Below are 72,089 nucleotides of genomic sequence, written 5' to 3'. Positions count from 1 at the left end.
CAACAGACCTTTGCCGTTATCCTCTATTCCTAAGGTTCTAGCTGATAACCAAACAGAATCTGAATCTCTAAGAATTTTTCTACGGGAAAATGCTTAATTTTTAATTTTTTTCATATTTTTAAAAATAGATTTTAAACACGTTAGATTTTTCCCTTGAGCACTTTAGCTTTATTTCAGATGATTTGACTACATGGTGCATAATCATTATTTTCTAAATATTCTGAAATTTATATTTGCATTTCCTTTTTGACACAAGGGTGTGTTGGGAAAAACTCTTTCAAACTGTGTTTTTCCTTTACTGTCATACCACCATGACGATCAACACAGAAGACTTCTGTGACTAAATGTGTGTGGGTTTTTCCCCACCACCAAGTAGTGAACACCAGCTGGATGTCCTGTAATTCAATTTCAACAGTCTCTACTTGGAGACAGTGTCAGATCCCACAGGTGCAGGGCTCAGTCCCCAAGATTGCTCCCTCTTTCCCTTCAGGCACAAGTCCAGGCCTCTGCAACTTCTGACTGACTAGCTTTAAGTTGGAGTTCCCATGACCCCCTCTTTTTGGTTCAATTGATTTGTTGAAGTGGCTCACAGAACCCAGAGAAACACTTACATTTACTGGTTTATTAAGGACATTGCAAAGGATACAGATGAAGTGATGCATATGGTGAGGTATAGGGGAAGCTTCCATTTCCTCCCTGGGCACACCACCCTCCAGGAATCTCCACGTGTTCAGCTATCTGGAAGCTTCTGGAACACAGTCCCCTTGAGTTTTTATGGAAGCTTCAAGATTCCATCATTTCTTCCTTTAGTGTATAGGGTGGGACCTTCTCTGGAAAGGATCCCAAGACCCACAGTCAGAAAGGCGAGGAAAGATTAGAGTCCTGCCTTGGGGCAGGTGAAAGGAAGGCAGGAGATTCTGTTTCCTGAGGCCTAACACATTCAACATTATAATAAAAGATTGCAACTAGGACTATGGGAGTTATGAGCCAGGAACTGTGGATGAAAAGCAATCTATCTATATATCATAATACCACAAAGAGTAACTAAAGAGAAAGTTTAAAAAATTCTACATGGATGGGTTTTGGAGTTTTTATGTTTTATTTTATTTTTAGTTTCATTTTCTTATGGTTGGCTTCTACTAGGTTTCTACTGTGTCCACCTATTAAACTCAAACTTTAATGTGTATCTGAGTTACCCAGATATCTTGTAAAAATGTAGGCCACACTTAAAGGGACGAAGTCCCATTTCATTATTTCAGTAGTTTTTGGAGTAAATACTGACTTCGTCTTTACCTGCTTCTTGCTAAGTAGTCCCACCTTACATTCAATATAACAATGTTGAACCGTTTGGTGTTTTAAAACGCACTATATCTCATTTAGTCCTCCCAGCATCATCCTTAGTAGATTTAGAAAGTTGTTTTCCTTGCTGAGAAAAGTGAGCCCCAGGGCACACCCCAGATATTTCTCCATCTTGGTTTCTCTGTCACCCATCTTGGTATCAGCTGTTTCCTAAAGGGGCTGGGGAGTGTGCAGGGCTAGGTAACAGCTTCCATTTAGGTAATTTGCCCTAGAATACTTTTTTTCTGAGTCTACTCTCCTTCCTCAGGGACCTACTTTGCTTGCCTTTGGTGTTTTTTCTTTCAGATCGATGTGAAATTTTGCTTGGCCTCCCTTGAATTCCACTATGTGACAGTTTTTCTTGACATTTGGGTGTCTCTCTTCAGCTGGCTGATTGTCATCGGTGAAGCTCAATTTTTTTTTTTTTTGTTACAGCTCCTTCCAGCAGGTTCCTAATGTATATTAACATAATAAAAGCTTTAGGACATCTTTAGTAACAAAATCTGTTTTGCTGTGTTTAACAAACTTACCAAGTCGTAAAATCCTTAGTTTTGGCAAAACCATTCTTTTTCACTTTGCCAATGATTTTGAATTTTAAATACAGATACAAACATACATTTATTTAAATTTGTGCTAAACACCAAGCATTATGCTAAATACTTTAAAGCAAGGGTGTGCAATCTTTTGAATTCCCTGGGGCACACTGGAAGAAGAATTGTCTTGGGCCACACATAAAATACACTAACACTAATGATAGCTAATGAGCTAAAAAAATTGCAAAAATATCTCATGTTTTAAGAAAATTTAGCAGTTTGTACTGGGCCACATTTAAAGCTGTTCTAGGCCTCATGTGGACAAGTTTGCTTTAAAGACATTTTCTCATTTTATACTCACAAGCACCCTATGAATTCCATTTGATAGGTAGAAATTGAATGGAGGCTTAGTAGTTTCCCTAACAACATTTAGTGAATTTAAGACAGAGCTCAAATTCAAATTAGGGTGCCTGGCTCAAAAGCAGGTTATGTATCTTTTAGGGATGCCTTATTGCTTTTCAGGTATTCAACACTGCTTCTTTCCTTAGAACAGGACTATTCAGCTAATTCTAACTTTGCCTGCTTTAAATAAAAGGACATGTGTAGGATTGCAGTTGGTGAGGGTTATAGGGAGACTGCCGAACAATTGAGCAAACTTTACCAATAAATTGAATGACCAGAAGGGTGTGTTTGTCACCTAGTAAATGTGGCTCAGTCCCAGAGAAACATCATTCTCAGAAGAGATTTTAATTAATTTTACAGGTGTTTCTCTGCTTGCTGTGGCTCTTCCTCCAGGGCAGCTTTGCAAAGCTGATGAATAAGAGGTGACACGCCAGGGGATTTCTGACTGGCACACAGTATGTGAAAATATGGAGAAGAGCTCTGCTCTTAGCCGGTAAAGTCAAATCTAATTTCCAAAACTAAATGAGAATTATAATGACAATAAAAGACCCAGAATACCACTTTATAATATATCTCATTGTATTTATAATTCTTGGCAACAAGACGAAAAATCCTGAAATCAAATTAGGGCAATCTGCATGACAAAATATTAACAAGAGACCGTGGAGGCAGGAAATTGTTGATGATTTTCATTATCTGTAATGATGCTGTGAACTTTATTTGTCTTCACCTTGAAGCTTTGGAGAAAATCTGACTCTGCTTGGCAGCTTTAGCTTCTTTTACTGAAGCATCCTGCTATTTAAATAAGCATGAAGCCCTTGAAGTTATTTTGGAATGATTTCCTTTCACAGATGCTTGGGGTTTTCCGTTCTGAAAACACACTCATTTAGAAAACCTAGAGGCTCTAGGTGTTATTACTTTGCCGCATTTAAGATTACAAGTTTCCAAGGAACTTTGATATGCTTTCGCTCTGTGTCCCCACCCAAATTTCATCTCGAAGTGTAATCCCAACATGTCAAGGGAGGGACCTATGATCCCCATGTATTGAGGGAGGGAGGTGATTAAATAATGGGGGCAGTTTTCCCCATGCTGTTCTCATGATAGTGAGTTCTGACAAGATCTCATGATTTTGAAGCAGTTTCATTGTCTGGGGTGACACCAGAGGTTCTTGGTCTCATGGCCACAGAGATCAAGGACGTGGACACACACAAATGGTGAGGTTTACAGTAGAATTTTAATAGGCGAAAGAAAGAGAGTAACTCTCTGCTACAGAGAGGGGTCCTGGAAAAATGAGTTGCCAATGCACAGTGAAACACAAGAGTTTTTATAGATGAGCTAGTGGGGAAGCAGTATCTGATCTACATAGGGTGTAAAAAACTGGTTAGGATCAGGCGTACCATCTGCATAGGGTGTGAATCTTTCTGGCAGCCCCCACCCCAATCTTTTATTATCCTCTGACTGAGCTATTCCATATTGCCTATTTCTTTCTTACTGTGCATGTGTTAACAAAAAAAGGGAAGGTGGAGCCCCCATCATGGACACGCCTGGCCCCAGGTAGCCCTTTTTATTGGTGTAGCTGCTGGCATCCCCCCATCCAAGCTTCCAGCTTCTTCAACTATGTTTGCAGCTTGATCTTTCAGGCTTCTCTTTGTTTGAAAAGAAGTAATTTCTTGGACTGCTTTTTTGCTAGAAAGGAAGTTCTGCCAAGGACTCTTTTGCCCTCACTATCTGCCTAAATAATTTCTTTCTCTCTCCTGTATCAGTTTTATAAGCCTCTGGCATTTCCCCTGCTTGCACTTTTCTCTCTCCTGCCATCTTGTGAAGAAGGTGCCTACTTCCCCTTCTGCCATGGTTTTAAGTTTCCTGAGGCCTCCTCAGCCATGTGGAACTGTGAGTCAATTACAACTCTTTCCTTTATGAATAAACCAGTTTCAGGTATTTCTTTTCTTTTCTTTTTTTTTTTTTTTTGAGACAGAGTCTTGCTCTCTGGCCCAGGCTGGAGTGCAGTGGCCGGATCTCAGCTCACTGCAAGCTCCGCCTCCCGGGTGTACGCCATTCTCCTGCCTCAGTCTCCCGAGTAGCTTGGACCACAGGCGCCTGCCACCTCACCCGGCTATTTTTTTGTGTATTTTAGTAGAGACGGGCTTTCACTGTGTTAGCCAGGATGGTCTCGATCTCCTGACCTCGTGATCCGCCCGTCTCGGCCTCCCAAAGTGCTGGGATTACAGGCTTGAGCCACCGCGCCCGGCCCGGTATTTCTTTATAGCAGTGTGAGAATGGACTAACAGGCTTGAATGAAATAAGGAGCATTTGGTTTCAAATATCAGTTCTTCCATTCTAATGTAACCTTGGACAGTTAACTTTGTTCCGGTTTCCTCACCGTGATAATGAATCATAGCATCTATCTTATCAGGTTGTGACAAGATTTGAAGGAAACTACATTAACTCTCCAGCCACAATAGGCATTTCATGATTTGTAGCTAGCCTCTTATAACAATTCTTATGAAAATCTGCTGAAGGGAAGAACTTACTTTGCTCTCCTGGAATTTTAGTTATAGGACCAAGCTAATAGGTCAGATATTAGGTGTGCATTGGAGTTAAACATGAATGGTTCTCTCCAGTTGGTATTTATGTTTTTCCAGAGGTCAGAGATATTATATGAGACAGTGCAGAGAAAAGTTGAGTGAAATACAAATAAGCAGTTGTCAAGATTGGTCAGAGAACTGGATTTTCCAAATTGAACTAGAATTGGGAAATAATCAGTTCTTGGACTCATACCTTCCCCCATTTACTGGTAAGAAGATTCTGTTCACAAATGCATTTTTATATACATAAGGCAGGTGATCAGATTGCTTTTTATATTATGTGTTGGATTATAAGTCTTTACTACTTGCACTAACAAATTAGTGCCAAAAGAGCTTTTTCTTAGCATTTCACTAACTTAGAAGTCTTTATCCTCAAAGCATCAGTTTAGATGTGTCTCTAATGAAAAGGTCCTTAGCTCCTGTGGGGTTTGGAGAACAATACCCCAAAGTGTAGTGATTTGGCATGCTGGCTTCTTTCGAATTAAGGGAAATTGGAAGACCTCAGAAGCTTCCTCAGCACTAAGGTCTTTCTAATGTTCTCTTATTTCTCCTCCTCAAGCACAGGGATGTCTCTCTGGAATTTCTTTATCTGACTGGGGAAACTTCTTGCTTAAAAAAAAAAATACAATTGTCTTAAGCTCCCTCCCTAGGAATCTCATTAAATAACCCAGAAAGTTTAACCATGGAGAAAAGACTAAAAGTTGTTACCACACCCAGTCTGGCTTTTCTTCAACTATTCTTCTGATGGCAGCCTCAAGAGATTACCTGGGAGACTTTATCTGCCTAATTAAGACCACTTCTGTTCACAGTGAATTACCTGTTCCTTATCTTCCTGTAACCTACACACAAACTGTAGTTTGTCCTTGGTCTCATTTAGTATTCAGAGAAAATAATTTACAAACCATTGTCTGGTTTTCAGGCTCATTCATTCCCTCTAAAACAATTTACTACCCCTCTAAAATTTTCTACAGCCCCACCATCCCAGTTTCCCTCTCCCCTACATAGAGGACATTTAAGCCTCAACCATCTGGCTCTTCTGTGAGTCTCATATTTTATATGGTTCCATTTATGTCTTTTCTCCTGGTAATCTGTCTATTATCAGTTCATTCTAGTGAAACTTCAGAGAGGAATGAAGGGATGCTTTCCTACAATCCCTACACTCCTTTCTGACTATTTCTCTGCTGTCTTTGAGCATACTGTAATTAAAGTGGGATTTGATAAGTGTGATTCTCGGTAAGATACTGAGGTAGGTTAATTTATCTTCTAGTTTCTTTCAACACCTTGCTTTTTCTTCAATTCTCCTATCTTTTAGCCTTTACATAAACTCCTTTCTTTAAACATAATCCTTGATTTATTCTCATTTATCTGTAATTTGGAAAATTGTTTGATCAGTCATTTTGACTCACAATGATTTTATCTGGAGAGGAATTAATTTCTATCCTGCTCCCATCTACCGCTGCAGGCTGGTCCCACATCTAGCCAAGAAAGGCAGAAGCGCTCACACACTTCACTATTTGAAAGCATCAGATGAGCTGGACCAACACTTTAAATAAGATGTTTCCCCTTAGCAACTAAAATTATTCATATAGATGAAAAATACCAGGGTGGGGGCAGGCATTCCTAGACAGATGCATAGAACCATAAAGGGAGAGAAAAAAAAAACTGAAGTAGATTCTGAGATATGCTAACTCTGCTTCTGTTTATGAGCATGAAAAGTCTTTTTCCTTGGAGAACTGAATGTGAAAAACATGTGTGTGTGTGTGTACCTCTGTGTAAAAGCATGTGAAGATGTATGTTTATGTGTGTGTCTGAGCACATGCATGTACTCATGTAATTAACTCATCTGGATAATTTACTTTATATTAGAAATATTGTAAGAAATTCCTCTGTGACTGTGTGTGATTCCTTTTCCTTTCTGATAATTTACAGTAATTACAAGTCTTTCTATGGCTGTTTAGTTTCAAAGATGATATTTGGGTAATGCTAGAAGTCAAAGTCGTATGCCTACAATAGCACACTCTAGCAGCCTCTTTTGTCCCAAGACTACCTAAATTTCTACCTGGATTATCCCCTAGAGGGAGCGAGAGGAAAAGAGTGCATAGTGATTATGTGTATGGTCTGAGCCTCAGAGAGGTCTGTATTAAGGTCTCTACTATTTAATGTCTGTATAAATTGGACAGATTATTTGGCCTCATTAAAACTCATTTTTTTCATTTGTAAATAGAGGAAATGTAACTGAGAAGCTTGTGAGTATGAAATAAAATAAAATGTAAACTAGCATAGTGTCTGGCATTTATTAGGTACTTGCTGAATGTTAATTATTATTGTTATTGCCATAATGATTATTACTAGTACTTGATTATTACTACTACCAACACTACTAGTATAACAATCAGTACATGTAGTCTTTAATGTTTCTATTGTCCCTTGGAGCTTCTGTAGTTAATAATTGCCAACTGCATTACAAATTTGGATATCAGAAAGGGGATATTTTATGTTGGCTATTTTAAGTAAAATATGAAATTTTATTAACTTTAAAGAGCGCCGTCCTTTACTCATGTCAACTTTCTATTAGGAAATGAAAAGTCGGTTTGTAATATTAACAATTGTTCCTGATTTATCTGTTTCAGATATGTCTATGTGACTGTCAGATTTTATTAATGTGAGACTCACCTTTAAATGTAATAATGAAATATTGACTAGGAAAGAACACTAAGTACGCATTTCAAGATGAGTTTCTATGATTGAAATTTCGTTTAAAAAATCAACTTGAAGAAAACTACCATTTATTAAGTATCTATAAATGTCAGGTATTCTTCTAGATAAGTGATATTTTATAACATTTAAAAAATATTTATATTTACTGATATTATCCTGAGTGCACACATGAAGTTTCTGAAGCAGAACATATTATTATTTATTTTATTTTTATAGATTTAGGGGGTACGAGTGCACTTTTGTTGCACAGACATATTGCATAGGGGTGGAGTCTTGGCTTTTAGTGTAAACATCATCTGAATAGTTTAAACTGTACCCAAAAAGTAATTTCTCATCCCTCTCCCCCTCACATCCTCCCATTTTTGGGGTCTCCTGTGTCTGTTGTTCCACTCTGTATGTTCATGTGTCTCACTTATAAGTGAGAACCTTCAGTGTTTGACTTTCTATTTCTAAGTTGTTTCACTTAAGATAATGGCCTCCAATTCTATCCATGTTGCTGCAGAAGACATGATTTCATTATTTTCCATGGCTGAGTAGTATTCTATGGTGTGTATTGATCATGTTTTCTTTATCCAGTTGTCTGATGATATGGACACTTAGGTTGATTCCATGATTTTGCTATTGTCAATAGTGCTGTGATAAACATGAATGCAGGTGACTTTTTTATATAATGATTTCTTTTCCTTGGGGTAGGTACCTAGTATTGGTATTGCTGGGTTGAATGGGCAGTTCTACTTTTAGTTATTTGAGAAATCTCCATACTGTTTCCATAAAGGATGTACTAATTTATGTTCCTCCTAACAGCATTTAAGTGTTCCTTTTCTCCACATCCTCACCAATATCTTTTGTTTGTCTTTTTAATAATAATCATTCTGACTAGTATAAGATGGTATTTCATCATGGTTTTGATTTGCATTTCTCTGATACTAGTGATGTTGAGCATTTTTCATATGTTTGTTGGCCGCTTCTTTGTCTTCTTTTGAAAAATGTCTGTTTATGTTCTTTGTACACTTTGTAAATGGAATTATTTGTTTTTTTATTGACATTGATTTTTTTTTCCTATTGACAGTTTTGTAAATGACATTGGTTTTGTAATAGGAATTGTGTTGAATCTATAGATTGTTTTGGGCAATATGGTCATTTTCATGATATTGATTCTTCCAATCCATGAGCATGGGATGTTTTTCCATTTGTTTGTGTCATTTGTGATTTCTTTCATTAGTGTTTTGTACTTCACTTTGTGGGCACTGAGATGGAGCAGAGACCCCTCTTAGGGGCATGCAGCCCCACCAAGCATGGAAAGAAAGGAAAATCTTGTTTCTTTGAGTGAAGTTCAAGAAAGTTAGCTAGCCCTGAGATGTAAATGAGCAACTTAATAGGCAAGAAAGTAACAGTGGATTAAAACAATAGCCAAAAAATTAGAGTCATGGGATGTTTGGTCTCCTATGGAAACTAAAAGTAACTTCTTAATGTATGTTCCTAAGGTGTTTTTTTTTTTTTTTTTTTTCCCCAGAAATCCAGAGCCCCACTAAACAAATTTTCTGGCACATAGACCTCAGATAAGGGGGAACTGAGGACTGAACTCTGACTGTTGTACTTTGTTCCACAGTTCTTCCTGAGGGCCTGAAGGAAGTCATTCTCACAAGCTAGAGCTAACATTATTTTCTATTGACCCCAAATTTTTAAACAAAGTTTCTTTTCTATAGCCAATTGCAAATTAGAACATCTTTAAATCTACCTATGAATGACCTGTGAGCCCCTGCTTCAAGATATCCCTCCTTTGTAGGCCAAAGCGATGTATAACCTCCATGTATTCCCTGTATTAATTTCTAATTTTGCCTGTAACTTCGGCTTTCCTGAAATTTCCCCCTGCCTTTAAAAACCCTTGCTCACAAGCTGTTGAGGAGTTCAGGTTTTAAGTGAGCTGCCTGATTCTCCTTGCTTGGCACTTTGCAAATAAACACCCTCCTTTCTTGTGCTGCAAATCTTAGTGTGGATGTTTGGCCTTACCGTACCAGGCGAGTGGACCCCACTGTGGTTCATTAACAAGATCTTTCACCTTCTGGTTTAAAATACCTTCTAGGTATTCTTTTTTGGTAGTTATTGTACATGGGATTGAGTTCTCAAGCGTGATCATTATTGGTGTATAAAAATACTACTGATTTTTGTATGCTGATTTTATATCCTGAAACTGTACTGAAATCATTTACCAAATCTAGGAGTCTTTTGGAGGAGTCCTTAGGGTTTTATAGGTATGAGGTCATATTATTAGTGAACAGAGATAATTCGACTTCTTCTTTTTCAGTTTGGATGCCTTTTATTTCTCTCTCTTGCCTGATTACTCTAGCTTGGACTTCCAGCACTGTATTGAATAGGAGTGGTGACAGTGGACATCCTTGTCTTATTCCAGTTCTTAGGGTGAATGCTATTATTATTTATTCACAGCAAGCAATGATAGCCAGATAGATTAAAACCCTACACCTAGGAGTCTATATTTTAGGTGAGGAATCCTAAAAAAAGGAATGTGGGTTATCTATGCCATCCGCCTCCCCTCCTGAGAGGATCTCCTTGGCAACATAATGGGAAGGATCCTGAATTCTCACCTAGTCCCTTGGAATATAAATAAATCTCTCCAGGGGAAAGAGATAACATGAGGGTCTCCAGCTTTACAATGCAGATTGTCCCTGTGTCTCTTTCTCTCTCTAGGTATGTAAATTAGTCATAAGTTAACCTCCAGCAGTTGTTTTAATTTGCTCAGAAAGCTCTAACTTTGTAGAAACATAAAATATTATCACTATAGCCTCAGATATATATGATTACATTTAAACCCACACACAACTATTTTTTCCCCATATCTTTTTTATAGAAGGAGAATCAAGGGTCAGAAAGTTTAAGTAAATTTTCCAAGGCCACACAGCTAGTAAGAGAAAGATTTCTGATTAGGATGGAAGCCTGTCTGATGTGAAAGCTCTTTGGTGGCTACAATGCTGGCCTGAAAGACAAGCTTAAGGAGTACATATTTTACATCTCCCTTTTCAGTAAGCCTGAAAAGGGAGGATATGAGCATCTCACCTCCTATATAAAGGCTTTTCTGCAGTCATTTGGCACAGTGAACCACTTATAGGCATCATGGAAGAAGAGAACTGTTGTGACAAAATGAGGAAAGTAGGATTAGAATTTAAGAAGGTACATTTTCCTCCCTTTCTACAATCTCATGCTATTTTTTTTTTTTTTTTTTTGGTCAGGGGACAGAGGCTCACTCTGTCACCCAGGAGTGCAGTGGTACAAACTTGGCTCACTGCAGTGTCTGCCTCCTGGGTTCAAGTGATTCTCCTGCTTCAGCCTCCCAAGTATCTGGGACTACAGGCACGTGCCACCCCACCCAGTTGTATTTTTTTAGTAGAGACAGGGTTTCACCATGTTGGCCAGGCTGGTCTTGAGCTCCTGACCTCAAGTGATCTGCCATCTTCGGCCTCCCAAAGTGCTGGGATTACAGGCATAAACCACAACTCCTAGCCCAGTCTTGTGCTTTTAATTCATTGCTGAAGAGTTGCCTCAAAGATTGGGAGGGCTATTTTTCTCTCCATAGGCTTTGCTCTCTTCCTATTCCAGTAAAGAAGTATTTTTCTTCTATTTGTATTATTTTGCTGTATGCTTGTAGCCAATATGATAGCATATGCTGCTCATAGGTGTTACAAAGACATGAAGAAGCTTTAGTGCTGATTTTCTTTTTGAGTTCTAACTTCATAGGTAGTAAATTTAATAAGGGCAAAGAAGACAAATAATGTCTTTTGTCAATTTTTGCTTTGTATTGTTGTTAGGTGACAATATCTTTCATAAAGGCATTATGGTTCTGATGACCTAAATTTATCCCTCCTGTTGTGAAGAACATGAGTTACCAATGCATTAAAATAGTCTTTATTCCTGGTTTACTTAATTTTTCTGCAGTAAAAAGGACAAAGCTGGTGATAATGCAAAAATACTCCAATACACAATGATGCATTTCAAAGCAGGGTTTTCAGGACCTCAGCAAGTCCAATATATATCAGGGCTGAGCCTCGGGGATCATGCCAGGGTGCAGCTATGCTTTCCCAGCTGACTCTGTCTGCCTCAATGTCACATGAGGCCAGGAATATTCCTGTGATTTTAAGTGTCATGGTGAGGCATGAGTCATCTGTGAATGCACTTTTTAGGGTCTGAAGGTCCTATGCGGTAGAGGGTAACTTGAGAAAGATTGGAGAAAGGCTAGGGCTAGGAGTTGACCACTGTCACCCATGTCCAGGCCCTACCAGCAAAGTCATAGGCTCAGCACAAGTCACTGCACATGCCTGCCTGTGCCTTCGTATGGCTAGAGTCTGGATTCAAACCTCTAGTCAATATTGGGCAAAAGAGATCTCCAGAGATTGGGCAGGCTATGCTCTGAGGAGACTTCTGATGACAGCTCTGTCTGTGGCTATACTAGCTCACTTTTTTTTCTAGATAGGATCTTGCTTTGTCACTGAGGCTAGAGTGCAGTAGTGTGATCCTAGCTCACTGCGGCCTCAGACTCCTGCCTCAGCTTCCCCAGTAGCTAGGACTAAACTGGTATGCACCACTGCACCTAGCTAATTTAATATTTTTGTAGAGATGGGATCTTTCTATGTTGCCCAGGCTAGTCTTGAACTCCTGGCCTCAAGTGACCGTCCCTGTTCAGCATCGCAAAGTGCTGAGATTATAGACATGAGCCACTATGCCTCACTTTTACTGGAAGATACTTAGGGAGGAAAAGGAAGGAACCTCTTAATTTCCTATTGCTGTCTCTTCTCTTATCTCCCCCATTTGCTGCTTCTCTAGGATTTAGAAAAGAACCAAGTAGAGATTTGCCTTAAACAATTGGCTTGTTTTTCTTTCATTTATTAAGGAATAGGAGGGAGGTTGTGATGATGGTGGGAGGAGTGAAATGCGAAGAAAATTAACCTTTGTTGCATCCCTACTGGATGTCAGACCTTTTGCATATACTCTGTTATTTTGGTCTTATATCACCTATGCAAAGTAAGCATTCATTCCATCATCCATTGATTCACTGAGTGCTTATTATGTTCCAGGCAGCATTCTAGGGACTGATCATTAATATCTGCAATTGAAGATGAAGAAAAATATCTGAGAGAGACTAAAACACTTGCTCCAAGTCGTGCAGTTATTAAGTGGAGAAACAGAATTCAAGTCCAGGACAGGTCCATTGGCCCTGATGATTTGTTCTCTGCAGGTGGGAGGCAGTTATTTTTAAGGGGTTTAATAAGGAGTTTAATAAAGTTAACTAGAACAGTTTCTCCTGAATGATTAATGCTGAAAATATATCTCCACATAATTTGTGTGGAACCAAAATGGGAGTGTGTGGAGACTGTTATTGCTCCCTTTCCTGCTTTGTTTTCAGTTTCCTTCTGTATCACCTCTATTCTCCTGACGCCTCTCCCCTCCATCATTCATTCCCTCCACTTTGATGTGGACAAGTCATGAACTCTTGATCTTATGTAGAGTACTTTGCAAGCTCAGCTTCAAAGACCTCTTCCAACCACATATTGACCACTAAACCCTTCTCAGGTAGAAATTTGGAGCTTCTATGGTCAGTTCCTCTGGCAGCTTCCTTAGGATTCAATGTAAATAAAGCTCCATATCTAAGATTCCATTTAGAAGAAAGTAAAAATAATTTTCAATTTGTTGGATGTTTGAAGGGTCCTTCTATTGCCATTTTTTATCTGTAATAATGCTATGGTTTGTGACATGATGTATGGAGACTTTAGAGATGACTTTTCAGCTTATTTTGTAGAAGAAAGTATAAAATGTTTTGTTCAGTGTTCTTAAATTTTTAAATTTAAACCCTTCATGCATTCAATTGGTTTTGGTTATTACTTAGTGGCTACTCCTGGTTGAAACCCATTTTGTCACAATTTTATAATGGGTTATTTATTCAGGATTTAGAAGAATAGACCTATTGCTTAGGCATATTGATTGACATAGTAATAAAGTCAGTCCTTCAGATTGGTAACTTTAAAAAATTTCTTTTATGATTTAATGGGAGTTTCTCCACTATTCTGTTTTATTTTAATGGACAGTCATATCAAGAACAGCTCTGGTAATGTAATTCACAACTAGTTCTTCCATTATGAATTGAAGGAAATTTTTATGGCTTTCAGAAACGAATCTCCACCCATGAGACACTTATAATGGTAAAAGAATGAATGAAAATTCAGTCTTTTCAAAGTAATGAAGTAATGCAGGAGTAGAACAAAACAATATTATAATAAAGTCAAGAAGCTTCCTTAACTTTTGCTTAATAAAGGTTTAAGTTGTTTAGCTGTTACATATGAGAAAAGGATTATGAAAAAAACTCACTGATTCCTAATGCAGTAAAAGGCAGGTAAGACCATCTACCTCAGCTGGAAACTTGCTGCAAGTGACACTTTAGGTTTTTAAATAATCTTTCAGAAAAGAATACATTTTGTCACTACTTTTCACACAGAAAGAAACAGACAGGTAGTGAGGCATCTCCTGCCTGTTTTCCTTGATTTTGCAAACTGAGTGAATTTTTCTGTCATGCTTTTGTCTCCATATCCTATAAGCAATGCTTGTATTATTGCTAATTATTTTCTTCTCCAGACCTCCTTTACTTCTGTAAGAAATATAGACCTCCCACTTAACTATTCCCAAATACCCCATAAGGGCTTCTAAAATATTAGCATTGAGGTTGCATAGCATTGTTTTCTGTTATGTTAGTCTAAGAATGCTAAACCCTGTTTGAATACTATGATATAAATTGTTTAAAGATAAAAGTAAGACATTGGAAGATTTTGAAATGAACACCTTTCTATAACCAAGAGGAAAATATTTAAGCGATTGTTCCATATCTATTGCAGTATCAGAGAATTTAGATTCAAATCATTTTTCTCTTGACATGGAAGAATTTTACCTTTCATTCACAAAATAGGGTAAATGGCATCTTAAAAAAGGAATAAAAAGTTTTGCTTCCTAGAAGAGTTAAACTAATCTTTCTTACCTAAATTTTCCCTATTTGCAGTATTCTCTATGGGGTTTGACTTTAATCAGTAGAAGTTCTAAGTTTACAACAAGGTAGTTTTGGGGATGTCATCAGGTGACCTATAGGAAGAAGACTACAGCTGCATTTACATTTCGGGTTGCCCATTTTTCAGGATAACTGAGGAGAGTTTGGGATGGGGAGTAGAGACAACAGTGAGTCCTTCAACCAACATCTCACCGCCTATTACTGTGACCTTTGGCTGCAGCTGAATTGTTTTTTTAAGTTCCTACAGTAAACAGAATTAATATTTAAGCTGCTTGCTGAATGAAGTAATAAAATACATCCTTGATATGTTGTTTTATGGCATGGGCCACTAAGATGTTTATACAATGCCAAATGACTTACAAAGGGATTTTTCAAGGTGAACATCCCTTTAGGCAAGATAAATCACTAAGCTAAAACAAACAAATAAAGGTTTACTACAGACCATTTCTAAACTCCTTTCCTATATCCCACTCCTTACTGCCTACAAAGAATCCTGTAGAAGAGGATATTGGTATGGTTGTGTAAAATCAATAATAATTAGTCCTGGATACAATACACTGGAAAAGACATACAAGTGAACATGTATGTTTATACATCTACACAGGTATGTATGACATATGTGTTCTCTTCATCTATATAAAATATTACATATTAAAGATATGCATATCTGTATGCATATATGGGTACATATCTATAATATTTTATAAATATAAACATTACTTTGTACCAACATGAGCTATGTTTAGTTGTTTCACTGACTTAGATGACCAGTCTCTCAGAAGTGAGGATTCACTTCTTTAATTTCTACAGTTGCTAAGATAATACCACACACAAACATTTACTGCATAGTTGATGGCAGCTACCCTAAGAAGTAGGGTTTTATCTGTGTCTCTGTGAATGCTATTCTTCCTTGAGTGGTTTTTCTCCCTTTTACCTCTACCTTCTTGTGCTGTCTTCCTGGGTCACAAAACAACATTGAAGTTCCCTTATGAATTTCAAAACCACTTGTAATTTAGACCAGTGCTGCTCAAAATGTTCTGGAGCTGGTCTGCAAACTGATACCTGCCCACCACAATGAGGGAGGTACAGGAATTGAGGGTAAACAATTAGGAACTTTTGGAGCAATTTGACTTTACTGAGATATCCAAGCAGAATCTCATTTTTCTCATAACTTCTTATTTTATTTTATACTATATTGGTCTACTATAGATTAGAAATTAAAAAAAGACAGTCATGAGAAAAAAACCTTGGACTTTCACCACAGATGGTTTGAGAAGCAATGATCTATGTGACTGTTTCTTGAGCCTGACTACATATCAAAATTCCCCAGAGAAACTTCTTAAAAAGCACAAGATGGATAGTGACTGGAGCTAGGCTCTGTTAGAAAAAACCCTCCAGGTTATCTTGATGCACATCATGTTTGCAATGTCATTTGAACCATATCTGTTTAATTGCTACAGCTAATTACAAGACTCATCAATTTTTGATGATTCTAGTAGAATTTGATGCCATGTGAGTATCGATCTTGTCCTCACTGCTATGCTTTCAGCACTGGACTTATAATTGATACACAGTAAGTGATAAAAATTCTGGTTGAATGAGTGAATGCATCATGTCTGTATTTTGTGGCCTCTAAAAATTCTTGGGATGCAAAAGAACTCATTTTATATACATATGAAAATAAAAACCTTCTATAATAAGAATGACATCACCTGTGTCCTCTCTATCTGTGTCTGTGTTATCAGCAAGTGAATTTCTCAGTACCCCTACATTACAAATCCCAATTACCAATCCATATGTTTCCCAAATTAGTAGCTAATAGAGTTTTCCCAGGCAAATGTACCTAGAAATCCCCAGGGATTCACTGCTATCCCTGAATCAGCAGTGGTTCATCTCTCTCCTTGCCGTGGAGGAGAACTTGACCTGAGGAGTCCACTTCCCCTGGCCCAGCTGCTTCTTGCATGGGAAACTAGCTGCTCTTGCTGCTACTAGGCTGATGATTTACCCTATAGCACATTTTGTCTTTACATAAACACACAAAGTCCTTTCATGTCTTTGTTCCTGTTCCCATGCCATGACTCCTTCCTGGAATACCATTCTCTTATTCTTACTCATCAAATAAGCTCTTCTACTTCTTTTCTTAGGCCTCCTTCCTTGACTCAGCTGAGAAAAAACTACTGGCTCTCTCCATCGAAGCTAATTCTCTGCCTCCTGTTTTCCCACTATACTTTGCCATTCTAGACATCCGTTGCATATCCTTTTTTTCTGTAATGTACTAATGCATCAGTCTTCATTCTTTCTTCTCCCAAACTATACTCCTCCTGGGTTCAGAGCACATCTCATTCATTTCTGTGTTGCCTTTGCTTATCTCAGTGCTGGCTTCAGAGCAGATACTTCAGAGAAACTCTTTAAATCAGTTAGGGAAGTTAGAATAGGAGAGAATGAGGACTCTATGGCGCTCAGGCGCCATGCATCCTGCAAAGAGAACAAGAAAGGACATTTTTTTTTTCCTCCGAGAATGACATGGACTCCTTCAGTGATCCCTGTGTCTGCTGGGCCTTGAGTAATTACCTGCAATGTCTGTCTTTGTGAGGCTATTAAATTCCTTTTGGTGCCCTGAAAGTGGACATTTCCTGTCTGTATCCTTTTGTCCCATCCACACAGGAATATAGGCAATCACTACCCTGCTGCTGAATTCAGTCTCTTCCAAGTTCAATAAAAGAAATACATTTTCTTTCAATATTCCTCTCTTTGCTACAATCTGGACATAGGTTCCTTTATTTTGTCAAGATAATGGATATTAAAAAATAACAGCTAATATATTATTTTGTTACTAATAGTCTCTTTAGCACTTGAGTTATAAACGTTTCGGAGGCTCAGTGATTCTGTTCTCATTATCAAGGGGGATTTCTTTTTGTTCCTTCTGTCCATCGAGACAGGCAGATTTCCTCTGTGATGTGCTTTTATATCCAGTTCACCCTTGCACTGGAGATATAGCCTTCTGGAGTACCAACTGCATATGGAGTTTCCTGTTCAATTCTGCATCTTGTCGGAGATAGGATTAATCTTTGGCTCACTGTTTCTGTCATAACATCAGAACGGATGGTCAGGGACACTAAGCTCAGCAGATGCCTCCAGGTGAAAGTCAGGTGTGTTGGTGAACACTTACCTATTCTTATGCAATGTTCTTTGACTTTACTTTTTGGCTTCTGATTATTGATTCGTTTCTTGCCAGCTGAGGGAAGAACTGATATGCATTAATATTTGTTTTCTAGAATTTTAATTATTTTCAGTGAGCATAACATCTGGGGGATCTAGGATATCACATACATAGACCCAGAAGCCTAAGCATATTTTCTTAGTGTAGTACTTAGATAATTTTTATAGATAATTTGAATGGCAGTCTGACTACCTTCTTGGGATGGAAGAGGGAAACATACATAAGAACAGAACATAAATTTGTATGTCAAAACTTATTTGGCCTTGAGAACAATTGTAAAATGAATGAGAAAATGGTACAAGAGAGCAATATAAGGCTTAGAAATTTGAGAGTAAGTGTACTTTATCCAAAAACATAAATAAAATAAAGGCTAGGGAAAAGAATGTTTATTTTTTGTGGGTGATGAGAACCTTTCATTAACTCCTTCTTTTGTGTTTTTGAAATATCTGTATTTCTGTTTAAATGTGGGTTGAATTTGTCATATACATGAATTGCTACAAGTTTTTCTTATCGCTCCTCTTTTCACCAGACTTTCTCTTCTTGATGCTGCTGTCTTATTTTTTCAAATCTTCAACTTCCTTTTAGTTGATTCTGCTTTAAATTAGTCTCCCAATCTGTTTCCTTCTCTCTCCCCATAGATTTTTTTTCCCAGTTTTCTTCCTCTGACTCACAAACATACGAGACAGACATCTTGCTCACAGACTTTTCATTCTTCCCCTCCCCTTATCTCTGACATTTTTCTTCTACTCTTTTTACGTGAAAGAAGTATTTTTTACAGAAACGATTCTTCTCTTTCTCAAATTTTTGAAAAACCAGGCAGCATATGAAGAATCTTGGAAACCTGAAAACAAGTGATTAAAAGCTTGCTGAATAATAGTTATTTTTAAAATGGAGAATGCCTGAAAAAGCAAAGATCTCTCTAGTTTCACCAAAATGGGCAGAGTCAATAGGATTCTCCATGTTTATTTAAATGTAAACGTGAAGGTGATGGAAATGAAGATCTAAAGCAATGGTAGGAGCAAAAGGTTATGGGACACAATTGGTAAATTATAACTAACAATCACATAAACTGAAATGGATAATTTTACAGGCTTCTGAAAAGATTTAAAAGGATGGACTGATGTGTAAGTCGAAGGTAAAAATGACTGGGCTAATGTCTTTAGTCCCCTGTAAGAGTAAAAGCATTCCTAAGAGCAAAATGTAGTGATAAAAAACAATGATTTTGTGGAATGTTCTGTATAAATATCCACATGTTCATGGTACTTCGCAGGTCATCACATGATTAACATATTTAATCTTCACAAGAATGCCAGTTATTGTCCTCTATTTTTAAGGTGGGGAAACTGAAGCTTAGACCTTTTAGACAACTTTCCTTGGATCACGCAGCTGATAGGTGGAAGTACCAGTATTCAAACACAGGTGTGCCACATTCTGAGGTCTGATTTCTTAAAGGAAAATGTTGCCTCAACTGTGTAACCTAAAACCAAGGTAGGAAAGAAAATGGCAACCTCTGTGATTGCAGTGATCTTTTGTTGTGTTTTTAAAAGGAAGATTCCTTACATACCATATTCAAACTTAAATAAATCTTAAAGAAAATTTTGTCAGTCCCCATTTCGTAGACAAGGAACATAATTCTCAGAGAACAGAAGGAACTAGCTCAGGAATGTCATTGGTTTTTGTGGGATTATAACCCCAATCATTCCACTGGCACAACATCGACTCCTAAATTCTACTCTCTGCTCTCTGTTCCCACCCACAAATTATCTTCCCCACTGATTTATCACAAGACTTATAATTCTTTTGTATTAAGGTACTGTGTATTCAGAAATCCTCCACTAAAAGGTGATTGTGTTGCCCGGAGAGAATATCACTATAGTTACTGTTTTTCTCTGGATGTTCATCATACAGCTTCTTTTCTATTATCCAGCAGAAAGTAGGTTCTGGACCAACTCTAACTCCCTCACTCACAGATGTTCTGCCTTGGGAGAAAAAATATACAGTTGCTTTCTCAATGGGCAGGTTATTTGTGTTCCAAATTGTTCATGAGCATTAAGAACATCGTATATTAATGAATGGTAATATCTTAAGTGCAAGCATTGTACTATTTGGTGTATATGTTTCTATTGAAGAGATTTTTGTTGTTGTTTTTACAAACTATACAGGTGAAGGTTCAGCCTAGTCAATCTCTCTTGGTGACAACCTAGGGAACAGGAGCATTCACATTCAGAGAAAACTCTGAAATGAGTCCACAAAGAATTCTGCTCTCCAAGGACGCAGAACCCTGTAATTTGAAGGCGAGTATAGAAAGTTGTGAAGCAAGCGACATAAACCAATGATATCCTCTGGCATCCTTATGCTTTCCACACTTCACTAAAGTTGTCTTTTTTCCTATTGTGGCTGAGGATTGCATCCATATACCTACTAAAAACCCATGCTTTCAGAAGGAGAGCTGCTCACTATGAGACTCTTTCATTAGGCTTTTGGGATAGACAAAGGCATTTCCTGATCAATGAAACATCTTGACAAATAATTCTGACATATATAAAAAAACTTTCATAACAGTCAAAAACCAGAGAGGGAAAATTCAACTTTTACTGAAACTGCATTGAGGAATTAGCAATTTAGCATTTTTCTTGAACCACTGAGGTGAAATAATTTACATGGTGAGCAAAGGACTAGCTTAAACAATGCTCTCCGTTAGGAACTATGAGTGCTGACAATACTACATAAAACAATATGTACTGACTCATATTTCTGCAGATTCCAGAATGGTAGATTTCTTCATAATCAAAATGCAATTGAATTGTTATACCTCACATTACTCTACAGATGCCTATGAATTATATTCTGCTACCAGAAAATTGTTAAATAGTCTAAAGTACTGTGATTTAGCACTGATCTTTCGTAGATATTCTTCAGGGAGAGCAGGGCCTTGGCTTCCTTTGGAGGCGGCAAGGCTGAGACACTGAGCTCTGTGTTTGTGGTTCTCCTGGGAGCTGCCTCTGAGGAGCTGTGAAATTATCCCCACCTCTTCCTAATTTGAAGAGTAAAAGCCTCATTGTTGATTTCAGATCTTTTACATTGGCTAGGGCACGGCTTATCAGAGTGTGCTGTCTTCCTCAGTATGTTGGAATAGTGGGGTAGGAAGAGAGAGGTTCTAGGAGGAACATTGCACCAGTAATTGCAAGTATACCATATGAGTGTATGCTTTGTTTCTTCTAGTAGTTTAAAACAACTTCTTACTTTAGTTTCTCTTATTTTAGGTACAAATGCACAATTTTGCCTTCATCCTAGTATAGATGTGCTTAGGGCAATTAAAGGACCCCATCTGAAAGCAAAGGGTTTAAATATAGGCACAGACAAAAGTGTATAATTGTTTTCTGTGATTCAGGTAAAGAGGAATAATTTGCCTTTGAAAAAATCTCAATCTCACTAAAAAGTTTACTTAATAAATATTTTTTCTCTCTTTTATTATTCTTTTTTCTTTTATTTAAAAATGTTTTCTTTCCCTCCTTATGATGAGTCATTGGCCATAAACTATTATTTTATTTTATTGCAAGTTATTATACATGTTATTTAAATAAATGGCAATAGATTAAAAACTCTACATATATAATTAAAATCTTGCTGCATAATCAAGATTCTGAAGACTTTTATTTCCAAAGTAAGGAAAACTGAACAATTTGAAAATTCTTGGTCTAGAATGCATGTAACTACAGCTTTGGGATCACAACCCCTGATTTTTAGAAACTTTTCCCTGCTTTCTTTTCATAGTCTTTTACCACTTCCTTCTACATCAAGGTGGCCTTTTATTTTAATGGGTTTTCCAGAGGGAACTCACTGAAATAGAGGCAATCTATTATTGGACATGATTTTAGTTGACAACTTCACAGTATTGGTATAGTTTACCAATATGTTACCTAATTGAACAAGAATAGTCAATTTAACAGGGTTTTTCTATATCATTTCATTTTAGTATGGAAAAACCTGTATGACTCATTACCAAGGTTTGGGGTAAATATTAAACCAAGGAGACAGGAGGCAGTTAAAGAGGTATGGATTCTGGTTTTGCCAAGATGGTGAAATAACACAAATTGCAGGTTCTGTGCCTCAAAATAAACTTTGGAGAAATTATAGAAGCAAAAGGGAACTATGAATTCATGAAACTAACAAGGGAGAAATCTCCTGGAAGAAGGAAGACTGTCTGTGAACTGGTTTGTACGGGATAGTTGGTTAGTAGTAGCCTGAGGCACAACAAGGCAGAGGCAGCAAATGAAAGAATGGGGGAAGAACAGTGGATCTCCAATGTGGTCCTCAGATCAGCAGCATCAGCATCACCTGGGAACTTACTAGAATTGTAAACTATTGGCTCATCCCAGACCTACTGAATAAGAAACTCAGGGTAGGGCCCAACAATCTGTGTTTAAACAAGCTTTCCCAGTGATTCTCATACATGCTAAAGTTTGAGCAGAGAAAGGGTGTTAAAGCTTCCACTTGCCTTTTTCTTGCCTTGCCTCAGACCAATTGTGGCCTGCAACCTTTACTACAAACCTCTGCCTCCACCCCAGCAGACTATAGGATCAGTGCCATTGCCAGTGAAGGGAATGTTATTACAGCAGTGCAAAAAGTGCTGTGTGATGAGGAGTTATGCACAAGTGTAGACTAACCAGGTGGTCTCCAGCTTTTATTTCTTCACTAAGCCCCACAGGTGACAGCCTAGGAAGTAGAGTGCACTGCTCTCTGTCAGGTCACCCAAGGCCTCAAAGAAACACTGCTTAGAGTAGCTGCCTAACGGTCTGTCAGCCAGGAAATCACCAGGGATTCTCTGTAGTCTCAGATACTCAATGTGGGGGTTCATCTTTGCCTCTCCAACTCACCTTACATATCCAAATCAGAGTTTAATCTGTGCTATTCACCATCAACCACACAGAATAGCTGATGTTCTGAGGAGAATGTGGGCTCACGGGCCACCAGAAAGAGATCTGAGCAGAGCAGAGGTGGACCCACAATTGTGAGGCCTGAAGATTATACCATTTCAGGGCCCATTTCATGAGAAAGAAAAATAAATGACAAGTACAAAGTCAGGTGTGAAAATGAATATTTGTTTAGAGTGACACAAAAAATCACAACAAAATATACATTTTAAAAAGCTGACAGATAAAAATATCACTAAATGTATACAAATATTTTTATTAATTAGCCAGCTGAAATACCCCTATAAAACTATTTTCTTATTCTTTTGGCCTTATTCTCTTTGATCTCCTCTTCATCTGTCAGCAAATATATTATGAAAGATAATTGCAATGGAAAACAAAAGGATATTTTAGTTTTGCTTGTCATATGATTGTACAACTTTTTAAAATTATTGATAACCAAATGCATAAAACATTCACTTTACACTATGACTTTTTAAAAATATTTAAATTGATTCCCAATAAGTATACATTATTTACGGGGTACATGTGCTGTGTTGATACATGCATACAATGTGAATCAAAGCAGGGTAGCTGGATATTCATTACATTAAATATTTTTCATTATTTTGTGTTGGGAACATTCCAAAGCATTCCAAATGTTCTCTTTGGCTGTTTTGAGATATATAACAAATTATTGTTACCCTACTGTGCTATTGAACACTATAATCTTTTCCTTCTATCTAACTGTATTTTTATACTCATTAACCAGCCTCTCTGCATTCCCCCAACAATCCCTGCCACCCTTTGCAGCCTTTAGCAGCCAACATCCTCCTCTCTACCTTCATGAAATCTTTTTTAGCTTTCACTTATGAGTGAGAACATGTGATATTTGTCTTTCTGTGCCTGGCTTATTTTACTTAACATAATGACCTCTAGTTTCCTCCATTTTGCTGCAAATTAGATGATTTTATTCTTCTTTATGACTGAACAATGTTCCATTTTATGTATATATGCCGTATTTTCTTTAATCATCTGCTGATGGACAGTTAATTTGATTTCATTTCTTGGATTTTGTGAATAGTGCTGCAATAAATATGAGAGTGCAGCTTTATCTTCAGTATACTGATTTCCTTTCTTTTGGATATATGCCTAGCAATGGGATTGCTAGAACATATAGTAGATACGTTTTTTAGTTTTTTGGAGGAAACTGCATACTGTTTTCCATAATGGTTGTACTAATTTACATTCCCACTGCAATCTGTCAGAGTTGCCCTTTCTCCAGTCTTTGCCAACGTCTGTTTTTTTTTTTTTTTGGTCTTTTTGATAATAGCCATTTTAACTGGCATGAGATAATATCTCATTGTAATATTGATAGGCACTCTCCTTATGATTAGTGATGAGCATTTTTTTCATACACCTGTTGGCCATTTGCATGTCTTCTCTTGAGAAATGTCAATTTAGACAATTTGCCCATTTTATAATCAGATTTTTTGGGGTGTGTGTGTGTGTGTGTGTGTGTGTGTATTTTGCTATTGAGTTGCTTGAGTTCTTTATATATTTGTGCTATTAATTCCTTGTCAAATGGATAGTTTGCAAATATTTTTGCACATTCTGTAGGTTCCTGCTTCCACTCTGCTGACTTTTTTCTTCACTCTGTAGAAACTTTTTAGCTTGATGCAATCCCATTTATCTATCTTTGTATTTGTTGCCTGTGCTTTTGATGTATTTCCTCCAAAATCTTTGTCCAAACCAGTGCCATAAAGCATTTCCCAAATGTTTTCTTCTAGTAGTTTCATAGTTTCAGGTCTTATTGTTAAGTTTTTGATTGATTTTGATTTGATTTTTGTAAATGGTAAGAGAGAAGGGTCTAGTTTAATTCTTCTGCATAAAGATATCCAGTTTCCTCAGCACCATTTATTGAAGAGACTTTCCTTTCCCCAAAGTATTTTCTTGGTGTCTTTGTTGAAAATATATTTGCTGTAAATGTGTAAACTTATTTCTGGGTTATCTATTCTGTTCCATTAGTCTGTGTGTCTGTTTTTATGCTAGTACCATGCTGTTTTGGTTATTTTAGCTTTGTGGTATATTTTGAAATCAGCTAGTATGGTGCCTACAGCTTTGTTATTTTTGCTTAGAATTGCTTGGCTATTCAGGGTTTTTTGTGGCTCTGTATGACTTTTAGGATTTTTTTCCTCACTTCTGTGAAGAATGTTACTAGTATTGTATTAGGAACTGTATTAATATGCAGATTGCATTGGGTAGTGTGGACATTTTAAGAATATTAATTCTTCCAGTCCATGAGCATATAGTTCCTTTTTTGTGTCCTCTTCAATTTCTTTCATCCATGTTTTATAGTTTTCACTGTAGAGATCTTTCACTTCTTTCATTAAATTCATTCCTAGGTTTCTTTTGTTGTTGTTCCTATTGTAAGTGGGATTGCTTTCTTGATTTTTTTTTTTCAGAATTTTCATTGTTGGTATATAGAAATGCCATGGAATTTTGTATATTGATATTATATCCTGGAATTTTACTGAATTTATTCATCAGTTCTTACAGTTTTTTTTTGGTGGCCTGTTTAGGTTTTTCTAAATATAAGCTCACTCATTTGTGAACAAGAATAATTTGACTTCTTCCTTTTCAATCTGGATGCTCTTTCTTTCTTTCTCTTGCCTAATTGCTCTGACTAGTACTTCCAGTACTGTTTTGAATAAAAGTGGTGAAAGTGGGCATCCCCATCTTGTTCCAGATCTTAGAGGAAAGGCTTTTATTTTTTTTCCCATTCAATGTGATATTAGCAGTGGGTTTTGTCATACATGGACTTTATTGTTTTGAGGTGTGTTCCCTCTGTATCCAGTTTGTTGAGAGTTTTTACTAGGAAGGGATATTAAATTTTATTGAATACTTTTTAGCATCCATTGAAGTGATCAGTTGGCTTTTGTCCTTAATTTTGTTAATGGGATATATCTCATTGATTGAATTGTATATGTTGAACTATCCTTGCATCCCTGGGATGAATCCATTTGATCATGGTGAATGATCTTTTTAATGTATTATTGATTTTAGTTTGCTAGTATTTGGTTGAGAATGTTTGCATCTGTGTTCATTAGGGACATTGGCCTGTAGTTTTGTTGTTGTTGTTGTTGTTGTTGTTGTTGTGTCATTGTCTGGTTTTGGTACCAGGGTAATGCTTGCCTGGTAGAATGAGTTTGGAAGTATTCCCTTCTTCAAGTTTTTGAAAAAGATTGAGTAGAATTGGTATTAATTATTTAAATGTTTGGTAGAATTTAGTAGTGATGCTGCCAGATCCTGGGTGTTTCTTTGATGGGAGCCTTTTATTACTGTTTCAATCTCAATACTTGTTATTTTGTTCAGGTATTTCTTCATGATTAAATCTTGGTAGGTTGTATGTGTCTAGGAATTTATCTATTTCTTCTAGGTTTTCTACTTTGGTGGCATACAGTTACTCATAATTATCCTTAATGATCATTTGTATTTTTGTGGTATCAGTTATAGAGTCTCCTTTTTTGGTCTCTAATTTTGAGACGTCTTTTTAAAAAATATTTATTTATTTATTTAGTGTGTCTACCTAAAGGTTTGTGGATTTTGTCTTGTCAAAAAACCAGCTTTTTATTTTGTTGGTCTTATGTGTGTGTGTGTGTATGTGTGGTTTTTATTTTTTTATTTTTTTTATTTTTTGGTCTCGATTTTATTTATTTCCACTCTGATCGGTATTATTTCTTTTCTTCTACAAATTTTGGTTTTTTTCTTTTCTTGCTTTTCTAGATCATTGATGTGCACCATTAGATTATTTGAAGTCTTTCTACTTTTTTGGTGTAGGTAATTACTGCTCTAAACTTTCCTTTTAGAGATGCTTTTGCTGTATATCATAGATTTTGGAATATTGTGTTTCCATTTTCATTTATAAAATTTATTCATTTATATATTCATTATACAGGAACATGTTGTCTAATTTTCAGATTTGTACATTTTTCAATATGTCTTCTATTATTGATTTCTAGTTTTATTCCATGTGGTTGGAGAAGATACTTGACATAATTTTGATTTTAAAAATTCTTTAAGCCTTGCTTTGTCACCTAACATATGATCTATCCTGGGGAATATTCCATGTACCGTTGAGGAAAATGTACATTCTGCAGGAGTTAGCTAAAACATTCTGTAAATATCTGTTAAGGCTATTTGGTCTAGAGTGCAGTTTAACTCTTATGTTTGTTGCTTTTCTGTCTAGATAATCTGACCATTGCTGAAAGTGGAGTGTTGAACTCCCCTACTATTACTGTATTTCAGTCAGTATCTCCCTCTAGGTCTATTAGTTTTTTAAAAAATATATATTTGGGTGCTCTGATGTTGGGTTCCTATATAATTACATTTGTTGTATCCTCTTGCTGTATTGACTTCTTTATCATATAATGGCCTTCTTTGCCTTTTTTTCTTTGCTTGCTTATTTCTAAAAGAGAGAGTTTTTTTGTGTGTTGTTTTGTTTTTTTAAACTGTTGTTGCCTTAAAAATCTATTTTATCTGATATAAGTATAGTTACTCCTACTCTTTTCTGGTTTCCACTTGCATGGTATATCATTTTCCATCTCTTACTTTCACTCTGTCTGTGTCTTTATAGGTGAAGTGATTTTCTTAGACACAGAATATAGTTGGGTCTCTAAAAAAATCCATTTATGACTGGGCACAATGGCTTAAGCCACCCAACACTTTGGGAGGCTGAGGTGGGCGGATCACGAGGTCAGGAGATAGAGACCATCCTGGCTAACATGGTGAAACCCTGTCTCTACTAAAAACACAAAAAATTAGCCGGGCATGGTGGCGGGTGCCTGTAGTCCCAGCTACTTGGGAGGCTGAGGCAAGAGAATGGCGTGAATCCAGGAGCGGAGCTTACAATGAGTCGAGATCACACCATTACACTCCAGCCTGGGCGACAGAGCAAGACTCTATCTCAAACAAACAAACAAAAAATCTGTTTATCCACTCTATGTCTTTTAATTGAATAATTGAATCCAGTTACATTCAAGGTTATTATTGATAGGTGAGTGTTTACTACTACCATTTTGTTACTTGCTTTTTTGATTATTTTATAGATAATTTATTTTTTCCTGTCTTACTGCCTTCCTGTGTGGTTAAGTGATTTACACTTACACAACACATACACTAGTAGTATGTTTTGACTCTGTGCTATTTATTGTTAGTGTACTTATGATAGGTTTTTGCTTTGTGGTTTCCATAAGGCTTACAAAAAACCTTATAGTTAAAACAGGTTATTTTAAAGTGATAATGACTTAACCTCAATTGTATTGAAAAGAAACTCCACACTTTAACATTTTCCTCCCACCACCTTCTTACTTTTTGATGTTTCAATTTACATCTTTTTATCTTGCCTATCTTTTAACCATTTGTTGTATTGTCTTTTTAATAGTTATGTCTTTTAGTCTTCACATTTAAGACGTAAATAGTTTACTTACCACAATTACCATATTAGAGTATTCTAAATTTGTTTTCTTACTGTTACTAGTGAGTTTTATACTTCATGTGTTTTCTTGTTGGACATTAGTGTCCATTTCTTTTGGACTGAAGACAGGTCTGACATTAGCATTTATTGTAAGACAGGTCTGTGTTAATGAATTCCTTCAGCTTTTGTCTGTCTGTGTCAGTCTTTTTCTCTTCCTCGCATTTGGAGGGTAGCTTTGCTGGATACAGTATGGTTATTTGGCAGTTATTTTTTCTTTGGCACTTTAAATATAGCATCCCACTCTCTCCTGGCCTGCTGCATTTCTGCTGATAAATCTACCAAAAGCCATACTGGGGCTTCATTTCATGTGATATGTTTATTTCCTCTTCCTGTTTTGAGTTATATTTCTTTCCTTTTGAGTTTTGCTATATTGATTGAAATTCAATTCAAATTGATTCAATTGATTGAAATTCAAAAAGAAAGGGAATTTCTTTTTGGGTTAACTTTGAGTGGTGACATCTGGGCTTTTTGTGCCTGATGCTGTCATTCTTTTTTTCCAGATGTGGGATTTTTTCCACCATTATTTTCTTAAATAGACTTTCTATGCTTTTTTTTTTTTTTTTTTTTTTTTTTTAAATCTCTTTTCTCCTGTGGGAATTCCAGTTATATGAAGATTAGTTAATTGGGTGGTATGCCATAATTCTCATAGACCTTCTTCAATCTTTTTAATTATTTTTCCTTTCTGCTCCCATGAGTGGGTAATTTCATATGTTATGTCTCCAAGCTCACTAATTTTTCCTCTATTTGATCATGTCTGCTGTGGAAGCTTCCTAATATGTCTTTCAGTTTAGTTACTGTATTTTTTAATTCTATAATTTCTTTTTTAAATTGTTTCTCTTTCTTTGTCAGGTTTTAAATTTTATTCCTGGATTGTTTTCCAAATTTCATTTAGTTTTCTATCTATATTTTCTTGTGATTTCCTGAACTTCTTTAAGAGAATTATTCTGAATTCTCTGTCAGAAATTCCATAGATCTTTAATTTTGGGGGTCCATTGCTGGAGGCTTTTTTTGTTTTTTGTTTTGGTCATATCATATTTCCCTGAGTTTGCACAGCCCTTGCATCTTTATGTTGATGCCTGCATATTTGAGGAGACAACTACATCTTGTAGTTTTTGCATGTGTTCTTTGGTAGTGTTAGACCTTTACTTCTTTTTTTCCAAAACATATGTTTCATTAATTTCATTATTTAATTCATTCTATTAACTAAAGGGTTGAGATCTTCTTTGTTGAGGGGCGCAAGTGATACTTTGATACCTGTATATAATGTGTAATGATCAAATTGGGGTAATTAGGATATCCATCACCTCATTTATCATTTCTTTGTGTTGGAAACATTATAATTCTTCTCTTCTAGCTATTTTGAAATATAAAATGTATAATTGTTAACTATAACCTTTGTACTAGGTCTTTACTTCTTAATATTGGAACTTTAAATACTGGCTGTTGTTGCTTCCCATTCTGAGGTGGACACTGGAACTAAAACACTGCACTGAAACTATTTGTCCTTTTGTTGTGTTTATTCTGTAGAAGACTTATAGTGGAATATGAATGTTGCTCTGGGACTAAATTGCTGCCCTTCCACTTTTTTTCACAGTCTGGGGAAAACTTATAGTGAGTACTAGAGCTTAAATGCTGCTCCATAACTATTTTGGTGCCTTGTCATTGTTTCCCAGTCCAGGGGAAGATTAAGCAAGCACTGGATTTAATTTCAACCTCTATGGGAGCATTCGGGTGGAAAATCTAGTTATGGATTCAGGACTTCCTTTAATTTTTCCTTCTATGGTGTGATGGCACTGGCCAGTCTCTTCAATATGGCGTCGTTGCTGATTGGTGCACTGAGTAGCCATCAAGCTCTTCATGCCAGCTGCTGTGAGCAGTGCCCCATTCTTTGTTCCCAGTTTACTTCAAGTAGCTCAGCACTCCTGGAACTCCTAGTGGTTCCTGTGGTATGGGACTAGAGTGGGTTTAACGTCCAGTTCCAATTTCCCCCTCTTACTTCAGCACCTGACGGTTTCGGGCAATTCTCTATGAGTGGTGTTATACCATCTTGAGGGAAAAGAGGGCACTGTCTGAAATGACTATTTCTTTTGCTAGTTGTGATTTCTCTTGATTTTGTGGGCCCGCGTGGTTTCTCTGCTGCTCCCCCGAGTTCTGGTATATTTGGAGTGATGTTCTGGTCTTTCAATAGTTTCTAGTTGTATTTTTGTGAGGAGAGTGATGCTGGGAGTTTTTCTGTTACAGCATCTTGCTGACATTACTCCTGACATGTTTGTTAATACTGTTATAGTTGTGTGGTTTATAATCACAGGCCATCTGATAAATCTGATTTTGCATGGTTTGTACCAAAAAAGAAAAAAAAATGTATATTGCATTTGAAATGATATGTTTTGAATTTTTCAGTACATTCCTAAAGGTAGAGAACTTCCATTTTGACTAGGAGTTAATGAGAAATTCTCATTTTACAGTTTTACACATTTGATGATTGGAACAATGTTTTACACATTACATTTTGGCTTTATGCATTTCAAGCCACTTCCATACTCTCAGGGCTAGGCATTGTAGAACGTTTTCATATTGGAATATGACCTCCTTCATGTCATGATGCAGGATGAGTTTGTACAGTGCACTATAAGAATATTCCTGGAAGCCATTCCTTTTCTTTAATCTTGTTCCTACACTACAAAGTATTACATTCTAGATTGTTTGAAACATTAAATTGCTTACTTAAAAATCACAAAACTAATAAGTGGCATAACTAGACTTCAAATCCAAACCGATTGCATAAACCTTGTACTTATTAACTTGACTTTGAACCTTGCTGAACATAAAATAAAAGTTCTAGGAATTATTTTGTATGTGAGTTCATACTCAATATGTGTGGTTTAGAAGAGTCCATGTTGGATCTATTCCATGTATATTATAGGGCAAACCTACAAATGAAGGCCCCCACACCTACAAAGGAAGGACCCATGGAAGGGCCCATGTAACCTCTGGAATATACTTGGAGTCATTTACATAAGGAATTCCAGATATGGGGCACCTGGATTGTGGTGGCTGGGGGCACAGGTTTCAGGAGGCATGTCCCTTTGCTCCATGGACTCCTTGCCTTGTAGAGAGGTTCAGTAGGGAAGAGCTAGTAGAAGACCTGCCTCCAATTACCCGTGTCTAAGAGTAATAGTGGTATATGGTAAGTATTTAAATTATCAAATTTTCATGAAATGGAAGGAAATCAGACAATACCAGATGAAAAGGCACCAGATGAAATGGGATATAGAATATTTTAACTTGCATATGTCTTACTTAGAAATTTGACAATCAGAGATTGAACATTCTCCATACACAAATAATCATTAAAATAAACAAATTAACCTCACTAGTAATGAAATAATTGTAGATTTAAATCAGTAATAAGAAGCCATTTTTCATCTTTTAAATTAACAAGATCGCCTTTAAAATAAGACCAAGCTAAATGCTGGTGAGGTGCAAGTGAAGTTATTAGTCAAATGTAAAGCTAGGGAGAATGATCTTTTACAAGCTTTTATGGAAAGTAATTTGGGAATTTGAACAAACTGTCTAAAATTTCTTTATTATTTGGCCCAATAATTTTGTTTTTTGAATCTACCTGAATAAAATAATCTGAATTGCTTAAATCCATGACATATGTACATATGTACATAACAGTATCATGTGTAATGATTTAAAATGGATGTAGCCTAATATTCTTTATAAGTAAAGGGTAAACACAAAGGATTTAGTAAATATGTCTAATTGACAATTACGTATCATTAAAATCTGACTTAAAAAAATTTAATAACACAAGGAAATATTGGCATTATAAATTTACATTTCAGAAGCAATGATAGCTTATTGCATGTACGATATTATAACTACTCCATAAAGATATGTATAAAGACTAGAAGCAATTATATCAAAATAATAAGTAAATATATCAAAATATATATTATATGTTATATTATAATATATTTTATTATAATTATATTTAATTTATATATTTATATTTATAATATATTATATAATTAATATAATATATTTTATTATTATAATTATATTATATATTATATCAAAATAATAAAGTAAATAAGTAAATATATCAATTATATCAAAATAATAAGTAAATGATAATAACTAAAATAGATCCTGTTGTTGGGGGTTATTAAGTCTCTATTTTTCACTGTTAGATCTCTATAAAATAAAGAAAGTGATTTTGTGAATAAGCAAACAAAGAAAGCAATGATACAAAAGCAATTTAACATTTGTTTCCTTATATTAATATATGTGTTACCTTATATAGCAGTTAAAAAGAGAGCACATTTGGGTTTTATTTTTAACTAAAAATTATTTTGCTCAAATTTTGAGAATATACCTGACATTTTTTTCTGGTATTACTGTATTCTAAACAAGTAGTTATAAATCAAGATCTGGTTCATTCCAGAGGAGACACACAGATTTTTTTTCCCAGCCAAGAATGAGTAATAAATTAAATTCAGATTTTTGACAGTTTGATAATAAATACATTTACTCAACCACAGTTCATCATGCAGCTGTGACTACAGAAGCAGGTATGCTACTTGTCAAGTGAAATCAGATATTATTTTTAAAATGACCTCTACATTATGAAACTTTCATAGTGTCAGACATAGAACAGTTTATTTTGAAATAAAAAGCAGCTTTCAAAATGAAGTGTTCCTGTGAACTTATCCACATAATATTGACCAGTAACAAAAATACAAAACAAAATTTGTAAAACCTCTCTGCTTTTTCCCTGTTTAATTGACTTCTTAAAACATCATGAAGGAATCATGTTTTTTTTTTTTTTTTTTGGTCTGGTATCTTATATGAATTACTTGGTAAAGTGTCATATACTTTATTAATAACTATATAGCACAACATGAAAAAATATTTGTTATATACGTACAAACGTGTGTGTGTGTATGTGTGTGTGTGTACTTAGTAATGCTGCTTAACTGACATTTTAAAACTCTTTGGTATTCAGCCAATTTCACCCATTTTATCTTTTTCTTTAAAAGGCAGTAAATATTTATCTCCTTTTTGAAATGAGATCCCTTTTAAAAACATTGTTGGCAGCCAATTTTCATCAATCACATTCTTTGTCATCTTTATCAGTTCTACTCTAAAAGACATTTGTGGTTTAAATTATACTTGGCTACTTTAGGAAATGTAATTGCTTAAAGGAATTTTAGAGTGCGCAACAATTCAGTGTAAACTTCATTCATGTCAGGCATTAATTGTAAAAATAAACCTTTATAAAAATGTCCGTTTCTTCCAATACTCTATAGAAGAGTGATTATTATTCTAATTCTTCACCTGATACTCCCCCACCCCCTGTCATTATTTCCTAAGAGAAGTATACATCCACATCCTTTGCACATTACTTCACGGCGTTCCCCCCACACTGTGGGTAAAGTAGGATATATTTTTCTTTCTTTTTTTTTTAAATTATTTTTTATTATTATACTTTAAGTTCTAGGGTACATGTGCATAACGTGCAGGTTTGTTACATATGTATACTTGTGCCATGTTGCTGTGCTGCACCCATCAACTCGTCAGCACCCATCAACTCGTCATTTACATCAGGTATAACTCCCAATGCAATCCCTCCCCCCTCCCCATGATAGGCCCCGGTGTGTGATGTTCCCCTTCCTGAGTCCAAGTGATCTCATTGTTCAGTTCCCACCATACCATGCTCATGGATAGGAAGAATCAATATCGTGAAAATGGCCATACTGCCCAAGGTTATTTATAGATTCAATGCCATCCCCATCAAGCTACCAACGAGTTTCTTAACAGAATTGGAAAAAACTGCTTTAAAGTTCATATGGAACCAAAAAAGAGCCCGCATCTCCAAGACAATCCTAAGTCAAAAGAACAAAGCTGGAAGTATCACGCTACCTGACTTCAAACTATACTACAAGGCTACAGTAACCAAAACAGCATGGTACTGGTACCAAAACAGAGATACAGACCAATGGAACAGAACAGAGTCCTCAGAAATAATACCACACATCTACAGCCATCTGATCTTTGACAAACCTGAGAGAAACAAGAAATGGGGAAAGGATTCCCTATTTAATAAATGGTGCTGGGAAAATTGGCTAGCCATAAGTAGAAAGCTGAAACTGGATCCTTTCCTTACTCCTTATACGAAAATTAATTCAAGATGGATGAGAGACTTAAATGTTAGACCTAATACCATAAAAACCCTAGAGGAAAACCTAGGTAGTACCATTCAGGACATAGGCATGGGCAAAGACTTCATGTCTAAAACACCAAAAGCAACAGCAGCAAAAGCCAAAATTGACAAATGGGATCAAATTAAACTAAAGAGCTTCTGCACAGCAAAAGAAACTACCATCAGAGTGAACAGGCAACCTACAGAATGGGAGAAAATCTTTGCAATCTACTCATCTGACAAAGAACATATTTTTCTATCCTAGTGATGTTGAGATTGAACTTGCAGCTTGTTTTAGCCAATGAAATGCATTAAAAAGGCATCATGTTTCTACTTGCCCTGTTGTGCTTCTGTCATTACTGTGAGAAAACCATTTTCCAGTTAAACCCAGAGGGCCAGACTAGCCTGGTCACCAGAGCCTGAAGCAGTCATCCAGCTGTCCTGAAGATCTGTGAGAATAAGTGACTGGTTTTTTTTGTTGTTGTTGTTCTTTATGTGAAACTATATTTATTTTAATCTTAAATTACCTGTTTTATTTTTTTTTAAGCCACTGAATTTTGGGTAGTTTGTTACACATTATTGTAGCAATACCTGACACAACCATGAATACCATCACTGATAACTAAAGTTGAAGAAAATTCTACAATGTGTTTTTTCTTTTGTTAAGAGCTTTAAGTGACACTTTTCTATGAGATATAGAAGAGTACCTTTTAGGAGGCAAGAGACTTGGGTTCTGATCTTTTCTTGGCTAACAAGGAAAGTGACCTTTGACCAGTTTCTAAATCTTTTTGTGCTTCAGTTGCTTCATTTTATAAAAATGAGGATAGTATTTTGATAAGGTTAAGTTTGAGACCTAGATTGATACTTAGATCAAATTCTTTGACTAAAATTATAAATATAAAATTTAGTTTTATGAAACAAAGCAATTTCACTTATTTAAGGACAGTGAAACTCCAAATTTATAACTTTGTATAGCTGCACACCAAGTTAGAGTCTTACTAGAATTACAGGAGTCCTGAAGTGGGAATTAGGGTACTTTTAATTCCTAGTGAGGATACCTATAGACTGGAGCCAAGGGCAGACATTGATCTAAGATTTGAGGAACCAAGATTAGGGGAATCAAGATGAACAAAAGCACTTTGATGTCTGCACTTAAGATCCTAGATCAGAATTGGCAGGAGAAGATACCATTTTCTGAACCTCAATCCTTTGTAAAACCAATAAACTTTCTTAACTCCTTCTCCCTTGTATCGGAAGAGCATGGGTGTCTTTTGCTTTATGAGTTTGATGTAGCAGCAGACGACCTTCATTACAGTCATATGCCTAGTTCCTTTTCCTTTTTCTTTTTCTCGAGACAGAGTCTTGCTCTGTCACCCAGGCGGGAGTGCAGTGCCGTGATCTCGGCTCACTGCAGCCTCCGCCTCCTGGGTTCAAGCGATTCTCCTGCCTCAGCCTCCTGAATAGCTAGGACTACAGGCATGCACCACCATGCCCGGCTAATTTTTGTATTTTTAGTAGAGACAGGGTTTCACCATGTTGGCCAGGATGGTCTTGATCTCCTGACCTTGTGATCTATCCACTTCGGCCTCCCAAAGTGCTGGGATTACAGGCATGAGCCACTGCACCCTGCTTGTTTGCTCTTTTTCTTCTTTTTCGTTGTGGTTAATGATAAGAAATGGACTCAAACATATATGTTTAGGGTAAACAAGCAACTATTTTTCCAAATCCCCTCACCCCACACTCCAAAGGTCGTGTTAGGGAGGATATTAGCTGAAAAACAAGACACATCTTCCCAGATTGGTTTAACACAGAAATAAGTTTATATATAATTTTTATATGTGTTTATTCATTCCTTATTACATTTTATAGAGGATTTGAGGCAAGGAATTGCTACACAGTAAGGGGGACTGGGGAATACCTGCTTTTAGCTGGGTGGCAAACTGCCCAGGTAAAAATGACCGTAAAGGGAGATTGAGAATTGGGAAGCAATTAACCATCTTCGCTACAATGACAAATCTCTGTGTTTTGCTCCTGAATTTATAGCACTATAAAATGCTTGCTTTTTAGTGACCTAAATTTAAATAAATTTAATATGTTCATTTTTTTTCAGCAATTCATATGGGTACACATCCTAAAGTGCTATATATTTGTCCAGCATATGTATTTCTTACTGTGTTACACATCTATTAACAGATGCCTAATCAAAATATAGTGATTTAGGTTAGGATTTTAATAATCTGTTTGTAACCCACTACAGGCATTTAATATGTGATTTTATTTGAGATCATCTACATACTACTAGGAACAAAATGTGATGACCTATAGTCATTTAGAGAATAGACATTATAAATGCTAAAGGCTATCATATACATTGGTATAATGCAGGGAGAGCATGAGCTAATGAACTGTTGATTTGCTGACTAAATTGTGGAATAATTTTATAGCTGTCCGTACCACAAGACAATTTTGAAGAATCATTCTTTATCTCTAATTGCACAGAGGTTTCTACAAGAGAATCCTAGAATGTTTCACCTATCACACATTCTCTGGCTTAGTCTTGTAAAGTTAATGGCTTGAGACAGGAAAGTCAAATTACAAGCAATGAAGTTATTACAGGAATAAACCCCAGGGGACTCTCAATATAGGACAGAGGTTAGAAAAGCTTTAGGGCATCATGAGGCACAGCCTTAGGAAATAAGACACCTCAGGAAATGCTGAAAATCAGCTGTAGACTGTTTTTTACAGTTGTTGTGTGCACATGGAGATAGGTTGAGTCCTGCTAACAGAAATATGACTCTTGTTCCAGTGCAGTGTAGTTGTCCTGAACCTTAGTAGTAAATAAAATAATCCTGTCTTACATTTGTAAGAATCTTTTTACCTATATCATTTCCAGTAATGTGTTGTTATTTATAGATCACAGCTAGGAAACCTAGGCTCCTAGAGGTAAAGTGCCTTTGTCAAGATCATATAAACACCAACCAGCACCGTGGAAACATTTCGCTCAAGAACAGCAGGCCTGCCTGTGCCCAGAGAGCCTGTTGAAAACACCTTTTCCCAGACACTTAGTTTCTTTCAAGACTCAGGTTTATCATCCTGTATCATTTCTGACTCTGCATCGCAACTTTTGGTTATCTCAATTCTATCTGGTCCTCCACACTGAATTTCCATATTGACTTGGCCCATTGCTTCCTGGGACTATTGTGCCACACCTTCCCTCATCCTGCTTCCCAGCCCAACATCAGTGAGCACCACGTTTTGGACCTTTTGTGTCTGTTGCAGTGCTGGCGGCAAGACAGGAAGTGAAAGAGCTAAGCACCAATCCAAGTCAGAAACACCAAATTGGATGTTCTTTCTGACGTACCATAATACTTTTCTGAGTCAACAATATGATTGCTATTACTATTTTAAACAAAAGTGTGATTTCAAGCAGATTTTACTTCACAGATAAAGGCAAACAATTATGCATTCATATGCCATTTAAGTTTAATGTCATGTCAATGCATTTTCAGTCTTAGAGTCTTTTTCTTCTTCAAAGTAATATTTTAATCTTCTTTGAAATCACGTTGTGATCAGAGGCAAAGATTGCATCTAATTAATCATTCCTATAGTTATTATTCACAATAAATTGTTTTGGTTTTAGTTAACTTCCAAGAAATTTATATTCTTTTTTGAGGCTGCATTGTATTCCATAGTATAGATGTGTATAATTAACCTGTTGGTGAATATTTAGATTGTCTCTTTTTTTTAAGCTATAAAATATTGTACTAGTGTATCTGTAGAATAACTTCCTAGAATTGGAATTGCTGGTTCAGAAGGTATATGCACTTTTATGTGTATGTTTTAGGAAATGCATTTTATTTTTTTCTCTTGTTGGATGTGATAGAAATGTTAACATATACAATTCAAAAGGAATCCAGAAAGCTTACTAGTGAAAATATTACTAGTTCTCTTCTTTTCCTTTTTTTAACAGACAAGGTCTTGCTCTGTCACCCAGGCTGGAGTGTAGTGGCAAGGTTATGCCACTGTGGCCTCGACCTCCTGGGCTCAAGTGATAGTCCCACCTCAGCCTCCCAAGTAGTAGTTCTCCTTTTGATAAGCAACCATTGTTACCAGGTTCCTATATCCTTACAGAGATATTCTATGCAATTATAAATGTGTATATACTTAGAAAATTTCTCTTATTTGAGAATATCTATATTTTCTTCTGCATTGCACTCATAAGGGTTCAAAAACTCTTGCCAAGATACTAATTGAGGGAGAGATACCCAGGCTATTATGCCCCCTTCATGTTAGGAGTACAGTTCTATGTTGTTTCATCACTTGATACTTGCCATACAACATAATTACTGTAAATCCTGTTGAAAAGACTGCATTTCTATTGATTTTCATCATATCTTTCTATTCACCCTGGAAAGAAGGAAGTCCATGGATACAGGGATCTGTACTGTTCTTTTTTCACACATTTAAAAAATATAATTCAATTTGGACTGATTGCTCTCTATAGCATAAATCATATAATATCACAAGATTTGATTTTTCCTTTCTTCCATATAATGGAATTTAGGCTGAATACATGGCTGTATAGCTGGAAACTATGTTTCATAGCCTCTCTTCTTGTAGGTGTGGCCCTGTAACTAAGTTATCACTGGTGGTGTGAGAGTGGAAGGAACGTGTGTAAACTTATATTTTAATTGCTTTGAATTTCTGATTTTCTTTCCCCACAAATTGGAGCATAGATATTTCCTTAAACTTTGAATATGTAGAAGAGTGCAACAATCTGGATGAACAACAAGACAGAAGGGACTTGCATCCCTCAGTGATCAGGTGAAGCACAGATGTCCCACCAACCTGGATTGCTCAACGTGGTGGTGTTACATGAGAGAGAAATAAATTTCTCTCTGCTTTAAGCTACTGTATTTGGGAAGCCAGTTTGTTGCAAAGCTATCCTGTACCTTAACCAATACATCGCCATGCCTGGTTCTCAGCAAACAGACAACTTGGGATTCCTTTGTCTTCTGCTGTGTCCTATATAAATTTCTTTCTTCATCTGTTTCACTTTGGTGGAGCACAAAAGAGTGTATGGGAAAAAATATCATTGTTTTTGTTTGTTCATGTTTGAAAATATCTTGATTCGACCCTCTTACTGGGTGGATAGTTTGATTAGGCATGGAACTCTACTTGGGAAATAATTTTCCTTCTAAGTTTTGAAGTTGTTGATCAATTTTCTTTGTTATTCTAGAAAAAATTTGTTTTGATTTGTGAGGCTTTTTTTTTCTTCTTTCTCTATTGAGGGTTTTATGATCTGTTTTTCAGTAAGGTTTTGAAATTTCGTAATGTGTTTTAGTGTGGGTTTGTTTTCCTTCATTGTGTTTGGCACTTAGTGGGCCCTTTCAATTTATCCTTTAATCCTGGGAAATTATCTTGAATTATTTGGTGGATGATTTTCTTCTGTTTCCTTAACTCATTCTTTCTGAACTGCTATTTTGTTTGGATGTCGGACCTCCTTGGATTGCTCGAATGTTTCCCTTCTCCTTTTTATCTCTTTAATTTATTTTGCTCTATCTTCTATGAAACTTCCTCAAATTAACCTTCCAACCCACCTGTTGATGTTTTTCATTTCTGTCTTAGCGTTTTCAATTTCTAAGAACTGGTTTTCTGTTCTTTGAATGTTCCTTTCTCATTGTTTCCTGACATGGATGCCATGTCGTCTTTGACTGCTGGGAGGATATCAGTAATGGTTGTTTTCCTCAAGTTTTCTTCTCTCTGCACTCAGTTCTCTGAGTGGCTTACTTTTTCTCAATATTTGTTTTGATTGCTGTGTTTCCTCAGATGAGAAGCTGTCCTCAGATGTCTGGAGATTTTCTTTTCTCTGCTGATAGAGTGAAGGTTTAAATATCTGACTGAGTGCTCTGAGTATGGGAATGGGGCTTGGAGGTTTTGAGTTCACAGTAGGGTGGTCTAGACAGACCACTAGTGTCAAGCTCCAGATGTTGGTATCTTTATGTATTTCCTTTTGTCTGATCAGATGTCCCAGAGAAGAGTCTCGTCATCCTGAGCCTAGAGGGTGGAGATTTGGCTGCCACAATTCTTGGAGGTGAGTGGAGGGAGAGGGCTGGTGGTCTCAGCATTCAGCATGCCTTATTTATACTCCACTTAGTGATGCTGTTTTTAGTAAATTACCCAGACCCACAGCTGTGCTTAGTATCCCTGGTCCAGAGATCCTCCATTTTAAACTTTTCTGAAGAGTCGTCTTTCACAAATCTGTTGGGGTAAGGGAGATAAAGTCACTCCATGAAGTGGGAGGATATCTAGAGTTTTAAAGATTCTCAACTTTTACCATACTCCCTTTATTTCTGTATCCATCAAGTGTCCCCTTCACTCTCAGTTCCAGAATTACCAGAAGTCCGTAGTGCTGCTAGCACCTGTTTTGTTGTTGTTGTTGTTGTTTGTTATTATTATTTTTTTGGACAGAATCTCATTCTGTCACCCAGGCTGGAGTGCAGTAGCATGATCATAGCTCACTGCAGCTTCAAACTCCTGAGCTCAAGTAAGCCTCCTGAGCAGCTGGAGCTACAGCTGTGCACCAATACACCTTGCTAATCTTTATTTTAAATTTTTTTGTAAAGACCAAGTCTCGCTGTGTTGCCCAGGCTGGTCTCAAACTCCTGACTTCAAGAGATCCTTCTACCGTGGTCTCCTAAAGTGCTGGGATTGTAGATGTGAGCCACCATGCCAGACCTACTTCAGGTTTTTGAAGATTCTGCAGAATAAATAAAGTTGTTTCCCAGCTTTTCCCCATTACAGCCTTAGGGGTTTAGCCGTATTAAATCTGCTTAATCAATGGTCATTCAATTATCTGTTTCATAATTTAACAAAGTAGTAGCTATTTTTCTCCTATCTTTGAAAGATTATTTTATTATTGAGAAGATCTCCTTTGCTTCTACTCTGAGAAGGAGTGGATTTAGGTATGAGTTTTCAATCTACCATTTTAACCTGGCACCTTGATAACTGCTTTTATTAGTCTTTTATTTTCTCTTAGACTAGCAGAGAAGTTTAAAATAACTTACATTTCTTACATTCACTTTTCTATACATGCTGATGGAGAGTATTAAGTAATAGTTACATTAAATATTAAGAAATAGTTACATTCTTTGATTCAGGGAATTAATTTAGTTTCAGAAGAATAATGTAAATAATTTAGTACCAGAAGAATAATGTAAATGGATAGAATAACATCTTAATCAATCTGCAATAAATCTCAGAATCTATTGTTTAATATACCATTTATTTAGAAGAACAGAGCTTGTGCCAAACACATACTTGGGATTTTAAACAAAGAAAACTAAAAGGCCGACAGTAAACTGGCAAAATACAGGAGCTCGTTTATAAAAACATGATGTAAAACAAATTATTTTATTACGATTTTCTGATCAAGACTCACAAAATGGGTTTGTTTTGTTTGTAGGCATTAGTACTTCTACAGATGATAAAATCACAATAAACTTTTAATATATTAAGAATTCTTCCTCTGTTTATTACTAATTGGCCTTGTAGAAGGAGTCTGGTGGTACATACTCAAGTGAATAAGAATTAGAGCTATCTTCCCTTTTCTCTTTTTGTCTAAGTTTTGTGCCTGGATTAGTATTAGCCTCAAAGTGCTTCTCTTATTTAATTCCATGTTGAGTTCACTGAATCACTGGCTGATGGAAATATACTTTCTGTATCTCTTGTAGCTTTCAGATGAGAGGCTTCCATAGGCATTTAGAATTTTCTGGTTTTCTGAAACCCATTAAAACGTCTGAGAGATAGAGAGGCTGTAATTGTTATCACTCAGGTCCAATATAATCAGCTGTTCAACTATGTGTCACTTCCAACAGCAACTTTACACCATTGACTCCTTGTTTCTGAGATGCCTGTGAGGATCAATCACATCTGCCAAGGCAGAGGGGGAGGTCAAATGAACTAGATTCAAGTTTGCAGGCTCACCATCCCACACAGAACGAGACCATTTCTAACAGAGAGCTGGTGCAGAGTGTTAGCTGTTGGCATATCTGGGCTCTGGGAGCACTTCTCTGCACAGAGAATCCCGACATGGAATCCATTTATAATTTCAGTCCAGGTTTGCGACACATCAGTGAAGCACGGCTCATGATGAAACTCTTTTTTAAAGCTGTATTAATAAATGACTTGTTTAGTCAAGAAGAGCTGCTAGAATCCATACTATGTCATATCAGTCCCCCTTTCCTGTGAGTGGTCTCTTGAAGACCTGGTACTTGGCCACTGCTCGGAAATAAAAGGTACTTTGAGGCCCAGGGGCACTGGCGCCAACACTTTGGGAGACTGAAGTGGCATGATCGCTTGAGCTTAGGAATTTGAAGCTACAGTGTTGCTCAAATCTCACCACTACACTCTAGCCTGGGTGAGAGAGTGAGATCCTGTCTCTTGAAAATAAAAAAAGAAGGTACTTCAAAAAAACCTCATTGAGACCTCAGGAGCCCAGTACATTTTAGTAGACTATTTAGAGCACAGGGAGATAGATTATGCCACTTTGAGACATTATTATTATTATTATTATTATTATTATTATTATTATTCTTTAAGTTCTAGGGTACATGTGCATAATGTGCAGGTTTGTTACATATGTATACTTGTGCCATGTTGGTGTGCTGCACCCATCAACTCGTCAGCACCCATCAACTCGTCATTTACGTCAGGTATAACTCCCAATGCAATCCCTCCCCTCTCCTCCCTCCCCATGATAGGCCCCGGTGTGTGATGTTCTGCTTCCCGAGTGCAAGTGATCTCATTGTTCAGTTCCCACCTATGAGTGAGAACATGCGGTGTTTGGTTTTCTGTTCTTGCGATAGTTTGCTGAGAATGACGGTTTCCAGCTGCATCCATGTCCCTACAAAGGACACAAACTCATCCTTTTTGATGGCTGCATAGTATTCCATGGTGTATATGTGCCATATTTTCTTAATCCAGTCTGTCACTGATGGACATTTGGGTTGATTCCAAGTCTTTGCTATTGTGAATAGTGCCGCAATAAACATACGTGTGCATGTGTCTTTATAGCAGCATGATTTATAATCATTTGGGTATATACCCAGTAATGGGATGGCTAGGTCATATGGTACTTCTAGTTCTAGATCCTTGAGGAATCGCCATACTGTTTTCCATAATGGTTGAACCAGTTTACAATCCCACCAACAGTGTAAAAGTGTTCCTATTTCTCCACATCTTCTCCAGCATCTGTTGTTTCCTGACTTTTTAATGATTGCTATTCTAACTGGCGTGAGATGGTACCTCATTGTGGTTTTGATTTGTATTTCTCTAATGACCAGTGATGATGAGCTTTTTTTCATACATTTGCTGGCTGCATAAAAATCTTCTTTTGAGAAGTGTCTGTTCATGTCCTTTGCCCACTTTTTGATGTGGTTGTTTTTTTTTCTTCTAAATTTCTTTAAGTTCCTTGTAGATTCTGGATAGTAGTTCTTTGTTAGATGCATAGATTGCAAAATTTTTCTCTCATTCTGTAGGTTGCCTGTTCACTCAGATAATAGTTTCTTTTGCTGAGCAGAAGGTATTTAGTTTAATTCTTGAGAGAAGTAAGTTTATTATTCCCCAAACGTCTTCCAGCTTCCTTCTTGGGCTACCAACTATTTGATTCTATTTCATTCTTCTTCATGGAGATATATACATATATATATGAGTTTCACATTCTCTTCTAGTTTGAACCCATTCAAGGCTGGTATTTAACTAGCACATACCAGTACAGCAGTACCCATTTTTTAAAAAATAAAACATTTCTATATCAGAAGGAAAGTATTTTAACAGTATTTATAATAGGTAGTAAAATTAATTAGTAACATAAGTCGACATATAAATGCATTAATTCAAGAGTTGCCATAGGATGTCGTAATTACCATGGATAACGGACCTTTTTTCAATCATAACAACGTCTGAGAAGCTGTTTGCCAATTAGACCAGCTAGGCAGCATAGCATTCTTTACAATGCCCTATGTGATATGGGTTAATTATTTTATTTTTGTATTCTAAATAATTTATACTTTGTGCTGTTAGTATTATAATCCTTGCAGAATGTTGTTAGTGAATTATTTTGATGTTTATAAAATCAAGAATCTATAACAAAATACAAAAAGCATATCTTTTTTTGCCTTCTGGACTATTGCTACAATTTCACTTCATATTTTCATTTTTTCTCTCATTTCAGGTAGTAAACATTCCTCAAGTTTTTCTTCATAAAAAATACATGAACAACAAAATCTCTAAATCCTCGAATTTCTGAAAACAAATTTATTGACAGTCAAGCTTAATTAATTGATAGTTGGGCTGGATACAGAGTTATAAATTTTGTCGTAGGTTCTGAAGATCTTACTCCATTATTTTTTTGTATTAATTTTTGCTGGTCTCCTTAATAGGTAATGATTGTGTACTTAATATATTTTAGGTGCTGATGCTAATCAGATACTGGTTGCTTTATTGATGACATTGCTCAATGGGCACTTGAAATGTAAATGTTTTGACTCTGAAATATTTGCTTATATTACTCGCTTGATAATTTACTCCCCTATGTCTACTTCTTGCCTTTCCATTTCCTAACTGTTGAATATTGGAGTGATGCCCTGTTTCTCATGATGCTATGTTTCTCTACATTTTTGCTTGCTTTAAATGTTTCCTGCACATGCTGAGAAATATCTTCCACTTAATCATTTGTTTTTTACTGAATTTTTAAATTTTGGAAATCATTACTTCTAATTGAGAAGAGTATCATTTTCTCATTATTCCCTTTTTATCTTATTTCGCTCCAGTTTTACGAACCAAATATATAAATTCTGTCATTTTGCCTTAATGTTTGTTTTCTCTGACACTGGTTTTATTTATATATATATATTTTAAATGTCGCAGGCTTTCTTGAAATGTCTGATGTTCCATTAATAAGGGAGTTGAGAGGTTGTCTGGGTCATCTGGATAAACAGGCAAAGCTTGTGCTTGTCAACTGGCTTTGCTCTAAGATAGTTTGGGAACTAAAGGCCTCCACATGCCTAAACATGTGCACAAAAATCCATGCTTAATATCTTTCTCCTCCCAATATAACTCATGCAAATTATTTAGAGGCCAACCCAAATTGTTATTGCTTTGATTCTATCTATCTATCTATCTATCTATCTATCTATCTATCTATCTATCTATCTATGAATCAATCATTAATCTATATTATCTATTATTTATCATCACCTATTTATTGTAATTTGTTTAGTTTCTTATATTTATTGTTATCATTGTTATTTCTTTGGATAGTTGAAAACCTGGCTGTTAGCCATTTTGTGGGGAGGAGTGTAAAAAAAAAAAAGGAACAATAGGGTAAAGTATATTAACTGTTCAGTATGTAGAGCTTCAAGTTTCTGGTTAATAGTACCACTCTCACTCTTTCTATACCCCATTTATGCAGCCTCTAAGTCCACAACCTCCTCCACTACAAACCTGCTTAGGTTTATTCTGGACTGCAGATTTCTATCCTCTCTTCTGACATTAAATACTTTTTTACTTGCTTTGAAGCCTTCTAGAAATGTGTTGACCCTCTTAGTAATAAGCTGTCTGCCGTTTATCTTTAAAATTGTTTTGTACTCTTTAACAGGATCTTAGGAGGGAGGAGAGAATAAAGTATGTGCTCATTTGGCCATCTTTAATGAGAAACTTCATTGCTTTTACAATAAAGTCTCAAATGCCTTCTCTTTTTATCAAAGCACTTGAGGTAAATCATGTATCAGCCTGATCTCCTGGTGCATTTTTACATCTCCTGTGTTTGATCTCCAGTGGTTTGGTCATAGTTCTCTGAATAGTTTCTTCAAGTTGTCACATCTTTGTTTATGCTGTGTCTACATGCTGGTATGTTCTTTCCACCTTCTTTGTTCATTAAAATCTTGTTCATGCTTCAATGTTAAGTCAACTACCACTTCTTTTACATAGACTTTCCTCTTCTTATTGGAATCACTATGCCTAATTTAATGCCTCACAATATTTTTCTTTATATTCCATGTTATGACATAAATATTTTTCTGTATCAGCAAGTAAACTTTTCAAAAATTACTTTTATAACTTTGTCTAGTTCATTTTGTGCTGCTACAAAATACCTGAGACTTAGTGATTGAGAAAAGAACAGACATTTATTTCTTATGGTTCTGGACTGGGAAGTCCAATGTCAAGGAGCCCATGTCTAGCAAGGGCCTTCTTGCTGTGTCAACCCATGATGGAAGGCAGAAGGGCAAAAGAAAGTCAAGGAAAGGGAGACTAACTCATATTTTCATCAGGAATCCACTCCTGCTATAACTAATCCATTCTTATTATAATGGCTTTAATCCATTCATTAGGACAGAGCCTTTATGACCAAATCACCTGTTAAAGGTCTCACCTGTCAAGATTATTGCATTAAATTTCTAACACATGAACTTTGAGGGGCACATTCAAACCATAGGAAGCTTCATAGTATGTTATTATATGGTTTTCATTTTTTAATGTAAGAATTCTCATAATTATGCACCTAGATTGCTTTTCATATTTTCCTGTTATAAAAAATAGTGGTGCAATTAATACCTTAACATTTAATTTTTATATCCCTGATTTAAAGTGTATAAAAATTTTAAGGTTCTTGATATATATTTCTAAATTTTCTCCCAGGAAATATGTACCAATTAATATTTTTACTAGGTGTTTATTCTATTGCACTTCCACTAACCCTGGATCTTATCACTTTTAAACATTGAAAATTTGACAAATTTAGAAATGTTATCTTATTGCTTTATGCTATAACTCTCTTTAATGCCAGATATGTTGAATAGTTTTTAATATATTTATTGTTCACATAGTTAAAAATTTTTTTTATTTTGCCATTTGCTTATTCACGTCTTTTACTCAGTTTTCTTTAGGGGCTCTGAGCTAATTTTTTATGATTTTTAATAGTTCCTTCTATAATAAGGATATTAACTCTTTGTGCATTATGTATTATAAATATTTTCTCACAGTTTTTAAAATTTGCCTTTTCACCTTTGTTTATAGTTATTTTGGGCCATACAGATGTTTTGTTTATAATGAAGATGCGTTTTTTTTTCCTTTTGTTGTTTTGTATTTGATGTAATATTTAAAATGTTTTTCTTCATTTTAAGATCAGATAAATATCCATGTGGTTTCTAGCTTTTAAAAAACCATTAAATCGTTATTGTTCAATTTTTAAGCTGCACCAATATAAACTCTTGGAAATTCTACAGTCACTGGTAGTTGTTTTATTGCATGACTTATTGTTTTGTTTTAAAAACTTTTTAACAATGGATATCACTATTTCCAATTTTCCTTTTTTGCTTTAGCATCACAAAGAAACATGGAATGCTTATGTTTCCTTTGTACTTGTTCCCACAAATCAAGACTATTCACACTATTGTGTGTGTATCTGTATTTGTGCCTCTTTTCCAAGGTTAACTCTTCCCCCTATGTTGAAGTATCTTGTAGGACTGTTTCTCTTCACACTTCAATAAGCCGAGCTCGTGCTTAAGAGGAGAAATAAGAGAACCTGGGAGAGGGTATTACTTAATATAGGTGATATTCTAATAGTGAGTAAAGTAATCATAATGACAGAAATGGTACAGAGAAATTTGGAACAGGTATGAATTTCTCAATGACTTGTGAGATATAAGAAATGATCGTTATTTTTCTAAATAAAACAAAACGTAGCTCTAAGTCCCCATATACTCAGGGTTGTGAGACGTTCAGTGTCATTCATTGTTTCAGATTCCTCTCCTCCTCCATTGGACCATGTAAGAGATCTGAGTCTTATCTCAGGGAGAACAGGAGAGTATTTTGTCCTTGGTCTGCAATAGCTAGTTGCCACCACATCTTTTGCACCTGTAAGTTTAATGATTAAGAGCACAGGCCCTGGAGCTGAAGTGAACCATGTGAAACAAGTATGAATTGTGACTCTGCCACTTAACTACCTATGTAACTGGGGGCAAATGGTTTCGTCTCTCAGTGCCTCAGTTTCCTCATCTGGGAAATGAGTAGATCATAAAGTTGTCAATATTAAATGAGTAAAATGTGCAGAGTGACATTAGCCCATTGTAAGCACTGCATGTGGTAGCTGTTGTTATTACTATTGTCATTATTACCACTATCACGGTAGCTACTTTTATTGCTCTTGTCCTGTTCTGATTTTTTTTAACTGTTTCATGGTAAGTTTCCATGATGCCCCTCACTATAACTTCTTTCTTTTCTTTTTCTTTCAATTTTTTTTGGTATATACCCAATAGTGGAATTGCTGGATCACATGATAATTCTATTTTTAGTTTTTTGAAGAACTGCTATACTGTTTTCCATAATGACTATACTAATTTACATTCCCGCTAACAGTGTACAAAGGTTCCATTTTTTCACATCCTTACTAAAATTTGTTATCTTTCATCTTTTTGACAACAGCCAATCTAACAAGTGTAAGGTGATATTTCATTGTGATTTTAATTTGTATTTCACTGATGATTAGAAATGTTGAGCATTTTTTTCATGCACCTGTTGACCATTTGTATGTCTTATTTTGAGAAATGTTTATTCAAGTCTTTTGTCCCTTTATTTTAACAGGGTTATTTGTTTTCTTGCTAATGAGTTATTTGAGTTGCCTATATATTTTGGATATGAGCTCCTTATCTGAACTATGATTTGCAAATATTTTATCTCAGTCTTTGGGTTGTCTCTTCACTCTATTAATTGTGTCCTTTGCTGTGCAGAAACATTTTAGTTTGATGCAATCCCATATGTATATTTTTGCTTTTGTTGTATGCTTTTGGGGTCATATCCAAGAAATCTCTACTCAGATACTGTCGTGGAGCTTCTGTGAGGACATATTTTTGAGCAGAGATTTATATTCATAGATATTTTAGGACATATAAGTTTTAGAAAAATAATTTCCCTTGTACCCTTTCTTAAGGAGCTGTTAGAGAATGTGCACCAACAAGACATGGCTGCAAACTAGAAAGAGGAGAATATAGAGTGCAGAAAACAGTGCATCCAATCTAGAAGAAAATATAATTATAAGCTCGAAGGTGACCATTGGAGAGCAGGCACAGGCAGAAACCAGTCCTGGCTGGAGCATAAGGAAGTCTGAAAATGCAGTTGCCAAAATGTAGATGATATATGCACTCATGGGTGGTTATGGACCCATTAGATAAACTTAGTCATGGGACATAAAAGGCTCAGGCTAGTTTTGGAGAAAGTAATCCCATTATGAAGGACCTGTATTATGTAGGAGGCTCAGATTGCTAACTTAGGAATTAAACCATAATTATCTGCTGACTGGCTCTGGCATCTGACAGCTAAGGGCATACAAAAAAAGTCTTAGCAGAAGGAATCATTTTACAAATGGGTGTGGTAAACTTATTTGATCATATTTTTGAATATTAGGTAGCTAATATTTAAAAGCTACATAATTATAAAAGCTACCTTATTATATAATGAAACAAAACAGAAAACAAGAGATACTATATACAGTTAACAGAAGAAGTAGAGTTTTAGTCATATGGTTTAAAGATACAATGGTAACAAATTGAAGAAATTAAAAAAATGTAACAGTACTGGAAGGATGGTGGAGGGCAAGTAGTTGAGGTAAATATTATATTTCATAGCAGAAAGACAGTAGATATTAAATAACATTGTTGAATATAAAAGCAGCATAAGAATATTATTTACAGATATGAAGGTAGCCACACTAGAAGAACTAACAGAGATCATCAAAATGGTTGTCTGTTGTGAGCAGGTGTGGCTTCAGGAACACTGGGACAGTGGATGAGGTTTATCATTTTAAACCTTCCCATACTGTTCAATTTTTAAAATCACTGCACTCATTATTTGGTAGAAACAAAGTAAAAGATGGCCCTTTAGAATAAATTTCCCAATGAAGTAGGGAGCGTTTTCATATTTACTTGGCCACAACACATTTTTCAAAAAGTTTCTACTGACATTAGAGCAGGAGCAGATTTTCCAGGGAATGCCTTGTGATACGCTTATTAACAATTAAATTCAGTTGATATAGTATTTAAATGACATTTTCCTGTGTTTGAATTTAATCTGTTCAAAATTTTTCAAAGTGTAAGCCATCCTTTTTATTTTTGCTAGACCCTGAGAAACATCTCCATTCTTTGCAAATATTAAGCACATTTTTTACCTCCTCTAAAAGGATTTCAACACGTGCATTTTCACGTCAGCACTGCAGTTATTTTCTGGTCACAATTCCTATATTATCTAATCTCTAGTTGTTCGTAATTTCCTCCCTTCAATATTCAAACAAGCATAAGTCCGCTTACTTGGTACCTGAATTTTAAACCGGGCAATGTGTCAGGAAGATTGGAAGTATCACCGTAAGAATGTCTTACAACTGCTTTTTAAAAATGGAAATGTTTGCTTTTCTCTTTCTTTTCATATGTTTCTTCATTTACTTTTTAGTGTTAGTAAATTAATTTTATTGGCATATAAATATGTTGTATTTTATTTTATTTTTTTCACTTCCAAATTTTGTGCAGGATATATGGATTTGTTACATAGGTAAACACATGCCACGGTATTTTGATGCACAGATCATCTCATCACCCAGGTATTAAGCCCAGCATCCATTAGCTATTCATTCTTCCTGATCCTCTCCCTTCTCCCTCCCCCTGTCCTTTGACAGACCCCAATGTGTGTTGTTCCCCACTATGTGTCCATGTGTTATTATTTAGCTCCTACCTACAAGTGAGAACATTCAGTATTTGGTTTTCTGTTCCTGTATTAGTTTGCTAAGGATAATGGCCTCCAGCTCCATCCTGCAAAAGACATGATCTCATTCCTTCTTTATGGCTGCATAGTATTCCATGGTGTACATGTACCACATTTTCTTTATCCAGCCTATCATTGATGGACATTTAGGTTCATAGGTTGATTCCATGTCTTAGCTGTTGTAAATAGTGCTGCAGTGAACATACATGTGCATATGTCTTTATAATAAAATGATTTATATTACTTTGGGTATATCCCCAGTAATAGGATTACTGGGTCAAATGGTATTTAAGGCTTCTAGGTCTTTAAGGAATTGCCACACTGTCTTCCACAGTGGTTGAGCTAATTTACACTCCCACCAACAGTGTAAAAGTGTTTCTTTTTGTCCACAATGCCATCAGCATCTGTTGTGTTTTGACTTTTTAGTAATAGCCATTCTAACTTGTGTTAGATGGTACCTCATTGTGGTTTTGATTTGCATTTCTCTAATGCAGTGATGCTGAGCTTTTTTCATATGATTGTTGGCTGCATGTGTATCTTCTTTTGAGAAGTGTCTGTTCATGTCCTTTGCCCACTTTTTAATGGGATTTTTTTTTCTTGTAAATTTGTTTAAGTTCTTAATAGATGCTGGATATTAGATCTTTGTAAGATGAATAGATTGCAAAATATTTTCTCATTATGTAGGTTGTCTGTTTATGTTGTTTACAGTTTCTTTTGCTGTGCAGAAGCTCTTTAGTTTAAGTAGACCCCATTTGTCAATTTTTGCTTTCATTGCAATTGCTTTTAGTGTCTTCGTCATGAAGTTTGCCTCTGCCAGTGTCCTGAATGGTATTGCCTAGTTTTTCTTCCAGAGTTTTTATAGTTTTGGATTTTACATTTAATTCTTTAATCCATTTTGAGTTGATTTTTGTATATGGCGTAAGGAAGGGGTCTGATTTCAATTTTCTGCATATTGCTCATCAGTTCTCCTTGCACCATCTATTAAATGAGGAATCCCTTCTTCATTGCTTGTTTTTGTTAGGTTTGTTGAAGATCAGATGGTTGTAGGTGTGTGGCCTTATTTCTGGGTTCTCTGTTCTGTTCCATTGGTCTGTGTGTCTGTTTTTGTGCCACGCCAGTACTGTGCTATTTTGATTACTGTAGTCCAGTAGTATAGTTTGAAGTTGGGTAGCATGATTCATCGTGTTAATGTAATTCATCACATAGACAGAAATAAAGACAAACACCACATGATCATCTCAGTAGATGCAGAAAAGGCCTTCAATAAAATTCAATGTCCTTCATGGTAAAAGCTCTTAATAAACTAGGTATTGAAGGAACATACCTTAAAATAATAAGAACCGTATATGACAAACCCATAGCCAATATCATACTGAATGGAGAAAAGCTGGAAGCATTCCCCTTGCAAACTGGCACAAGGCAAGGTTGTCTTCTCTCACCACTCCTATTCTACATAATATTGGAAGGTCTGGCCAGGGCAATCAGAGAAGAGAAAGAAATAAAGGAAGTTCAAATAGGAAGACAGAAAGTCAAACTTTCTTTGTTTGCAGATGAAATGATCCTATACTTAGAACACCCCATCGTCTCAGCCTAAAATCTTCTTAAGTTAATAAGCAACTTTGGCAAAATCTCAGGATACAAAATCAATGTGCAAAAGTCTATAGCTTCCATGTACACCAACTACAGGCAAGCCAAGAGCCAAATCACAAATGAACTCCTATTCACAATTGCCACAAAATGAATAAAATGCCTAGAAATACAGCTAACAAGGGAAGTAACAGACTTCTTCAAGTATAACTACAAACCACTGCTCAAAGAAATCAGAGATGAGACAAACAAATGGAAAAACATTGCGTGCTCATGGATAGGAAGAATCAATATGGCCATACTGCCAAAGCAATTTATAGAGTCAATGCTATTGCCATTAAACTATCACAACATTCTTCACAGAAGTAGAAAAATATTTTAAAAATCATATGGAACCAAAAAAGAGCCTGAATAGCCAAGGCAATCATAAGCAAAAAGAACAAAGCTGTTGTATTTTAAATTCTTAGGATCTATAAATCTTTCTTTTTTTAAACTCTATTGTTTGTTTATACTTAAAATAACTAAATAAAAGTTTTATACATTTATCCTGTTCAACATCATGTTTTGAAATATGTATACATTGTGGAATGGCTAAATGTCCATCAAGAGATGAATGGATGAAGAAAATGTGTTCTGTGTACACAATGGATTACTATTCAGCTTTGAAAAGATGTAAATCTTGTCATTTGCAACAACATGAATGAACCTGGAGCACATTATGTTAAATGAAATAATCCAACCAGAGGATAAATATCACATGATCTCATGAAATCTAAAAAAGTTGAACTTAGAGAGGCAGAAAGTAGCATGGTGGTTACCAGGAGCTGAGAGCTGGAGGTTGAATTAGTTTAGGGAGATGTTGGTCAAAGCACACAAAATTTCAGTTAGACAGGAGGAATAAGCTCAAGAGATCTATTGTGCAACATAACTGTAGTTAGTAACAATAGCAATGTATGTATTCTTGAAAATTGTTAAGAGTAGATTTTAAGTGTTCTTACCACAAAAAATTATGTGAGATAATTCATATGTTAATTAGCTTGATTTATCCATTCTTATTTCTTTTCAATATTCATTTTATTCTTCATCTAAGACCTGCAGTTTCTTTTCTGACCTCTAACCAATTCTCATATCTGTTTTTGTTTCTTTCACATTTCCACAAGGAGAAATAATATTACAAAATATTGAATAGTGGCTATCTTAAAATGATGATATTATTTGCCTTTTATTTTCTAAAATAACTTAGCACAAACTTTTACTTTTTTCTTTCTCCTCCTCCTTTTAATTTGAGAGTGGGTAAATACTTGCATGAAATTTTAGGTTTCTAGTTTATTGAAGGGCAGGAGTTATGTTTTGTAAAATATTTAGCAAAGCTATTGTAAAGATGAATGGGTAAGGATGTTTCTACTTATAATAAATATACTATATATTTCCAAGAGGTTAAATATGTACAGCATAAAAATATACTATATATTTCCAAGAGGTTGCCTAAATTATTATATTATAAATATGTTATTGATATAATTATATTATATTATGTAATTATAATATATAATTGTATATTATATATTAAATATACTATTTGTATAATTATGTTAATAGTATATTATAAGTATATTAATAGTATATATAATAAAAATATAAATACTATAATATATTTACAGCATAATAATTTATGTAACCTCTTGGAAACTTAGAAGTATTAAAAAATGAATATGGCCGATTTTAGATTAATTATGAACAAAAAGGGCATTTTCTATAGAATGCTGATATGTTTAATTTCAGAAGTTTGAGACATTTTAAACTCTAACGTGGTAGCTCTGAAAAATCTGCAGGAGGATGTAGGAAGCAACTCTAATAAATGTTGTTCAATAATTCTATATATAACTTTGTGATTATTTCTGTGAAAGACCTTATTATCGATTAAAATTATGTTTCAAATTAAGAGTTTATCTTTACTTAAGATTTTTATTCTCCAGTTCTGTTTATATTAATTTGAATCAATATTTTCTAATAAAGTAGATCAGACAACCACTTGGGGAGAATAACAACCTTTTCTAATATATACTCGGTGAAATTGCTTTAATTAAATCTAAATTACATGCCTAAATACCAAATGACAGATACCACAGTAGGCCTAGCTGAAGGTCAGATTCAGTCTACATATTATTATTATTAAATATTTGGCATTCAAATATTCCCACCCTTATATTTTCCTCCAAAAGTCATTGTTTGTTTAATGGCCCTACTGTAACTGGTGAGATAAGTACACATAAAAAACCTATTAGCTAAGAAATCAATCCCTTGATTCCTATGATTTACAGAGAATGTTAACAGAAAAATTCACAAGAAAGCAATACCATCAATTGTGGGTTCAAATCCCTCAGAAGCCACTGTAGCCTGCCAAAGGTCATACTAAAGATCATACATCACAATGCCATCTGATATCTCTTTATAGCCTATTAAGTAGAAGTGGTTACCTATTTCATTTGAGGCACAAATTCAGTTCCCTACAGGAATTTGAGATAAATTTCTTCAGTGCTCACTTACATTTTCTCCAGTCAATTTGCCATTTAGGATGAAGTGATGAGGAATAGTTGATGTAGCCGAATGCCTAGACAAGTTTAAAATGAGGCAATGTATGTGATTATTCCTCTACCAACTGTATTACTATCTGGCCAAAAAAAGATAATGCTATGCCACTTAGGACTGTGAATTCTACTGCCAGATGATAACTGCACTAATCAACATCAACATCATCCAATGGACAGGTCATACAAGCCTTTGAAGGGCCAGAAACACATTTCACCTTCAAGGTCTTAGAAATTCAGTAGAGACACAGGATCCATTGCAGTGTTTCAAGTAGAGAGGTGTCTTTCTCAAGGACAAGGAAGAGGAAAGTTTGTCTGTGGCACAGTGATCTTTCACCCAGCTTCTGAACAACTTGCAGCCTGGAGGGAGCAAATAAAAGAAAGCTTGACAAGAATCAATGTTTTTGTTTTGGAACTTTCAAAACAAAATGGCAACATGTTTCATCCGATGATAAAGTTAGAGAGTAAACTGCTGCTACTCCCTTTTTTTCTCTTCATCTGGATTCAAAATAATTACTACTTTAGGTAAGATCCAGGGTCTGTTGAACTTAGAATTCTCTTTTTCTTTTCTGCAGTCAGGCATTCAGGGCTGTGCTCTGGTGAGGAAAGGTTATCATATTATATTACCGCCTTTAAAATTATCTGTAGACATTCCAGATTTCGCGATTTTTCTCCAAGATTTTTCAGGTCATGATTGTAGGTAAAACTTCAGCCAGTGACCACCCAAGCACCCCATAATCATGTAACAACATGGACTCAGGGATTATTCAAGCTGATGATGGGGACACATTGTCAGTACAGATACACTGAGTATATTGAATACACTTCTAGCTCACCCACATAGACCAGTCTAGACACCCTGATAGGTTTCATCCAGTAGTTATACCGAGCATCCGGTCTGAACATACCTTTCATCCCACTGGCCATCTTAGATAGATCCTACTGCACTGATGTTGGAGAAGATGTTAAAGCTAAGACTGCCCAAAATTCTCATCAGGCCATTTTCTCTTTCTTTATAGTTGCAACAAATTATGGTTTCCTTTAATTGCTCCAGGCTCTGAATGTGAAAGCATCCAGGAATCACATAAAAGCAATTTTTGCTTTTCTTTCTGTTTTCTTCTCTTTTATAAAGACCACTGCTTACAGGACTCTTGTAAATAGTGATCAGCTTGAGACGTGAATACAATTCAAAGTATTTAGTAGATCTTTTAAAAATCAACCTTAGAAGTTATATAACGTGAAGCATCCCAAAGATGTCTTCTATTTTAAGCTTAACAGTGCCTAAAGTAGAAGAATTGTACATTTTGATAGAATCTTCTGTGATTTGCTTAATTCATTGTAATGGAAATGTATGTGAAGCTATGCCAACATTTTAATCATTGGATTCAAATGTGATATCTTAGATAAATTATGTTGTCAATTGTGTTCATAAGGAAATATATTAAGATATATAATGTATTCATTTCATTAATGACTATAAAAATCTCTAGTATGGTATAACTTATATTTAGTACAGGTGGCTCAGGTAAACCAATCTGAGTAACAATCTCTTCGCATTTGCTGCAGCATCTCTTCATTTCTTTGTCACGGTGGGAATTAAAAATATCTGAAATACGTTTTTCAGCCTCATGTATGGAACACTGCTTTGCATTTAATTGCACACTTAATATGTTTGATACATCTTAGCTGTGACAGTTATGTTTTTATACACCTAGAAAATGGAGGGTCATTTTAAAAGGAACAATAATTTGCTTTACTTGAGAAGGAACAAACAAAATATTTTTTGTAACTTCTGCTTTTTCTTTTTGAATGGGAATAAAAAAGCAGTCACTTAAGTGGGCGCTGTTCGTATTATGTTGCCACCATTATTTACTTGTTCTCAAACTCAGGTGTGGGCATGCATACATTTATATTCTCTAAATATAAGAGCCAATATCACCTATTTGAGTGCTGCTTCTCACAAAAGACAAAGATAAAATGACTTGTCTCCATTACCGATTGCCTAGACAAATGCATAAACACATGCCATAAATACGAAGTCAGAATTGACCTTCACAAAAAAACGTCTACAAATGAAAGCGTCATGTAAGTGTTCTGAATTTAAAGACTGGGTAATTTATGGAACACAAAAAATACTACACCCTGGTTAAACATTAGAAAGCCATTTATATGCTCTACTATGCTTATTTTTCTTTATCATCCTAATAACAAATAATTGGTTATATTGTTATTTCAGCTTATCTGCAATAGGATTTCTAGGGTATCTAGCTTTATTTTCACACACAGCAATATCTCTCTCACAAGCAATGAGACTCAAGCATGTCAAAAGGTATTTTCTATGAAGTTTTGTGACAAACACTATGATACAAGTTCTGCTACTATAATAAGCTTAACAGACACATTTTAGTTGACAACTGATGTACTAATAGGAGAATGAATTGTGATTTGGAATACACTGAGTTAAATCAGCTGTAGATGTGACTTCTGCTTGCTATGTCACTGCATATTATTTTCAAACAGTGTAAATTACAAAGAACAACCAAAAGTTTGAAGGGACTTAATATCATGCGGTGTCAGGAAAAGAGAACATGCTTAATGGCACAATAATTAATGCTGAATTCAAATTGAATTCTGTGAGTCTAAAAATGTATCAGGGGACTTGGTTTTAATCTTTGCAATCACAGTGAACAAAATAAATTAATGATAGGTCACAGAGAATGCTATCAAATGTGTTATTCCATCTTACAGGAAAGCAACTGCTAATGAAAAACTTTCTCTGCAGGCAAAGTGAAACTCATAATTGACAGCAAAAAGATAGAAAGGAAGGCAGTATCATATGTTTTATGGAAGCTTTTACTCAGAACTCTAAATTAGAAAATCTGTCCTTCCACACTTTGACCTCAAGGAAATGATTGAATCTTTTTTTGTGTATGTGAAGTCCACTAATGGAACAGTGCTGAAAAATATGGAAATTTAGACAGCAGGTCCTTTTTTAAAGCGAGACTACACATGTGCGTGCACATGAAAACAGAAAACCTCATGGAGGCATGATTTTAACTGCACAAAGAGCTTCATTTGGTGGCCACTGTAATAGATCCTGGCTATCAGGACCCATCTGAGGGCCAGGCCTCCTCCAAGGAGCAAACTCACCTGCTTGACCCCAACAGTTCTGACTTTTATCTAATCCCATTAGCTCCTTAAACTTGGTAAAAACTGGTAAGCCGTCTCTCCTTTCTGTGTTCAGATTCCTGGATTTCAATTTGTTATCCAGTTCTCTTTTCTCCCCTTTGTGGTTTCTTCTGAAAAGCTTCCTCCTGCCCAACCCAGTGCCAGATCATCCCTTCAGACTCCTCATTATCATGCTACCTATGGCTCTGGCCAGGTGTCTCTACCCCACTTTGTGTGATTACATCATAGGCTTCCTGTCCTACTTGAGTGTCTATAGTGCTCTTGAACATATTCTTCAAGCTTAAATTTGGAGTTAATCCTAATTGTACAAGGGTATATCTGGGAATGAGAAGCAACTAATATGAAAACAAATGCTAGTGGGAAAGGTGTGCAAACTCATTTGAAAATGTTAGGCAATTGTCAATTTATATTCTAAGCTAAAATGCAAATATATCCAGTCCTTTATTTTTAATTGATGGATAAAATTGCATGATTTACCATGTATAACACAATGTTTTGAAGTATATATACATTATGGAATGACTGAATGTACCTAATTAACATATACATTACCGCACATAGTTATTATTTTTGTGAGCAAATCTTGATATCACTTAATCACTTACTAAAAGTTAGTGAAATTATAGATGTGTGTATAGAATTTTCTGGCAGGTATTTTCCCCACTTCCATGAAATAGTACAGGTTATTAAATCTTTCAATAAATAATTATAAGTCACTTACAAAGGTTTAAATATGGAGAACTACAGGCTTTTCTTATACTGTATGAATTGCACGGAGACACAGGTATAACTGGCAGTAGAGGTATTACCTGAATGGATCTCTTATGAATTAAGATAAAGACAGGCATTTCAACATTGAAATGGAAAGAAGTACCTCACATTCAACTATTGTCTTTTGCTAGTTTGAATATGTGGATTAATATATTCAACATTTAGTAAAAATAAAAACAAAAAATTAATTTGTAAAAATAAAATATGAGAAAAGGGCTCACCAAAGAGTAAAATATATATTCAATCTTAAAGAAATATTTGCCCTTAAAAACATGTGTTATATTTTATTTCCTGTAACAAATGTATATAGTCATAGGAGTTTCTAAATTTAAACCCACCACAAAATTTTGAGAATATATGGGAAACTGTTTTTCCCTGGAATGTGTCCCAAGATACTTCATACTAAAGGTTTCTCAGGCAAATTCATTTTGACTTAAGCTTAAACCCAGGATTAGATACTTTCTAGATGATATGAATAGACACATTACTTACCAGGGTAGGACTTTTTAGAAGTTGATTATAGTACATAAATTATCCCATCCTTAATATATAAACCTGAACTAAAACAACCTGCAGGGTGTTCATGACAATTTATGCAAAGTCAGTATTATGCAAAAAAATGCACCCCTGCATACTAAAAATGAAAAACAGCATCCCTAACCAAGTGTCTGCTTAATTATTAAGACAGTCAGGCTTCAGTAATAAAAGGCTTTCCTTCAAGAAACCCAGTATGCTTGCTAAGCCTCTGTCCGCCATGTCCCTGAGGGAATGTCTACCTTCCTAGTTTACTTCTTTCTGTGCCCTCAAATTCTTCACTTCACTTGATTACTTTCCCTCATTTTCATAGCAATGTGCTGATATTTTCTGCCTCTGCATTCTTCTCAGACCATATGGAGTGTTTCATCATTACAGGACCTGCTTACGTTTTCTCTCTACCATGAAGCTTTGCAGCTCACCCCAGAGCTCCCTCTCTCAGCTGTTGTGTTGGTCTACGTCACTTGTTTGGCTTTTATCTTTAATGCCCAAATAGTATTAATTTTATTTGCATTCATTTTTATCTCCATTCAGATGGCAAACATGGAAGCAGGCAGCGACCCTGATTTTTAAAATTCTCTCCACGTTCTATTATGATGCTTTGTATGTTATATATACTGAATAGATGTTAGTTTTTTTGACTGATTGAAAGAAGACAGCTAAGGAATTAAAGACACCTGAACATTTCACACAAACATTCATATTTTTGTGTCCAGCTTGGGCACTGCTTAGACTGAGATGTTAGTTGTTTGTTCAAACCCCTTGGGTCTGGTAGAGTGCTGCTCAATGGATAGCTTGCAGACCGGGCTAGAACATGAACTGATTGCCAGCAGCCCCTGCCAAGATAAAGAATTTATATCAGAAGATAAATGAACAGTGTCACTTAGCACATTGTAGAGTTCAACTGACATTTTATTTATTTGTATTATTTTTAGCTCGTCAAGGTATAATTGACATACAAAAAATTGCACACATGTAATATGTTCTTAGTTAAAAAATCGCCAAAACCAAAACCTGAAACTACCCCAACAGACACACACACATGCACACACACATGCACACACGCACGCACATAAATTAATTTTAGGACATGATGGATATATTTAGTACCTTAGTTGTACTGATGGTAGTATGGGTGCTTGTATATGTCCAAACTCAACAAACGGGTGTTTTTTTTTTTAAAGTGATACTTTAAACCAGCAAAACTGTTGTGTGTGTGTTTTTTAAAATTATTTTTAAAGCAAGACTTGATGAAGAAAGCATTGACACAGTGAGAAATACGGTGACAATATTTGGTGATTATAGTGAGGATAACAGACATGTTCTGGTTGACAACTCTGATATATTAATAGAAAAATGAATTGTGATTCATTTGACTTACATTCTAGCCCAAGCTTCTTACCTCATGTTGAAGCTATTAAAAATAATTCAGACCTGCTGAGTTGAGCAGTGCTGGTCTTTGTACTCCTCCCCTGCCTACTGAGTGATTGAGGGGGAGCATATTACATGTATTTTGTATAATACTATGTAAAAACTTTACTTTCTTGAATGTATAGTTTTCTTAAGCTTCAGTTTCTTCATATATAAAATGGGGCTAATCATATTTTCTTCACAGAACTGTCATCAGAATTAAAATTTTAAAAGTGCATAAAAAGTTTTTTAGCCCAGGGTCTGGGATATATGAGCACGAAATAATTGGTGCCTGTGATTACTATTGAAGCTATATCCTATGGGCTATTTGCTGTTCTAGCAGAATGCATTAGTTATAACATTTAACATATTATTTTATATTTAATTGTAAATATAATTAAAATAAACCATTCAAATCTACTGAATAAACTTTTAAGAAATTGATGAAGTTTCTCATGGTAAGATGCAGGCTTTGGGAGATATGAGTGTGTTCTATCATGACTGAAAGTTGCCTTAATAAAGAAGGAAATAGTGCCATATAGGACAACATGTTCTAGAACCTGAGAATTCAGCTGAATAAAAGAGCCCCAAATTCCCTCTTTTTTTTTTTTTTTTTTTTTTTTTTTTTTTGAGCCGGAGTCTCGCTGTCTCCCAGGCTGGAGTGCAGTGGCGCCATCTCGGCTCACTGCAAGCTCCCTCTCCCGGGTTCACGCCATTCTCCTGCCTCAGCCTCCCGAGTAGCTGGGACTACAGGCACCTGCCACCATGCCCGGCTAATTTTTTGTGTTTTTAGTAGAGACGGGCTTTCACCGTGTTAGCCAGGATGGTCTCCATCTACTGACCTCATGATCTGCCCGTCTCAGCCTCCCAAAGTGCTGGGATTACAGGCATGAGTCACCGCGCCCGGCCAATTCCCTCTCTTATGGAGCTACAGTCTTGTCATTTTTGTAAATGCAGTGGTTTATTATGACCACAATAGCCCTTATGCTTGGTACTAATAATTACCTCCAGACCTCTATGTCTAAAGAGAGTTTAGTCTGGATTAGTTGAGGATCGGGCCGTGACTTTGTATTGCTACCTGACCGGTTCCTAGGCGTTGGGTGAAGGGTCTTCCTCAGCAGAGGGACTGTGGACTAAAGGTGGTCATTGCTGGGGTGAGGGTGGAGCTTTATCAGGCTCCCTTGGAGACTGGATTCCTTGTCCTCCTACGCTCAGCTGCTCAACCATATCCAAAGCAGCTCTTACCCTCACAGTCCTGCCATGGCTAAGAGGCTTCTGACTGCTGTGGCACCCATGGCCATCTTTATCCTTCAGTTTCCTTTTCTATTCATTCATAGAAAAACCCTGTGGTAGTTAATTTTGTGTGTCAGCTTGATTGGGCTCAAGGATTCCCACATAGCTGGTAAAGATAATTCTGGGTGTGCCTGTGAGGGTGTTTGTGGAAGAGATTAGCCTCCGAATCCATAGGCTAAGTAAAGATCTGCCCTCATTGATGTGCATAAGCATCCAATCCACTGAAGGCTTGAATACAGCAAAAAGGTGAAGAAAGGGGAAATTTGCTCTCTGCTTGAGCTGGAACATCCATCTTCTGCTTCAGACATCAGTGCTTCTGGTTTTGGGGCCTTTGGGCTTGGACCAGGGCTTATGCCATTGGCCCCAGATCATGGGCTTTTGAGTTTGGACTGGTACTATGCCACTAGCTTCCCTGGGCTGGGCCTCCAGCTTGCAGATGGCAGGTCGTGGAACTTCTAAGCTGTATTTATATAAACCAATCCCACTGAAAAAATTTACTTCTTTGTATCTCTGTATATCTTATTGGTTCTGTTTCTCTAAAGAACCTTGACCAATATAAACAGTATGCCATATGATTTAGGTATTGCTTAAAGTGATTTGCTTATTCATTGGAGCAATATAGCAGCAGGCTAGAAACTTGTAAGTAAAATTCCTTTTTTTTCCTAATGAGATTTTAAAAAATATCTTTCCTATGGGTATTTCTAGACCATATTGTCCTTCTTAAATGTATACAATATACTTGAGGTTATAACTTAAATGCTTTAGGTACTCTTTAATTTCATGCAGCCGTAATTAGCTATTTATGACTACCATTATGTGCACTGCCTCCTGACCATTTTGAAGATCATGCTTGGCTTCACAGAGCAGTGATTTGACTGTGTGTGAAGCCATCAGTGAAACCAGACTAATTCTTATATGAAGGGAAAGATTGCTTTCTTTGCCACAAATAGAACTTCTTTTCTAATCTAATGAAATCACTTGAGAATTTATTCATATGAAATCTTTGTGAAATGAAATCTGGGGATGCAAATAGATTTTTACCTCCATTTTACAATTTGGAAAACTGTTGTATGTGTATATACATATCATGTTTTTCTCTCCTTGCATACTGCAGTCTGAAACTATAGAACATTTTAACTTATGATTCAACTGTAAATCAAATGCTGGGATGCAAGAATCTTTTAATTTGGCTATGTGGTTTCTATTTGTTTTTACTATTTAAAATATAATGTTTTTGAAGACATAAATTATTGAAATTATTTTATATTTTTCTCCTTTTCAATTGAAGGGCTTTACCTTGTAGATGCCATCTTTGCTAGTTTCCTTTTCTTTTCTGTTCTCTTTTTTTTTTTTTTTTTGAGATGGAGTCTTGCTCTGTTGCTCACTGCAACCTCTGCCTCCCAGGTTCAAGTAGTTCTCCCACCTCAGCCTCCTGAGTAACTGGGACTATAGGCGCATGCCACCATGACTGGCTAATTTTTGTATTTTTAGTAGAGACGGGGTTTCACTATGTTAGCCAGGATGGCCTCGATCTCCTGAACTTGTGATCCGCCCGCCTTGGCCTCCCAAAGTGCTGGGATTACAGGCGTAAGCCACCGTGCCCAGTCTTCCTTTTATATTTTATTTTTTTTTATATTTATATTTCTTTTATATTTATATTTTATTTATTATATTTTATTTATATTTTATATATATTCCTTTTATATTTATATTTTATTGGAACATATGCCATACATTCAAAATTAGTTTCCTCAAAGAAGATGCACAAGTATATATGTGTCAAAAATCATGAAAAATACAATATTAATGTTGACATCTTTGGTGGCAGTTGGGGGAAACAAAATAAACAGAATATTTTTAGGTAAGGAATTACAGTAATAATGAACACTCTAATAATAATTCACTTTCAGAAACATGTTAATACTAGATTAAATGTCATAAGTAAGACAGCAGGGAGATAAAGAATGAGATACCTGCTTTTCTTGTTGGTAATTAAATGAAATCAAATTCAGTGAGGTCTTAAGAAAGGGAATTGTAGGCTAGAGGGCCTTAGGCTGAGGTGAAGGGAGGTGGCTGATTAGAATTTTAAAATATCTATTTATTGGACCTCTTCTCACATGCACACTGCTACATCCACTAAATTCCAGTGTTTCACTATTACCAAACAAAAACACAAAGGAAATAGGAAGTTATTTACATTACCTATTAAGGACTCCTTAATGCCTAGAATAGATTCTAAGCACAAATGCCAGGCTCCTGATCAGAGCTCTAAGTCACTTCATGCATTTGAGAGTTTCTACATAGGTGTGTGTTCCAGTAACATTACAGAAACATATGTCACTCAAGGAAACCACGACATACATGAAAATAGTTGCTATATGATGTGTTTAAGTGTAAACAGGGCAGAGTGAATCATCACTGGATGATGAGTGACTGAGGCCCATTTGGAGGATAGAGTGAGAGTGTGAATCATCTGTGGGAAAGGCAAAACACATATGAATTTCTAATTTTGGGACCTGGAATTTGACCATTGCAGATGTTAGTATGTTTTAGCATTCAGTGGACAAATGCAATCTGCCATAAATCAAGATTGATTTTAGGAATCAGTTTTCAATCCTGAGAGTCACTCTTCAGCACACAGGATTTAAACTCATTTTACTACTGAGTTGTAAGTCCCTTCTCCTTCCCACTTGTGGAAAGTACAGAGGAAAACCTGGGAACTGTTGGAGTACCACCAGGAGGGTAGCAGCAAATTTGAAAATTAATAATTCTTAAACATAATGCTATAACATAGTGATCTAGCCAGATCAGTTGTAGAGTATATCACAAAACAAATGACAAGCAATATACTTAAGTGTCTTAGTAATCCCTCATATGGGTGAAAAGAGGGGCATTATTATTTATGCTTCACTGGTTTGTGCCCCACCTGCCCATTTCACCCTGAGTCCAGCTGGAGAACACTTATCACTGTATCACAGCTACCCAATAGTCACACTGCCTTTCTTGTTGTTCCTGGGATCTCTGGAGTATCTCACATCTGCTCCAAACTAGCAGCCTCATTCAGTCTTTTCATGAGCACCCCTCCACCTGCCTCAGGAATTTTCTCTCAGTGCTTCCACTCCCCAGTTGCTGAGTAATGTGCTATCCTATTGCCTGCCCTCTGCCCCTGGAGCTGTTCTGCATTTGATTCTGAATTTAGAGAGTGCCTTCTCCCAAGCTGTTATTCAACTTGGTTCCCAAGTTCCAGAGCTGCAGGAATCAGCCCCTAAGTCTCTTGTGGAAAAGTCCCTCCAGCTTCTGCTTTTGGTCTCTCTATGGGTATCAGATCTATTGCGTGGGACCAGGACACTGTCCTCTCCAAGGGCCTGGCTTCCTCATCCCTAACCTGTCATCCACACACTAATAACAGATTTTACCCAGAAACACTATTGCTTAATGCTTATCAACTGAAACCAAGTTGGTCCTGGGTGATACCTGACCCATAATCTACCATAGTGAGATGACTATTGAAATTTACGTTTCCACTAGGTCCTACGTTCCTTCTTCCCACTTCTGGAAAATAGAGAGGAAAACCTAGGAACTGTTGGAGTACTGCTAGCGGGTAGCAGCAAATTTGGAGATTAATAATTCTTAAACATAATGCTATATAACATACTGGTCTAGCTTATGCTAAAATGTAAAGCTCCACAGGGCCATTTGGACCAGTTAGCTTTCTGTGTGGCTGGCGATTAGACAACTGTGGAATAAGCGAGAAAGAGAAATGATAAAATATGGAACAAGGAAATTAATTATGTTGAATCCAAACCATTAAGCTCTTAAATGACATGCTGTATTTAAATATTATTTGGTAGATAAATAAAATCATTAAAAAATTTAAAACAGGTGAATAACATGGTTAGTTCTTTCTTTTATTTTTAAAAGATATTCTTGGTAGCAATGCAAGATAGATTAACCTAGGGACATGCAATGAGACATATGTAATGACTAATGCAGTAGCCCAAGTAAGAAACGATGAAAGCCTGATAAAAGTCATGCACTTATGTTAATAGGAATGCAATATTTATTGTTTACCAAATTAAAGATATCAAGCTGAAACTTAGAGAGACCAGAAAGAAGTTATTAAAAGCATGAAAACTTCAGTCAGAATGTCTGGGTTTGAATTCTGGCTGAATATTTACTATCTGTGTGACTTTGGATGAGTTACTTAATCTCTCAGTTTTCTCATCTACAAAATAGCAGTAATAATAGGAATTATTTGATAGGCTGTTGTGATAATTAAATGAGTGATACATGTAAAGTTCTTAGAAAAGTACCTGGCATTGTTCTTATTCCTATTCTTAATCTTATTATCATTATTTCCCAAGATCATATAGCTAATAAACAATCTAGAATTTACATTTTGATTGCTTGATCTCAAAGCTCACACTCTTAAATACTCTGCTAAAGATAAGAACATATTAGACTGAGAATTTGAGGGATAGCACAAACAAAATATAAAGAATAAAAGAGAGTGAAGTGTCCAGAATCACATTGGAGTTTCTTATTTGGATGCCTATCTAGGACAATAAAGGAAAACAGAAAACCAAGAGAAGAAAACTTTCTTGAAGAAGGGAGTAATTAAAAATGTCATGCAGTGGCATATGGCATCCTCAATTAGTGCAAACAAGTGATTGGATTTCCAAAAGGGATAGAAGGAAGGAGAAGTCAGTATCCTTGATCAAATAATTATACTCACCTAACTGAGAAGTTTAACTTAGAATTTAAAACTTCTGGCAGAATATGGCTTTGGTCCGGTTGGAAGGGAATTCTTGCCTAGCAAATGGAATGTAACGATGTGATCCAAATGATAAATGGAAGAGGTCATTAACTGCTGTAGTATTTGCTTTTGGAAGAATATAGCTGTATTAAACTGTGAATTTTAATGTTGTGATTCTGAAAACCTAACATTTTAGCATGCTTGTGATATTCCCAGATGATTATGTGGACCTGAGAAAAATATTGACTAAGATAAACTTGATGGATTTATTTATAAGGTTTTTCTCAAATGAGCTTTAATATCAATAGTATACTAAAACAAAAGTAGAATTTACTTTTCTCTCTGTTAAAATAACAAACTTTTCTTTGATTATTGATCTGCCTGTAGGATAGCCCTACTTTGTCTATGAAACAGCCATTTTGCTATACCCTATTGCTCTAATAAGCTTGCTTTCTTTCAGTGTCAGCTTACCCTTCAATTCTTTGCTGAGCAAAGCCAAGAATTCCCCATGGCTAAGCTCTAGTTTTAGAGTTCTCCTGCATCAGGTTCAATAAGAATCTGCCCTCTTTGTAACACAACTTAATTAGAAACATTAGTTATATAACTAAGGCTTCAACTGGAATGTCATATCTGAGAATGATCCATAAAATCAGATATTACCAGACAGTTTTAACAAACTAAGGTTGACTTTATGGAGCCGATGTTTGCAAAGCCCATTTGGGAAAACTTGACAGGTACCTGACTTACAGAATTCCCAGCTTACAGATGAGTAAGGAGGGTCACTTCCTGGCAGACCCAGGAATATTAGAATATTTTAGGAACCTAAAGAATAGTATTCACCCAAATTTGTAGGTACTGCAGGTCAAATATTGTAGTGAGTAACTGGCTTGTCTTCCTAGCCGAGAGGATTTTAAAAGTCCAATTAGAGACTCTTTATGAAAACTTCCAGCAAAGCAAACTCAAAAAAGTCTATGTGGTCAATTACCATTTTTGCTCCACCTAAAAAGTAATGAAGCCATATTTAATGCAAACAGACTTATTTTGTGATTGAGAATAATCTTACGTTGATGATCTTTGATCAAAAAAGGTGAATGAGATAATGTCCTTTGCAGAGACATGGATGGAGCTGGAGGCCATTATCCTTAGCTAACTAACACAGGAACAGAAAACCAAATACCACATGTTCTACCTTATAAGTGGGGGCTAAATTATGAGAACAGATGGACACATAGAGGGGAACAACACATCCTGGGGCTTATCAAAGGGCAGAGGTTAGGAGGAGGGAGAGGGTTATGAAAAATAACTAACGGATACTAGGCTTGATACCTGGGTGATGAAATAATCTGTATGACAAACCCCCATGACAAAAGTTTACCTACGTAACAAACCTGCACATGTACTCCTGAACTTAAAACAGAAGCTTAAAAACTTATATTTCAATAGCACACCCTTGAGTTATCAGATCCTATTCCTACTTATTGTCTTTGAGGTATTTTTCTCTGCTCTGTAAATTGCATAGCTTTGTTACTACCTGTAAATTATACTTCTGTCATTTGGCACAATTGTCCATCCTTACCAAATTTTAAATTTTTGAAGTTTCCTTCAATATCTGGTTACCTCCTCCAAAGTAGTGTTTCCAATTTTTCTCCCACTCTCCCGACTGGGCATCATCGAGAAATAAAATCTGACTGCCGAGATTCTTACTGGGACTCTAGGTTGTTTCATAACTGGCCTTTTCCACCAAGATCTGAGGAAGCCTCTAAGCTGAAGCTAGATGACTTGAAGTTTATATCACAGAAGATCCTGTATGAGAAGACTTTGTGCCTGGGATTGCTGCTGTGTAGGCCACTTAGGAAGTTCATTGGAACTCCTGCATCTTCCGTATTGTGCTGCTGGAAACAACCATAACGGTGACAGTCTTACTAAAGCCTCTCTGATTCTATGCCATCACCGAAAACATTCAGACTGCAAAGTGCAAAATTCATGGGATTTTCACTGCCATCTTCATCCCACCATCTAACTATTCTTCAAGCTCAATGTCCAGGAATCTCACCTGACTGCCCACTGATCTCAGAAACGGAACTGAAAGTCTGTTCCTACCAAAAGCCTTTGCTTTTTAAACTTTTCTGTAGGAATTCCTCACAGTAAATGACTAATTGCTTGCATTATCCATCAGATATTTTCTACTGCCGAGTCTCAGCAGATGGTGCAACTAGTCTTTCCACAACAGAAAGCTGCTGAAATAAACTGTATGGATGAACTTGGTTTCCCTGGATCAAAAGGGGGAACTGATCAAGGTGGCCTTAACATTCCCCTCAGCTTAACTAAATTTTAGACTAGCTTCTTTCTGCCTTTAGTTCTATGACCTTCCTGTTCCTTAGAGCATTTGCTTTAGAAAACTTGTAATTTTAAAATATTTCTTTACCTCATTGAGATGTAAATCTTTTTTATATTTTAAAGTCTCCTGTCAGTTTTATACAACCCAGCACTCTTCTCAGAAGCCTCAGAGACATTCCTTTGAAATCCATCATCAATGAAGATAGAGCCCCTACCTTCTAGTTTCTGTGTAAGTGTAGGAACAAAGTTTAGTGGGTGCCTTGATCCAAGTTGTAAAGTTACTTCCCTTCAAAAAGATAGGGGAAAGTTTATTTCTTCTTTGTGTAAAGCCAGTTAGCTAATTAGATGACCTGTGGTCTCTGCTCTTCTAAGCATTTAAAAATCCCCCTACTATTTGCTTCAGTGGAGTTGAGTTCACTATATTCTAGTCTCCCTCCCCGATTGGCAAGAGCCTTAAGTAAAGTTTTCCTTGCTTGGCCATGCCATAAATATTGCCATTTTTGATTTGATAATATGAAACCCACAAAAGGTTTCAATTTTTTTCAGATATCCTTAGATGTTATATCAAATATATAAATTATTTTGGACTCACAAATCTAGAGTTTAAAATTAAGCAGACTATAGGCAGTAAACCTTTTTAATCCAAATTAAAAATGTATCCAACAATGCAGGTATTTAAAAAAATTCACTGGTGGCTTGGCCGGGTGCGGTGGCTCACACCTGTAATCCCAGCGCTTTGAGAGGCTGAGGTGGGCAGATCACGAGGTCAGGAGATTGAGACCATCCTGGCTAACATGGTGAAACCCCGTCTCTACTAAAAATACAAAAAAATTAGCCGGGCATGGTGGCAGGTGCCTGTAGTGCCAGCTATTCGGGAGGTTGAGGCAGGAGAATGGTGTGAACCCATTGCAGTGAGCTTCAGTGAGGAGCTTGCAGTGAGCCGAGTTTGCACCACTGCACTCCAGCCTGGGTGACAGAACAACACTCCGTCTCAAACAAGAAAAAAAAAATCATTGGTGGCTTTATATTACCAGGTGGATTGCTGTCTGTGTGTGTGTGTGTGTGTGTGTGTGTGTGTGTGTGTGTGTTTTCCTAACCCCAATAAGATTCTTTATAATTTAGCCAAATATATTAGTGATTTATTAGTGATGCATTTTTTTTTCCCTAAAGGGATAAAGTTAGGATTTCTAAAAACCTGAATGCTGCTTCCTTCTATGAGCATTAGCACCTACCTGAGTTCCTCAAAGTCTTACTAAAGCTAAAACTTTGATCACAGATCTGGACTCCTACCTTAGCTAGCTGCAAAGGCATGCGTGTGAGCCCTAAATTTTCCCTTTAGTCTTTGTTTTTATGCTTAACCTAGAGGCAAACTCATGAAGTGGGCTTCATGGGTTAGCATCAACAGAATATTTTTCAAAAGAAGGACAGAGCAGGTGGAATGATGCAAGGGAGAGAAGGGAGAGGACGCTTACCCTACAGAAGAGTATGCTTGCATCAGCTTAGTTCAACTTTTAATTCTTGTCCACTTCCTGATAAAAGTTTTATGCCCCTTTCCCTTAACAACTAGGCATAATTTCTTTTCCTTAGGGGTGAAGCTTCAGCAGTATAGAAAGTGTCATGAATAAAATCTGAACAATTTTCCATGAGAAATTTCTTTTAAGAGTCCCATAGTAATATTCATTTCCTGTTTTCAGTGTTTTTTTTTTTTTTGGCTGTTCTACAATGTTTGATTTTCTACCCAACTCTTACTTTTTTTTTTTTTTTTTTTTTTTTTTTTTTTTTTTTTTTTTTTTTTTTTTTTACTTGCTCTAGGTCATCTTCTGAGTGTAAGATTTTCCACTTTTCTTTAGCTAACTTAATTTAATTCTGAAATTCAAAAAGCTTTTTTCTAAATGTTATCTAGTATAAACGTATATTTAGTATTTCCACAAGTTTTCAAAGGAAAGATCACATGATCAATGCTTTATGCATGAATTTCAGCATAATCAGACTAAAAACGCCAGGAAATGCCAGTCTAATAAGATAGAAAATTGGCCACAGTGATTTATTTCCCTGAGGCTGGAAGAAGTCTTCACAGAATTCAACAATTTGAGGGAGAGAATCTGAGAGCTCTGGTTTTGTTTTCTTTATGGCTTTATTTCTTAAACTGTACACACAATTTAAGCAATTATTCATTACTTCTTTGCAGCCATTTAATCCTTTATTAACAATTGACCTGTCTGATAATTTTATTAGTCATTGTGTTTTAATGACTTTTTATGGATTATATACTAAGAAGTAAAACTACATGTTCCCCACT

This window comes from Macaca fascicularis, chromosome 6 (genome assembly GCF_037993035.2).
Source record: "Macaca fascicularis isolate 582-1 chromosome 6, T2T-MFA8v1.1".
In the NCBI taxonomy this organism is placed as follows: Eukaryota; Metazoa; Chordata; class Mammalia; order Primates; family Cercopithecidae; genus Macaca; species Macaca fascicularis.
Note: the sequence above shows the minus strand (reverse complement) of the source record.